At 43.0% G+C, this 72,089-nt stretch overlaps 1 pseudogene; it reads left to right on the top strand.

The window, feature by feature from the left end:
• The first annotated feature begins 39,587 nt into the window (after window positions 1-39,587).
• On the top strand, window positions 39,588-51,110 carry LOC131490773 (procathepsin L-like; annotated as a pseudogene).
• The last annotated feature ends 20,979 nt before the right edge of the window (window positions 51,111-72,089 follow it).

Here is a 72,089-nt window from a genome sequence, read left to right as displayed (position 1 = left end):
TGGAATCAAAGCAAAAAACCAAAAATCAAACAAAGAAAAACAAACTAAGCTAATTGATACAGAAAAAAGTTTCCAGACACGGGGGCTGTGGATGGGAGAAATAGAAAGGAGGTCAAAATGTAAAGAATATTAAAAAAAAAAAAAAGCCTGAGATAAAAAGCTGTTTGTTCCTCCTGCTATCTTACGTTCTGTTTCATCTTTAGCTTCAATTCCAACATTAGCCTGAGGCAGAGAATTTAGTGCCTCTAACCCTGCAGGTAAAAAGATGAACAGAATCTAAAACATCTCTAATTATTGTGCACATAACTGGTCTCTCTTAACAAGGTCTCCTTCTCTTCCCTGTTTCCAGATTGGCTGGCATGTGTAGAAGTTTCTCTGTAAAGGAAGTGCTTTTCTTGCTGGATCTTAGTGCAGGCAGCAAGAAGTAACCACTACATTCTACATTCTCACATTTTTCTGCCAAATTTCCTAATATTCCAGCCTGGTTAGGCATTGTCTATACCCCCAGGGACAATAGGTAACAGGTCAACCACCTTGTAACAGACATTTCCAGCTTCTCAGCTTACTTAGTAAGGGCAGTGGTATCCTTACTGTATCCACCCTATCACAGCTCAGCCAATCCACATTGTACAAACTTTTATTTGTAAGACTCTATTTCCAAGTACCGGTTTCTCTAGTAGACATCACTATTCCAGTTTCAAATGACAGAAACCTAACTTCATATGCTTGAAAGTAGTTTATTGTCTTTGCATGGGAAACAGGGCAGTTTCTCTTCAAGCACAGCTGGATTCAATCAGTAGCTTAGTAGGTGTGGGACAAACCTCTCTGTGAGCGATGTTATCACCCCCAATGTATGACACCGATTCACTCTGGTTCTGGTTATTGGCCTCACTCTCAGACTTCTTATACTCCTCTTGACATTACAGACTTATCTATTTCTAAGGATGGCATCCTCAGAAAAGAGAAAGGATCTTGTCGAATAGCATAGACAGTCTTGGAATTGTTCCATTTGTTCTAATGAGCCTGCCGCAGGTGCTCATTTTAATACATCTTTGTGGCTTGTAGATGAAGGAAGAGATGTCGGGCTTGGTCCTGGAGATAGGTTTGGTCAGTGACATCTGAAACACTCTCAAGGAGGAGGGGATGATTGAAAAGGGGTAAACAAAGAGTGCGATTGCTGAGTCATAGGGTAATAGAATGTTTCCTTTTGTAAGAAACTGCTTTGTGTGTAGGACATGGGGACAGGAAGATAAAAGGTATAAACTTCCAGTTATTAGATAGATAAATAAGTTCTTGGGCTGTAATAACCAGTGTGGAGACTATGGTGAACAGTTCTGTATATTTGAAAGTTGCTGAGAGGAAAACCTAAAAGTTCTCATCACAATGCAAGTAATTATAACCTTGTGAGGTAATGGATGTTAATTAAAGCTATTGTGGTGATAATTTTGCCATTTATACATATGTCAAATCATTATGTTGTACACTTTAATACAATGTTATATCTCAATTATATCTCAATAAAACATTAAAAATCAGAAACCACTAAACCATATTCTAGAATAGCTGTACCATATTACATTCCCACCAGCAATGGCTGAGTGGTCCAGTTTCTCCACATCCTCACCAAGCATTAAGTGTTATCACTCTTTGTATTTCGCCCTATCTAATAGGTGTGTAAAGATGATCATCCTGGCTTAAACTGGCATTCCTCTAATGGCTGATAGCGGTGAACACTTTCTCATGTGCTCATTGGCCGTCTGCATATCTTCCTTGGCGAAGATAAGATGTTTCCATCACTCTTACCTCATGCACATAGTGCACAGATGTATGGAGCTCATTCAGCACCAAACAAAAGGGCTGCTGTCGTTGCCTATGTTCTTTCTGTCCAGGGTCATCCACAAGCACCCGCGCGAAAATGGCTCCTTGATCCTGTCTGCAGACGAGTACCGGGTGTTCAGCAGTGTCATCCGATAGAGGAGTGCAGCAGAGTGTCTACTTTCTCTCTTAACATAAACTTGTCATGACCCTCATGGCTACTTTCACGAGCTTCTCAGACCCAGTGTGGACTGTGGTTGTTCCTGCTGCAAGGAGGCTGTCTCTGCAGCTCTGCAGTTCTGGGCTCTTCATGGCATTTAGCGAGAGGAGGCATTGACGTTGCTCGGAAATGCATAAGGGTTGTATTAAAACATAGCCCTTCTGCTATACTAGCAAGCCACTTTGCTTTATTTGAAGCAACAGGAAAGCTCTAAAGGCTTCATGCCAAGGTTTTACAAAATGTTTTGTGAAAAATGCACCACGAGCATGGAGAAGGTAGATTGCTGTTCCAACAAACTCCAGTTTTCCGATTCCACTGTCAGGGGCTTCGTTTACAGTTTATTTATTTACTTATGGCTGCTTGTATAAAACCATCACCCTCACAGCTTCACTGGGTGATGTCAGCACACATTAGTCACTTTCTCTAATAACACGAGTCTCTTTCACGACTTAGCTGTGGTCACAACTTGAGGTGGTGAGAGGCTAGTAAGATCGTTGTTTCCTTCCAGTTCTAAGCTCCACAGCCAGAGTTCAGATCACCTCTGTCTGTGAGGCCAGAGCCTTTTTTCAGGGCTGGTCATGTCAACAGGATGAGAACGCCCCAAATCCCTGTTGTGGCTAAGTACAGCTGTGCCGCCTGACACACCAAAAGCATGCCTGAAAACAACAGTCGCTCACTGGTTCTCGCAGGTCTGTGCCTCGGCCGAAGGTTTTCTGATCCAGGCTGGGTCAGTGGGCTCTGCTCCATGCATCTTGCATCCTCCTGGTCTCCATGTGGCAATGGCAGAAATAGGAGAGAGTGAGTGGAACACCCAGCTTCTTAGGGCCTGGGCTCAGAACTGGCACACTGTCCCTTCCATGTAATTCCATTGGGCAAAGCAATCACACAGACAGACCCAACCGCATCTGAGCAGAAAGGTCCACCCTGTTGAGGGAATGAATATTTCTGAATAAGAATCCTCCTGGCAGCTGGGATCTGGGAGCACGTGTCCCCATAGCAGGGTGGAGGAGTATGGCATTTTTATGCTCCAGTCTCAGAAGACTGTTCTGTTTCTGGGACAGTTATCAGATTCCACCGGGTTTAAGAAGAGGGGACATAAGAGGAACTGGGCGACTCAGTCGGTTAAGTGTCTGATGTCGACTCAGGTCATGATCTCACAGTCTGTGAGTTCGAACCCTGTGTCGGGCTCTGTGCTACCAGCTCAGAGCCTGGGGCCTGCTTCAGATTCTCTGTCTGCCTCTCTCTGCCCCTCCCCCACTCATTCTCTGTCTCTCTCTGTCTCTCTCTTTCTGCATCTGAAAAATAAACATTAAAAAAATTTTTTTAAAGAAGAGGAACATAGACATCATCATTCAATGCAAGGTGTGACAAGGTCATTTGGTAAAAAGACCACATACAGTTGGAGATATTGATATGGATATCCCTGGAAAATGCTATCTGCAAAACAAAACAAACAAAACAAAACAAAACAACAAACCCACAATAGTGTTTCAAAGAGACAAGCCCTGTCTTGGCACTCCATGCTTTGTGTGCTGCAGCACACTCTCAGAACCCTGAGTGGCGGTGGGTACCATTTCATACGCAGAAGAAATTATTTCCTCCAAAGGGAATGAGCTCCAGGTTTCCAGAGTGTAAATTTCTACCTGGACACTGAGATCTGTCGTGGCTTTAAGGGACTACATTTCTTTCTGGGAGCCCTGACTTGCCAGCGAACACGTGTGGTGGGCAGTGCTGATAACATGGGGCCTCCTACAGATCACTGCAAGATCACCCAAAGCCTGTGGCTGCTTTCCCAGGCAGGTGAGGGGGCGAAGTGAGAAGAGTGTGCAGATTCTGGTGTAGGCCACCAGCTTCCCAGGGTGTGACCGTGGGCTCCACTAGCTTCTCTTGGTTCCAGTTTTCTTATTTTGTGAACCAGGAAGGCGAAGCTTGTTCTGAGGGGTAAGCTGGGCTCATGCACACAAAACACTGGAATTGGCTCTGGGAAAGCTCTCCACACATACAGACTCATATAAAGATGGTGGTGGCTGATAGGCATTGGGGTGGAGACACAGCAGAGAACCACTGGGCATTTGCCATAGACTAAAGGCTTATGCCTCCAGCAATTCATGTATGGACACCCTAATGCCCAAGGTGAGGGCATTAGGAGGCGGGGTGTTTGGGAGGTGATTGGAGCCCACAGGACTGGGATTAGTGCCCTTACAAAGATGGTCCCAGGGAGCTCCTTAACCTTTTTCTGCCCTGTGAGGATATAGTCAAAAGATGGCCACCTATGAAGAGGAAATAGCCCTTTGTCAGGTTGTGGATTTGGTGGTGCCTTGATCTTGGGCTTCCAGCCTCCAGAACTGTGAGAAATGGACTTTCTGTTGTGTACAAGCCCCCAGTCTATGTTGCTCTGTCATAGCAGCCGGGACAGACTAAGACAACGTTTATCCATGGCAAAGAGCTGAGTCCTGATTTCCACATGTTGATGCAAGTCTCTGTAGGGCTGGGTGGACAGACAACATTTCTCTTCTGGGTTTCCTTTTCAAAGCCCAAAGAGAAGGACTGTTTTGCCTGAGAAGTGAAGATAATTGCTCTTCTTCACTGGATAGGGTAGAAGTGGAACGTATTTGAAGTTATTCTGGATACCAAGAATTTATTTGGAGTAGCAGAGAAATTACAGGAAAACCAAAATACTTTCTACAGCATCTCAAGCTTTTTCCTATGTCATCTATTGCTTAAGTAAAGAAAAATGAAACTTGGTGATTTCTTTTTTTATGTGTATCAGATAACATTTTATATACCACCTCCTTTCACTCAAAATATCGCATGCTCATCCTTTTATATCAGTACATGTAGATCTATGTGGGGTGTTTCTATCTTCCTTCTTTTTTAAAAAATATAATTTATTGTCAAATTGGCTTACATGCAAGACCCAGTTCTCATCCGAACAAGTGCCCTTCTAAATGCCCATCACCCATTTTCCCCTCTCCCTCAACCCCCATCCACCCTCAGTTTGTTCTGTATAAGAGTCTCTTGTGGTTTTCCTCCCTCCCTCTCTGTTTTTTTCCCCTTCCTTTCCCCAATGGAGTTCTGTTAAGTTTGTCAAGATCCACATATGAGTGAATACATATGATATCTGTTCTTCTCTGACTATTTCACTCAGCATGATACCCTCCAGTTCCATCCACGTTGCTGCAAATGACATGATTTCATTCTTTCTCATTGCCAGGTAGTATTCCATTGTATATATAAACCACATCTTCTTTATCCATTTGTCAGTTGATGGACATTTAGGCTCTTTCCATAATTTGGCTAGTGTTGAAAGCACTGCTATAAACATTGGGGTACATGTGTCCCTATGCATCAACACTCTTATATCCCTTGGATAAATACTAGTAGTGCTATTGCTGGGCCATAGGGTAGTTCTATTTTTAATTTTTTTGAGGAATCTCCACACTGTTTTTCAGAGTGGCTGCACCAGTTTGCATTCCCACCAACAGTGCAAGAGGGTTCCCGTTTCTCCACATCCTCCCCAGCATCTATAGTTTCCGGATTTGTTCATTTTAGCCACTCTGACTGGTGTGAGGGTGGTATCTCAGTGTAGCTTTCATTTGTATTTCCCTGATGATAAGTGACGTTGAGCATTGTTTCATGTGTCTTCTGGATGTCTTCTGTGTAAAAGTGTTCATGTCTGCTGTGCATTTCTTCACTGGATTATTTGTTTTTCAGGTGTTGAGTTTGGTGAGTTCTTTATAGATTTTGGATACTAACCCTTTATCTGATATTCCATTTGCAAAATCTTTTCCCATTCTGCCGGTTGCCTTTTAGTTTTGTTGATTGTTTCCTTTGCAGTGCAGAAGCTTTTTATTTTGATGAGGTTCCAATAGTTCATTTTTTGCTTTTAATTCCCTTGCCTTTGGAGACATATTGAGCAAGAAATTGTTGCAGCTGAGGTCAAAGAGGTTGTTGCCTATTTTCTCCTCTAGGGTTTTGATGGTTTCCTTTCTCTCATTTAGTTCTTTCATCCATTTTGAGTTTATTTTTGTGTATGGTGTAAGAAAGTAATGAAGATGAATGCTTAAACTCTCTCAAGAAAATACTAGCTGGGGTCATTCTTCCAGATATCTCAAACAATGATATAACTGATTTTTTTAATTTTACTCCTCTAGTGATGTATCTGGCAATCAGATTGCCAGTAATAACTCCACATCGGCAGGCAGCAATGAGAGCCACATGAAGACTCTGTCATCGCCATGGGCCTGTCAAAAAGGCTCAGTCACATTCTCAGATACTAAAGATGGAGCCTACAGTGAAGGAGAGGACTGGGGGCTGTCAGCTGTGTGATCAAGTAGCCAGAGGATGGAATGGTGGCAGCATAGGATGACATGGTCCCCAGAGCCAGTTTCTCTGCAGCTTTGTAACGTCATAAGCATCTGCTACCCCTGCGGAGTATGAGGTTTTTGAGGTCATGTAGTTCTGACCTGAAATATGTGCCATGGGCAGGAGTGCTTCCTGGACTATGAGGAAAGGTGGTAAAAATGGAAAGCTGGTAAAAGTTGTGCAAGCGAACATGGTCAGGGCCAAATAGCCTCGGTTACTGAAGATTTGAGACCGGATTTGATTTGCATATTCTATGCCTTATAGACAAATCTTTAGGCCTAAAATCCTCCAGGGCAGGGCTTCTTAAAATGATGTCCATTGATATCTTGGGTTCATCGATAGACTTCAGGCAGCCTTTATTAATCAGGGTTCTCCAGAGAAAGAGAACCACAAGATGTATATATACAGAATGAGATTTATGATAAGGAATTGGTCCACATGCTCAGGAAGGCTGAGAATTCCCAAGATCTACAGCCAACAAGCTGGAAACACAAAAGATCCCAAGGTGTAGTTCAGTCCAACTGGGAAGACCTGACTACCAGGTGTCAGACCCAGAGAGGCAATGGTCCAAGTTCCATTCCAAATGCTGGCAGGCTCCAGGCCCAAGATGAGCCAGTGTTTCACTTCCAGTCCAAGGTCAGTAAAGACCAATGTCCCAGCTAGAAGTCAGGCAGCAGGAGGAGTTCCCCATTACTCAGGAGAGGGTCAGCTGGTTTTTTTAACCTATGTAGGCCTTTAACTGATTGGAAGAGGGTTGCCCAAATTAGGGAGGACAGTCTGCCTTACTTAGTATACCAATTCCAATGTTATTCTCATTCCAAGTCACCCTCACAAACACACTGAGAATGTTTGAACAGATGTTCAAATATTTTCTGACCTAGTCAAGTTGACACATAAATTTTACTCTCACAATTCAAGTCCTTGTCTACTTGGCATACTCACACATCTTCTCAAACCATACTTCATCTACAGATGAAGACAATGACAAGGTCATAATTTTGTCTAAAATGATACAACTAAGCAATTACAGCCAAAAATGCACTAATGCCTTTCCCCACAGAGGAAATAAGGTTCTTGAGTGATATTTACTCTTGTCCTTGATACCCCAAAACTAAAATACTGTGACATAAAATCAACAATACCTAAATGCTATGACACAAAGTCAGTACATCTATGTCACATGATAAAGGAGTAACAGAGGGAAAAAGACAAAGATATTTTTTTTTTTAATTTTTTTTTCAACATTTTTTATTAATTTTTGGGACAGAGAGAGACAGAGCATGAACGGGGGAGGGGCAGAGAGAGAGGGAGACACAGAATCGGAAACAGGCTCCAGGCTCCGAGCCATCGGCCCAGAGCCTGACGCGGGGCTCGAACTCACGGACCGCAAGATCGTGACCTGGCTGAAGTCGGACGCTTAACCGACTGCGCCACCCAGGCGCCCCAAGACAAAGATATTTTATGTACACACATACACATATGTATTCATGACAAAATAGGAAGGAACAGTTCATGATAATGACAATCCTCATTCTGGAAGTGGACACATGGTACTGCATAGCTAATATTATAACTACTTTCTTCTACAGTCTCTGTCCCTTTCCCTGATACTGGAGATGTACCATTTTGCATTCCCTTGGCCCTCAGCGAGTACCTCAGGTAGTCATGATACTTTACCTGATGTGGTGACCCAAACCTTCATCCTTGAAGGGTCTTAGGCAATAACTAGCCTGCTGGATTGGGTTGCTGTGATTTTCTACTGACATTAATCACAGGGCACCTTAAGGTATCTCTTGTATTCCAGACATACTCTCCCTTACCTCCAAGGTGGAGTACCATTCCAATTTCTCCCAGGTAGTGAAGATTATTCACCTCATCCAGTACCATAGCTCCCTCTTTGCCTGTTGACTAAAGGGCATGAGGAACCTAAGTGTTTAGGGAGCAGTCTCAACTTCCAGTTCAATGGAATCATTGTGTTCTGGTGGAAGCATTTCTCCCTCTGGAACTAGGCATCTAGGGCAGAAGAGAATAAGGTAACAAAAACAGGAAGCACAAATTTTACTAGTGGATCACTAGGGGTAATAGTGAGAGCTGCCTCTCCCATATCTACCCCTTGATTCTTGGACCTTGGAAGTCTGGCTATTAGAGAAATAGCACCCTATTGGATGCTATTTCAGACCGCATGCAGCCTGCTAGAGAGCCTTGTCTCAGTCCTGCAAGATATTGCTATGCAGCTTGTGCTATAACTGAGTCTTCAAAAGGTCATCCCACCATTCTATCAAGCCGGCTGTTTTGGATGTTAGAAAACAATGTTAAGACCACCGAATTCCGTGAGCATTGGACCATTGTTTCAGTTAATTGGCTGTCAAGTGAGGTCCTAGAATATGCTAATGCTGTGTAGGATACCATAATTGTATTGAGTAGATAGTAATTTTGGCAAAAGGATTGCATGTGGGGAAGACAAATCTGTATCCAGACTGTCTATTCCACAAAGAACAAAAGGCTGCCCCTTTCTTGATGGAAGTGGTCCAATGTAAACACCTACCACCAGGTAGCTACTTGATCACCCTGGATAATAGTGTCATATCTGAGACCAGTGTTGATCTTTGCTGCCAGCAGATTGGGCACTCAGCAGTGGCCATTGCCAGGTTGCCCCTGTAAAAGAAGTCTATTTTGCTGAGTTCATGCATAATCTCCATTCCTGCTACCATGGCCATTTTGTCCATGAGTCCTTTGGGCAATGGTGGGGTGACTATGAAATAAGGCTGACTGCTATTCACAGAACGGGTCACTCGATTATTCACTCAAATAATCACTCAATTATTAAAATCCTCCTCTGCTGAATTCACCCTTTAGTGAGTATTCACACAGGACACAAATATCTTCACACTTTCTACCCACTAAGAAATGTTTGTTCACACACCTTACCCCCAAATTTCCTTGGAACCACCTATCAAATAATGCTCTAAGTCTTTAGTCATCTTGGCAAACCATGGTACACAGCTCATAAATCATAATATAATAACATGTTTGGCTGTATCTCCTTCCAATCAAAGTGAACCATCAAGTCTATAACTGGAAGTTCTGCCATTGGGTAGAATCTCTCCTCCCCACTGTCTTTTACAGATGTCCCAGATAAGACTATAGTGCCACAGCTGTTCACTTTCAAGTGAACCCTACCCATTGTGTAGAACCACCTGTAAACCTGGCCTGAATGTTATCTGTCAATAGAGAACTCCCAGTGAGGCCATAGGTGCAGGCTGGGTGAAAGTAAGCAGGGGTGGGGGCCATGGACATTTGGGTGCTCCCTAAGGTAAATTACTCATGCTTTCAGGGCACTCTTGGGCCTAACTGTGCATATATCACCTCCATATTATGAAGGGTGTTGATGTGCATGTCCAATTTTATGGCTTTGTTCATCAGATAACATCCATGAATGATGGGCAACCTAGGTCACACTGTAAACTGATGACCCGTGGTTAAATATTCAGTCTCTACTAAGGCTCAGGAGCAGGCCAAGACCTCTTTCTGAAAAGGAGAATATGGCTTGCTTCCAAAATCCTCAGTGTCTGTGCTGTGATTCACCTACAGGGGACTGCCAAAGTCTCCAAACAGCACCTCCATCTGCCACTGACTTCAAGCACCATTGAATGTGACCCAAGTGGCACAACAGCCACATAGCTATTGTACCTGATGCAGAGCTTTCTCTTGTTTCTGTACCTCACTCAAAACCAGCAGTGTGTTTGGTTACTCAGTAAATAGAACATGACATCCACAGGAGGAATAGGTTGTTTCCAAAATCCAAAGATGTCAAAACCCAAAGGAAGACTTGTACTTCTCTTTTGGCTTGAGGGGGACAGGGGGCACAGATGCAATAACATATCCTTCTCCTTGGAAGAGATCTCTCCACCAGCCCCACACCATTGGGAACCTAGAAATTTCACAGAAATAGAAGACCCTTGAATTTTTATCTGATTTATTTCTCATCCTCTAAAACAAAAAATGTCCAATCAGCATAATGCCATCAGTGCCATAGACCACTGTGATATCTTCTGGAAGGGAGGGGCAATCATGATCCCTGGGAACTATGTTATGACATAGGACTGGAGTGTTGATATATCCCTGACATAGAACAGGGAAGGTATATTGATGGCCTTGACAGCTGAAAGTATGCTGCTTCTGGTTGGACTTATGGTAGAGATGGAGAAAAGGGCATTTGACCAAATCAAAGCCACAAACTATTTGTTCAAGCCATACAACCACATCTGGTCCAACATCGATTGAAGTGACTACCTGCTTAAGCTTATGATGATCCATTGTCTTTCTCCAGGATCAATCTGTCTTCTGCACAGGCCAAATAGGAGAGATGAATGGGTATGCAGTGACAATCACCACTCTTGTGACTTTCAAGGCCTTGATGGTGGAACTAACCTCTGCAACATCGCCAAGAATGTGCCATTGTTTCTGGTTTGCCACTTTCCTCAGTAGAGCCAGTTCTAGTGGCTTGTCCCTCACTTTGCAGGTCAGGGAGCCAATATGTGGATTCTGCCAAATACAGGGCTCAGTAATATCTATTCTAATTATGTATTCAAGAACTGGGAATATAACCACAGGATGGGTTTAGGGACCCATTAGGACCACTAGGAGATGGATATGTGCTAAAACTTCAATGATCACCTGATTTCCATAAGCCTGTATTTTGACTGGTGGACCATAGCGACATTTTGGGTCTCTTGGAATTAGTGCTGATTCAGAGTGAGTCTCTAGTAGTCCCTGAAATGTCTGATTATGTCCAATGTATTTACCCTGGTCTAAGCCAGAGGTACCTTGAGGAAAGGCTGGAGAAATATTAACAGGAAAAATGTTTGCTAGTGTACCAGGGTCCTTCCTCAAGGGGCCCTGGACTCTTTTTCATTCAATGGTCCAGGGTCTGTAAACTGGCTCAAGTCTGGGAATTGATTAAAGGATGTAATTCTCTTTTATGATTCAGGTTAGACTTTTGTTCTGGAACTTTTCTGCTTAGTAAGAATTTAGCAGCTTCCTCTTTGATTCACCTTTAGGAACACTGTGATCAATTAAGGAACACCACAGGTGTGCATGAGGCAGACAATTCTGATTGCTGCTCTGACTCTGCTGTCCATCACAGTGATGGCACCAACCCTGCCTTGGGCTGTTGAGTGCTGCCACTGGGCCCATCACAAATTAATTTCTCACAAAAGTGATACAAATTATGTCTTCTGCATCCTTCCAATGTGGGTGAGAATGTCTTAAGTGACAAATACAATCTAACATTCCAATCTTTCTACACCCGTGAATCCCTTCTTCTACATTAAACCAGGGCAGATCTGGCATTTCCAACTCACTCACTATGGGTCACCTTTTGGTCCACGTTTCACAACTAACCAAACAAACTGCTAGACCATTTCTGACTCCCCAACTGCAACATTAAAGGTAGAACCTCTTCTTGTGGAGCCCATATGAATAAATTCATCCTAACCCAAGTTTATGTTCTTTTCCCCACTGCCTCACTCCCTTACTATCCATTCTTATGCATGTTACCCAGAGTTTTTTGTATAAGTTAGAAAATTCGAGTACTTCCTTTGGAGTATAGTGCAATCCCTCTTGGGTCACACTTCATCCTTCACCTTTAGGGGCCTACTAAGAACTCAGCTTAGCTGGAGCAAAAAGGGGATGTTAGGGATAGGTCCTGTCTTTGCTCAGCTGCCATAACAAAATACCATTGACTGTGTGGCTTAAAGAACAGAAATTTATTTCTCCCAGTTCTGGAGGCTGGAAGTTCAAGATCAAGGTGATGGTTGATTAGGTTTCTGGCGAGAGATCCCTTCCTGTCTTGCACGTGGCCACCTTTCTGTTCTGTATTAAAAATGGCCTTTCCTTGGGTATGTGCATGGGGAGAGACAGAAAAAGAGATCAGAAATATATATTTCTCTATATCTTCTTATAATGCCATCAATCTTATTAGATTAAGGCTCCACCCTTATGACCTCATTTAACATTAATTACCTCTTAAAGCTCTTAAACAGTTTAAGGACTAGTGCCAGGACCAAGAGTCTCCTGTTATTTAGGTTTTTGGACTTTGGGTTGTGCTCTACTGTTTACTAGTTATCAGGATCACCCAAGATTGTCTCCAAAGTGAGCTGTGGAGACTGAGCTGACATTTAAACCATGAGGTTCCTTTGACAAGAAAGGAATTTAGTGACCAAGGCCTCTAAATACACAGGGCATTATGCATGGTGGCCAGAGTTGTACAGTCATGGCCAAGGACTCTGAAACTATACTGGGGATTATTGAAGCATTGAAAATAAGGGTAAAATGGACTGATCTTTAGATAGAATTATTAGCAATCACCTTTTCTAATATAACTATGCTCTATGGCATTCTTTCCACTTATCTCACGCTAATGGAAATTTGTCCTAAAATAAATAAGTGGTTATTTTCTGGATTCTGAATCAAAGGTTAAAAAGTTTTCTCTTTTGAACATATACTTCTCAAAAGTGGCTGGTAAGCACATGAAAAGGCACCCAACATCACTAGTCTTTAAAGAAATACAAACTAAAACCATACTGAGAACACTTGTTCTGTCTACTAACATAGCTAACATTAACATGACAGATAAGACCAAATGGTGAGGATAAATAAAACAGGAACTCTTTTACATTACTACTGAGAGTTAACAATGGTGCATACACTTTGGAAAGCCAGCTGTTTCTTAGAAAATTAAATCATATGTCTTCCATATGACCCAGCTATTAACTCCTGGGTGTTTCCTCAAGAGAAATGAAGCACGTGGCCACAGAACAGCTTGTACTAGAATGTTAATAGCAGCTGTATTTGTAATAGCCAAAAGGTGGAAGGACTCCCAGTGGCCATCAACAGGAGAATGCCCAGATGAGTTTGAGCATCCATACACTGGAATACTACCCAGCAATGGGAAGAGGGAAGGGCTGATAGGGGCAACACCGTGGAAGATCTCACAGAGAGTGTGTTGAGTGAAAGAGGAAGATACACACAAGAGTGCACACTGTGTGATTTTACTGATATGAACTCAAAGACATGCAAAAGTATTTGTGGCAAGAGAAATCAGAACAGTGGTTGCCCCAGCAGGTGTGGTGGGCGAGCACTGACTGAAAAAGCAGCACAATGGATGTTGATGGTTGGGCTGAATGTTCTATCTTCTGAACTTGTTCACATAAGCAAATAGATTTATCAAGATTCATCTATGTGTAAGATGTGGGCTCTTTGCCTCAGTTAAAAATATGCCACAAGTGAAACAAAATGAACCAGATTCTCAATTTTTTCTCTCTGTAACATAGAATTAATACATCCTCCTCCCTCTCACACCCAATAAAAGAAGTATCTGTCTGGTCAGTGTAGCCAGAGCGTCAGCTGGGAAAATGTACCTGATGGACATAGGGGAAAAGGTGAGGGGCATTTGGAGTGAGGATGGAATGCAGGAGGAGGGGCTTTCTCCAGGAAACCTGTCCAAACTTGGGAGAAAGGATCAGATCAAAGAGGACAGGTGGTGATGTATGAAAGGCTGTTGAGGTGTGTCAGAAAGAAGTCGCGTTATGCCGCTGAAAGTGAGGAAGGACATTAGTTTTCTGCAGGGGAAATAGTGTTAGCCATATTTTTCAGACTTATATTTTGCCAAGAAATTTCCCGTTTGAGGCAAGAATTAGTTTTTCCCTGTTGAATGTTTTGTTCACGTTTTGTTCCGAATTTAGTTCTTCCCGGCTTTAGCACAACTAAAGCAGACTGATTCAGCAGGTAAAGTATTAAAAACACAGTGTTGGAATCCTGCAAAAGTCTCAACACGAGGTGTTTCTGGAGTGCAATGAGGAATTCACACTTGTGAACTACACCAGGGAACCACAGAGCTGGCTGGGGCCACAGGCAACTTTGATCTTTCAATAAACTACAAACAAAACAATGATCTGCCATTCCACCATTATACCTCCATTCCTTAGGTGTGGATGGGAGATAGTGTTCATTCATTCAACAAATACTTATTTAGGACCTGCATGAACATGATGATTGATTCACAGGCAAAGGCAGACAATAATCAAATAAATATGTAGTCATTCAGGCCACTGGTTTTGGAATTAAATAATTCTGGATTCAAATCTTGATTCTGCTTCTTACTAGTCATGTATAACCTTGGCAAGACCCTTCACCTTAAAGAGCCTCCATTTTCTCACCTGTGAAAGGGGATTAAAAATGCCTACCTCTGATTGATATTGTAAGGATGATAGAGGATACATTATATGGTGGTCAGCATACAATCCCCAGCATGTAGCTACTACTATTATTCTTAACAATGTTCTGGAATTTATTAGGGCCCTTAAACCATCAAAACACCCTCGTTGGGGTCATGCTTTTAGATATATCACTTAAGATTATAGAATTATCAGACAACACAGAAAAAGAATAGAACATGTGACAGGGATTTAAGGTCTGGGGAGGGCAGAGCACCTGAGGTCATAGGACCAGCAGAGATGGACAGAGGATTAGCAATACGAGTCCACTAACACTCACCTGGGGCCATTCCAGCATGCTGCCTCAGGTGTGTTCTGTGCTCAAGGTTGGATGGAGAGTGAAGGACTAAGGTGCCCTTGGAGTCTCTCAACCAAACTGGCTTCCATCATCATAGCTTTCTGCCCTGCATTTCCCCTGTTTTTTGAGGCCCCAAATGTGCACAACACACTGAAATAGGTTACCTGTGGGCAGATTTTTGGGCAAAATGCAATGCTGAGTCCAGGCTTCGCCTTGGTGAACTTTGCTCATCAGTGATCCACCTGGGAAGCTGGTGTTTTTGCCCTCTTCTCTTGCATGTTGTCAAAAAATGAAAAAAAAAGTGAAAGTGACATCACAGACTTATAGTACAGTTAGTCTATAATTGGTCAGGGCAAATTGGGCTTGCCAGAAGAATTACCTTAAATTTCAGTCTCTATGTCCTGGACATATCCATAATCTAATGGAAATGCAGTGGTCTGTCATAAAAGTAAAGAGTATGTGAATGTTTCATTACCAAGTGGAACAATCAACCAAACCTGTCACCTGGCTCACGAGCAACAATGTCACACATTCCTTATGTCATGTCCCTGGGGAGGAGGCAGTAATGCAAGGTTGCCCTGGCTTGTCTCCTTCCATTATACCTTCATGAACAAACTGGCAGTGGCTGTTGTGAAGGATTCTCAGAGGGACCTTGGCCCTTGTGCTTCCAGAGTTTCTTTGTTACTTTCTCTTCTCTTCTTTTCTTTTCTTTTCTTTTCTTTTCTTTTCTTTTCTTCTTCCTTTTCTTCTTTTCTTTTCTTCCTTTCTTTATTTCCTTCTTTCTTTTTTTGTTAAAAGACTAATAAAACAAGAAATCATTATGAATACTTTATAAAGCAAAATGGAAAAAATATGCATCCAAATTCCCAGTCTACTTTCTTGTGGCCTCTTGAAGCCAGTGGACAACTGAATATAGTCACAAACACTCTGCTTTGGATAATGGCCTTTGTTCACCATAATTCCCCTTTTCCCATCTTATGGATAAATGAACTAAAGCTTGGAGAGGACTGGCAGCTTCCTCAGCTGGTGAGCAGGGAGCCAGGGTTTGATCTCAGGAGCTGTAACTCCAGACAAAGCAACACACAAGGGCTGTACCAGACCCAGGATTGAAGGCTGGTACTTTCTTCTCCCTGTAGGAACCACAACTCTCTTCCCCTAGCAGAATCCCCCACCCCCACTCCTGAGTTATTTCTTCTAGAACAGGTCTTGTGGTGCGGTTGTCAGGGATGAGGGGAGACTGTATCAGCTGCTGAAAAGGGCCTTGTAGCCACCTGTAGACCTGCATCATGAGTGATGCAGGACAGTGATACTGTCTGAAATGTCAGTGTTCTTTTCTTGTTTGTGTTCTATTTCTAGGGAAATGTCCCCTCTACAGCCAGGGACATCCTTGTCTCATGGACAATGAGGATTTCAACAGCAGGAATGCAAAGAGAAAAAAGAGTCACTGTTCAGCATTTGACATCTCAATAAGAATTCCTGAGTCCACAAAGATCCTGAAAGCCAAGCTTTGAAGACAAAAAATAAAATAAAATAAAAGATTTCCTAATTGTAGGGAGAGAGAATGCCTCCAAAAGTTTGCTGTCATCAAAGTATGAAGTGTCCATTGCCTAGTGGAATGGGACAAGGGACAAGAATCTCCCCAACAGTGGGAGAGGGACGGGGTAGCCTGCTTGCACTCATGCTGGGTGAGGCTGATCTAGAGAGGATGGGCTCTGGAAGACTGCCAAGCACAGCCTTTGTCAAGAAGGTGAGTAGATCATACATCTGGGGACGACCAAAGGCTGCAAAGACAGATTGTTTATAAAACCCAAGGACCCTTGCACAGCCATGGGGAGAAGCCATGATGAAAGAGACTAGATTTTGCATGGGTGACTTTGAGTCACATTAATTTTAAGAAAAATAAAGGAATATGGTAGTTCTCAATAGTGTGGAGAGTAATTATGTCCAAAGTCTGGGTTACATACATGGTTGAGTATGACAAAGGCTAATTAGTTCACAGAAAATGGAAGGAAGTGGCAGGGGGTTGATGCATTCTGGGGAATTGAGGTTTACTCTCCCCCCTTAGGCTTGTCCTAGGATTCCAGTGGATTTGTCTTCACTTCCAGTTCTACTCAGATACTAACAAGGATTAAGGTTAACACAGATTAAAAGAAAATGCCAGAGTCTCTCTAATAGGTTAGTCCATTTTGGCTGCATCAGCTTATGTGCTCAGATTTTAGTTTCTCAGTCCTGGCTGATGAACTCCTTCCCCACGCCCCACTCTCCTCCACCCTGCGTTGTGTGCATTCCTGTTGCAATGAGGACTGTTCTAAGGTCAATGACCCATGATTTGCAGAGTGGAAGTTCTGTGAGCTTAGAGGAACCCAAGTAGTCTGGGCACAAATCCAAACCAGGCTGTGCCAGATGGTGTTACTAGAAAGGTCAAGTTTTGAGCCAAGGATCACCTGCACAGAAGATCCCACCCCAGGTGCACAGGGCTTGGGTTGAATACACGTGAAATGTGGGCCCCACGGTCTCCTCCTCTAGGTACCTTACAGCAGTCTACACAGCACACAAGCATTTGCAGGTAAGATACACAGCCTCCCCCACCCCTGCTGGCTCAGAGCTCAGAAGATAGGACAAGCAGGCAGAAGGTCCTGGCTGGCTGGTCACGATCACAGACTGAGGACATGGACAAGGGGAATATCCAAGGGGAAGGAGAAAAGCTGGAACCCTTATTCTTAAATGTACCTGTTTCTCTGATTCTAAAACTGGGACACTTGGCAAACAGAAATGTAAGGAAGAAAACAAAATGACTCAATTCTCAACACTATCGTAGTCCATATGTCAGTGTATTTCTCTGTAGAATGTTAGCCCGAGTCTGACAAAGTCTATGAGGTTTCAGAAGAATGAGTTTGTCCATTCCCTGTGCAATGAATCCTGCACTGGGAACGACCATTGTCAGGAACAGACTTGTCTAGTGAACTATGGGCTCGTGGTTGCCAAGAACAGATAAGATTGGTAAATGTCAGGTATTTCTAGAGCTCACTGGTTTGCATTGTGAGGATAAAAGATTAGAATAGAGTTTGTATACAGTATCATACAAATAATAGTTTCACAGGGAAACATTGAAATCATCCTGGGAAAACATTTTTGCTAACTGCTGACCCCTAGTGGTGAAAAGTGACAGGCCTGACGGAGAAGCTACCTCTGCACCCTGGACAGAAGACACTTCCTCCCATGTGATCTTCTCTGGGGACAGCAAGCCGCGGCCCCTGCAGGGCTCCTTCTGGACACTCGCTCGCCCTCTGCTCTGGGTATTTCCTTCCTATTGCAGCCACACAATGTGGCCAACGACAGCTACTCAGCTGGCCCGTGTCCTTAGCTCTGGGGGCTGACCTCGGGGAGGTGAGACCTTGCAGCCAGTACATCTGGGCAGGGTGGGGTGGGAGTGGCCCAGGCCAGAGCCTGTGGGGGAAGGAAGAAGCCGGGACAGGCCTGAGCTGGGCGAGGTGTGCTGTGACCCAGTTCACCACGAAGTGATTGGGGGGCAGCCGTGTGCGGGAGCCTCTGGTGCCCCCCGCAGAGCCCACCACATGCGTCTCTTCCCACCTGCGTGTTCAGTGCCCTCACACTGGGGGCTTGGAATCAGCCCTGGTGGCAGTATTTGCATCCCAGGAAGCAGCCGGTGCTGCAAATCAAGGCTTGTTCGCCCCCAGCGAGCTGGCAAAGCAGCCCACCCCTGCTCTGGGGGCTCAGGAGACCCACAGCCACAGCTTGGGTTGTGGGAACCACCTTCTTACAAAAGGAGCGGCCCCTCTGACTCTGCCCTGTGCCCCGCCCCAAAGTGAACAGGCCAGTACAGCTGCACAGACCTGCCCAGAACTGTGCTGTTGCTTAGACCAATTCTGCCTCCCAGGAAGATGAGGGGTGCATGTCAGAATGGTGGGGAGGGGGTACAGGTAGATGTCACGAGTGCATCTAGTTTACTGTCACCACACCTGCCCTGCTGATCTGATTTTAGCATCCGAGTTCTGGGAGTGGTTAAGAAGTTAGTCTGTTTTGATTTAGTTTTATGGTCCTTCCAATCAGATGCTTCAGACACTGATATCAAAGCAGTTATTTTTCTAAGCCTAAGAGGGCACAGTGAAGGAAGGTGCCCAGGAACATACTGGAAAAGAGGACAAAGTTGGGAGTTTGCCCAGGATTAAAAAGTCACCACAGATAAACTGCGTTTGCATCATGAAGAGTTGCAGCTCCTTCCCTGCTGGGTCTAAATGCATCCATGGGCGCCTGGGTGGCGCAGTCGGTTGAGCGTCCGACTTCAGCCAGGTCACGATCTCGCGGTCCGTGAGTTCGAGCCCCGCGTCAGGCTCTGGGCTGATGGCTCAGAGCCTGGAGCCTGTTTCCGATTCTGTGTCTCCCTCTCTCTGCCCCTCCCCCGTTCATGCTCTGTCTCTCTCTGTCCCAAAAATAAATAAAAAACGTTGAAAAAAAAATTTTAAAAAATAAAAAAATAAAAAAAATAAATGCATCCTGCCTTGTGCAGAAAGCCTTGTCCTCTCCCTGCTGCTATCTGGTGTCCCCAGATTCTGACAGTGCTTCCCAGTCAATATGTTGAAGTTCAGTCACTTTTGCAAGGAGCATGAAGCTACGTGGCCAGGGGAAAATGTTCTGGAAAAAGGGAAAGTAGAACCCAAGATTCACTGGGGCTCCAAAGAGCAATGCAGTTACCAAACGATATTCACTTAAAAGATATTCAATGTCCAGATATGCCAAGACCTGTTCTAGGTACAGGGGAGACCACAGCGCCCAAGTGGCAAGACTCAGGCTGTAAACAAATAAGGAAAATGCCAGTCAGGGGTTGGCAAACAACAGCCTAGGAGCCACTGCATGTTTTTGTAAATAAACTGTTATGGAACACAATCACCCCTTTCATTTCCTCTTGTCTATGACTGGTTTAGTGACACATGACCGTCACAAGAGAAAACACCTGGTCTATTACAGAAAGGATTGCTGGCCTGGTGTAAGTGCAGGGATTCAAACAGGGTGAAATGAGAGAAAGGGGGTGGGGGGCTACTTCCCACTGACTGCTCAGGGGACCCCTCTCTGCCCATGACATTTAAACCAGCACAAGAAGGACAAGAGAGGGGAGGCTGCAGCAGAGGAGGGGCTGAGGGAAGGCAGAGGGAATAGTGAGTGCAAAGGGCCTGGGGCAGTAGAGAGCTGGGTGTGTCACAGGAAACACACCAAAAGGAAGGGGGATAGGCCTGGCACCAGGGCTTGAGCATGGTGGTCTGGGGGAGAACGATGCCTGAGGAGATCTAATCAGAGAGGTAGGTGGCTTGACAAACCTACATCAGGAGATTGGTTTGGTCCAGGTGTGCTCAGCGGGTGGGAGCAAGATGGAACCCACTTAGGGAATTTCCCTCCCAGTGTGCAGAGAGACCAGGTAGAAGGTCATTTCTGAGTTATGATAGCACTTGGATGGGGTTGTCCAGACTCAGTTACTTTGTGAGCCATGGGCAGGAATGCACACAGAGGCCCTCATTCCTGGGTAAATACTTGAAGTAGAAAATTAAAGCAAACAAACAGGGAAATAGCACGTGTCCTGCCTCCTACTTACGCAAATACACTCTTCTGACCACCTGGAAGGAGGGACTGGCTTAGAATTCTGATTCCTCTTGTTCCCTGCTGCTCCCACCAGCCCTGCCCCCCAGCTCTTCACAACACTGGCAGCCACACCTGCAAGAGGCCCACAGCCATGGACACTCCAGCCTCACCTCTGCATCCAGCCACACCAGCCTGCCTGTGAGGGGCAGGTGGGGAAACACACAGGAGAATATTCTAAGGCAGGAGCCATCTTTAGGAAATCCATAGCCCCTGCTCCTCACTCTCAGGCGTTACTACAGGACAGCCTGCCATTCTTAAGGTTGGGCTTCATTTACTTGTTACTACTTCCCTGCCCTAAAAACTTTCAGGGAGCACTCTGGCCCAATCTCCAGGTTCAAATTAAATGCTGAAAGCTGGAAAAAGAATTTAACAAAAGCACCTGAGACCGGCAGTAAGGCCCACTTTTTGCCTGCCTGTAGGCTCCATCATCAGGCGCTGCAGGTCAGACATTCTTATCCAACGTTCTTTACAGGTGTACCCTACAGCCCCACCACCAAAGAATTGGTGTCCTCTGATCTTTTAAATTATATAGCCCATTGCCTCCACTTTAAAAATGTCCTACAAGAGTGGCAACTGGGTGGCTCAGTTGGTTAAGCATCTGACTTTGGCTCAGGTCATGATCTTACAGCTCATGAGTTCAAACCCTGAGTAGGGCTCTATGCTGACAGCTCAGAGCCTGGACCCTATTTTGGATTCTGTATCTCCCTCTCACTCTCTGCCCCTCCCCCACTCATTCTCTGTCTCTGTCTGTCAAAAATTAATAAACATTGAAATTCTTTTCTAAATATCCTACCAGGAGGGCTCTGGGTGTTTCAGTCAGTTAAGCATCTGACTCTTGATTTGGTCTCAGGTAATGAGCTCACGGTTTCCTGAGTTTGAGTCCCACGTTGGGCTCTCTGCTGACAATGTGGAACCTGCTTGGGATTCTCTCTCTCTCTCTCTCTCTCTCTGTTCCTCCCTTGCTTGAGCTCTCTCTCTCTCAAAATAAATAAATATACTTAAAAAAATATATCCTACCAGCTGTGGAGAGAAGTTAAAAATAATGACTATTCACTACCCCCCCTCCCCCACTTCACAGAGGAAACAGGACTAAAATTCCCCTAGGCCCTCCTACAAATGATCTGCAAAAGGCCAATAGTCAGGGGCTAATAGAAGCCATGTTTCAGTTGGGTACCCAGAAAGATGGCTTTTGTTTAAATGCTTTATACAGACTTTACAAGGGAACAAATCTTTTGATTCCCATGTCAGTGAAAAATCTTTTGATATAAAAACAAAAACAAATCAATTCATTAAAAAGAGGGGCCAATCCATGAGACACCTGGGTGGTTCAGTCGGTTGAGCATCCGACTTCAGCTCAGGTCATGACTCGGGATTCATGAGTTTGAGCCCTGGGTCGGGGTCTGTGCTGACAGCTCAGAGCCTGGAGACTGCTTTGGATTCTGTGTCTCCCTCTCTCTCTGCTCCTCCCTCGCTCACACTCTGTCTCTCAAAGATAAATAAATGTTAAAAAGTTAAAAAAAAAAAGATAGGCCAATCCCTTTATATTCAATCTATAATTCAGTCTTGGGAAATTAGAAACAACCATCTGTGTCTTCCAAATCTCCACAAGACCTGAAATACAACCCTAAAAACAAGTCCAAATCCACATATATTTACCAATCCCCCAAACTCACCTAGTCCTTTCAAGATATGGATACTATAAAAGATCAGGATATCGGAACAAATTGTCCTGTACTTCAGAAAAGAAAGATCCATTTCCATGTTTTTGTTAACATGTATTTATTTTTGAGAGATAAAGAATGTGAGCTGGAGAGGGCCAGTAAGAGGGAGACAGAAGATCTGAAGCAGGCTCCGCACAGTGAGCTCAGAGCCCGACATGGGGCTCGATCTCACAAACCATAAGATCATGACCTGCTGAAGCCAGAAGTCAACCACTTAACCGACTGAGCCACCCGGATGCACAAAGAAGGATCCATTTTAAACAGGAATTACTCTGAAACTCTAGAAAAATGTGTACATTATTTTCTCTCTCCTTACAATTATAAAACTTGTTTTAAAATGTAAAGACAGCCTGGATCATCTGAGACTGGGAGAAAAAAAAGAAGGGAAAGTGGCATTTCAAAAAATTTTACTTACTTACTTGCTTACTCACTTGATTTATTTACAGAGCTTTTTAAAATACAAACTGCTAAAAGGGCTCTTGTGCCCAGACTCTACCACCTCCAATATCAGTAAGATATGCTCTTAATTTCTCCCTTGGAGAAAACTTAAAATACTCTTTCTGCAGCTTTGCGATATAAATTTTCTATCCCCATCTTCTCCAAACCTAAAAGCCATTCTTTGAAATGCAAACACTAGAGAAAATGGTGTCATCAGAAAAATACATGAGATATTTGAAAAATGGGACTTTAATGTCCTCTCCTGAAAGTTAATATTGTTTTTACTATCTTGTTTGTGTATATGTCAACATATGTTGTAAATGTGAGATGTTTTCTGTTCCCCCAGATGGTATTACTAACATTAAGGGGTGAAAGAGGTCTATTTAGTTGAAGGCAAGTGCTTGTAAAATTGGGCGTTCTAAAACTCAAAAGATAAAAACCACCTGAAATGTTTCCAAGTTCATGCGATCTGGGAAAATATTTGGTACTAAAGGTAATTTAAGTTTATTGGTTTAATTAAAATAGACATGTCTTTAGAATTATCAGCATTATTTTTTTTATTATTTATCTATTTATAATTTATTGTCAAATTAGTTTCCATACAACACCCAGTGCTCATCCCAAGTGCCCTCCTCAATGCCCATCACCCACTTTCCCCTCTTCCCACTCCCTATCAACCCTCAGTTTGTTCTCAGTATCCAAGAGTCTCTTATGGTTTGCCTCCCTCCCTCTCTGTAATGTTTTTCACCCTTTCCCCTCCCACATGGTCTTCTGTTAAGTTTCTCAAGATCCACATATCAGTGAAAACATATGGTATCTGTCTTTCTCTGACGGACTTATTTCACTTAGCATAATACCCTCCAGTTCCATCCACATTGTTGCAAATGGCATGATTCCATTCTTTCTCATTGCCAAGTAGTATTCCATTGTATATATAAACCACATCTTCTTTATCCATTTGTCAGTTGATGGACTGTTAGGCTCTTTCCATAATTTGGCTAGTGTTGAAAGTGCTACTATAAACATTGGGGTACATGTGCCCCTATGCATCAGCACTCCTGTATCCCTTGGATAAATTCCTACCAGTGCTATTTCTGAGTCGTAGGGTAGTTCTATTTTTAATTTTTTGAAGAACCTCCACACTGTTTTCCAGAGTGACTACACCAGTTTGCATTCCCACCAGCAGCACAAGAGAGTTTCTGTTTCTCCGCAGCCTCGTCAGCATCTATAGTCTCCTGATTTGTTCATTTTAGCCACTCTGAGAGGCATGAGGTGGTTTCTCAGTGTGGCTTTGATTCATATTTCCCTGATGATAAGTGTCGTTGAGCATCTTTTCATGTGTCTGTTGGCCATCTGGATGTCTTCTTTAGAAAAGTGTCTATTCATGTTTTCTGCCCATTTCTTCACTGGATTATTTGTTTTTTGGGTGTGGAGTTTGGTGAGCTCTTTATAGATTTTGGATACTAGCCCTTTGTCTGATATGTCATTTGCAAATATCTTTTCCCATTCCGTTGGTTGCCTTTTACTTTTGTTGATTGTTTCCTTTGCAGTGCAGATGCTTTTTATCTTCATGAGGTCCCAATATTCCATTTTTGCTTTTAATTCCCTTGCCTTTGGGGATGTGTCAAGTAAGAAATTGCTGCGGCTGAGGTCCAAGAGGTTTTTTTCCTGCTCTCTCCTCTAGGGTTTTGATGGTTTCCTGTCTCACATTCAGGTCTTTTATCCATTTTGAGTTTATTTTTGTGAATGGTGTAAGAAAGTGGTCTAGTTTCATTCTTCTGCATGTTGCTGTCCAGCTCTCCCAGCACCATTTGTTAAAGAGACTGTCTTTTTTCCACTGGATACTCTTTCCTGCTTTGTCAAAGAGTAATTGGCCATACATTTGTGGGTCCAATTCTGGGGTATCTATTCTACTCCAATGGTCTATGTGTCTGTTTTTGTGCCAATACCATACTGTCTTGATGATTACAGCTTTGTAGTAAAGGCTAAAGTCTGGGATTGTGATGCCTCCTGCTTTGGTCTTCTTCTTCAATATTACTTTGGCTATCCAGGGTCTTTTGTGGTTCCATACAAATTTTAGGATTGTTTGTTCTAGGCTTTGAGAAGAATGCCGGTGCAATTTTGATTGGGATTGCATTGAATGTGTAGATTGCTTTGGGTAGTGTTGACATTTTAACAATATTTATTCTTTCAATACATGAGCATGAAATGTTTTTCCATTTCTTTATGCCTTCTTCAATTACCTTCATAAGCTTTCTATAGTTTTCAGCATACAGATCTTTTACATCTTTGGTTAGGTTTATTCCTAGGTATTTTACGGTTCTTGGTGCAATTGTGAATGGGATCAGTTTCTTTATTTCTCTTTCTGTTGCTTTATTGTTGGTGTATAAAAATGCAACCGGTTTCTGTATATTGATTTTGTACCCTATGACTTTGCTAAATTCATGTGCCAGTTCTAGCAGACTTTTGGTGCAGTCTGTTGGGTTTTCCATGTAGAGTATCATGTCATCTGTGAAAAGTGAAAGTTTGACTTCATCTTTGCCAATTTTGATGCCTTTGATTTTGTTCATTTTGTTGTCACAGTGGTGAGAGTGGACATCCCTGTAATGTTCCTGATCTCAGGGGGAAAGCTCTCAGTTTTTCCCCATTGAGGATGATATTAGCTGTGGGCTTTTCATAAGTGACTTCTATGATGTTTAAGTATGTTCCTTCTTTCCTGACTTTCTTGAGGGTTTTTGTTAAGAAAGGATGCTGAATTTTGTCAAATGCTTTTTCTGCATTGATTGACAGGATCATATGGTTCTTATCTTTTCTTTTATTAATGTGATGTACCACATTGATTGATTTGCAAATATGGAACCAGCCTTGTAGCCCAGGAATGAATCCCACTTGATCGTGGTGAATAATTCTTTCTATATGTTGTTGAATTCGATTTGCTAGTATCTTGTTGAGAATTTTTGCATCCATATTTATCAAGGATATTGGCCTGTGGTTCTCTTTTTTTGCTGGGTCTCTGGTTTGTGAATCAAAGTAATGTTGGCTTCATAGAATGTGGCCAGAAGTTTTCCTTCCATTTCTATTTTTTGGAACAGCTTGAGAAAAAATACGTATTAGCTCTGCTTTAAATGTCTGGTAGAATTCCCTGGGGAAGCCATCTGGTCCTGGACTCTTATTTGTTGTGACATTTTTGATAACCGATTCAATTTTTTCACTAGTTATACATCTGTTCAAATTTTCTATTTCTTCCCGTTTGAGTTTTGGTAGTTTGTGGGTGTTTAGCAATTTGTCCATTTCTTCCAGGTTGTCTAGTTTGTTGGCATATAATTTTTCATAGTATTCCCTGATAATTGCTTGAGGGATTGGTTGTAATAATTCATTTTCATTCATGATTTTATCTATTTGGGTTCCCTCCCTTTTCTTTTTGAGAAGCCTGGCTACAGATTTATCAATTTTGTTTATTTTTTCAAAAAACCAACTCTTGGATTCATTGATCTGTTCTACTGGGGTTTTTTTATTCTATAATGTTTATTTCTGCTCTGATTTTTATTATTTCTCTTCTTCTACTGGGTTTGGGGTGTGTTAGCTGTTCTGTTTCTAGTTCCTTTAGGTGTGCTGATAGATTTTGTATTTGGGATTTTTCTTGTTTCTTGAGATAGGCCTGGATTGCAATGTATTTTCCTCTTAGGGCTGTCTTTGCTGTGTCCCAAAGGGTTTGGATTGTTGTATTTTCATTTTCATTTGTTTCAATATGTTTTTAAATTTCTTCTCTGCCTCGTTGATGCATTCATTCTTTAGTAGGATGTTCTTTAATCTCCATGCTTTTGGAGGTTTTCAGACTTTTTCCTGTGGTTGATTTCAAGTTTCATAGCATTGTGATCTGAAAGTGTGCATGGTATGATCTCAAGTCTTTTATATTTATTGAGGGCTGTTTTGTGATCCACTATGTGATCTATCTTGGAGAATGTTCCATGTGCACTCAAGAAGAAAGTATATTCTGCTGCTTTGGGATGTAGAGTTCTAAATATATCTGTCAAGTCCATTTGGTCCAATGTATCATTCAGGGCCATTGTTTCTTCATTGATTCTCTGTCTAGATGATCTTTCCATTGTTGTAAGTGGAGTATTAATGTCCCCTGCAATTACCACATTTTAATCAATAAGATTGCTTATGTTTGTGATTAATTGTTTTATATATTTGGGTGCTCTCATACTTGGTGCATAGACATTTGTAATTGTTAGCTCTTTCTGATGGATAGACCCTGTAATAATTATATAATGCCCTTCTTCATCTCTTCTTATAGCCTTTAATTTAATGTCTAGTTTGTCTGATATAAGTATGGCTACTCCAGCTTTCTTTTGACTTCCAGTAGCATGATAGATAGTTCTCCATCCCCTCACTTTGAATCTGAAGGTGTCCTCATGTTTAAAATGAGTCTCTTGTAGGTAGCAAATAGATGGGTCTTGTTGGTTTTTTTTTTCCATTCTGATACCCTATCTTTTGATTGGAGCACGTAGTCCATTTACATTCAGTGTTATTATTGAAAGATATGGGCTTAGAGTCATCATGTTATCTGTAGGTTTCCTGCTTGTAGTGATGTCTCTGGTACTTTGTGGTCCTTACAACATTTCACTCATAGGGTCCTCCTTAGAATCTCTTGTAGGGCTGGTTTAGTGGTGATGAATTCCTTCAGTTTTTATTTGTTTGAGAAAACCTTTATCTCTCCTTCTATTCCAAATGACAGGCTTGCTGGGTAAAAGATTCCTGGCTGCATATTTTTCCTGTTCGTCACATTGAAGATTTCCTGCCATTCCTTTCTGGCCTGCCAAATTTCAGTTGATAGGTCTGCTACTACGCTTATGTGTCTACCTTTGTATGTTAAGGTCCACTTATCACTAATTGTTTTCAGAATTATGTCTATATCCTTGTATTTTACCAGTTTCACTATGATATGTCGTGCAGAAGATTGATTCAGGTTACATCTGAAGGGAGTTCTCTGCGCCTCTTGGATTTCAATGCATGTTTTCTTCCCCAGATTGGGGAAGTTCTCAGCTATGATTTGTTTAAGTACACCTTCAAGCCCCTTTCTCTCTCTTCTTCTTCTTCTGGAATTCCTATGATACAGCTATTGTTCTCTTTGACTGAATCACTTAGTTCTCTAATTCTCCCTTCGTGATCCTGGATTTTTTTTTTATTGCTCTTTTTCTCAGCTTCCTCTTTTTCTTCTAATTATCTTCTAATTCACCTATTCTCCCCCTCTGCTTCTTCAATCTGCACTGTGGCCGCCTCCATTTTATTTTGCATCTCATTTATAGCATTGTTTAATTCATCATGACTATTTTTTAGTCCCTTGACCTCTGTAGCAATAGATTCTCTGCTGTCTCCTATGCTTTTTTCAAGCACAGCAACTAATTTTATGCCCATTATTCTAAATTCTTGCTCTGTTATGGTGCTTAAATCTGTTTTGATCAATTTTTTAGCTGTCACTTTTTCCTGGAATTTCTTTTGAGGAGAATTCTTCTGTTTCATCACTTTGGCTAGTTTTCTGTCCCTTATGAGTTTTTAAAGTTTGTTATGTGCTCTGCACTTGTGAGCACTGATGTATTAAAGAGGAGTTATACACTGTCCAGGGCTGGGCCCTTCAGGAGGTGTTTTTTGGAGAGTGTTACTTGCTCTCTGTTGTTGTGACTTTGGTTATTTTATTTCCCTACTCATAGTGATGTTTTGGACCCTCCACCAGGTGTACTTAGATTTGTTCCTTGAAGTAGCCCTGTAAAGGAAAAGAAACAAACAGGAAACAAAAACACAGAAACACAAAAGCAAATATAGCAAACAAACAAATAAAACAAAAAACTAAAAACAATCCAAAAGCAAAAAAACAAAAACCCCAGCTTACAAGTAAAGAACAGGATGAAAGCGGTACTGATGGAAGAGCACATACAAAGAGAGAAGTGATAGGGCCAGTGAAAAAGAAAAAATAAACACTGACCAAGCAGAGAGACTAAAAGGTTTAATCCATAAAAAGAGAAAAGAAAATAAGGAAGGAAGCGGGGAAAAAGAAACGAAGATAATGTTACCCAGAGAAACTATATGGCTTGATTATTCCCGAGAGAAAGGAATGTAAAGAAGGAGGTATAGAACATGTACTAAGAGAATGGATTAAATATGTTTATTTAAACAAACCAATAACCAGAATAACCAGCCTAGAGTAGGGAAGAGATAAGAAGGAGAAATGGAGGGGAGACTATATCTATATATCAAGAATTGTTCTAGAATTAATCTAGGCAATGCAGCGGTGCTGGTCTGGAGGAGGGTTTCATCTGGTTCCACAGTGTCTATCCTGCCCCAGTAGACACACAGTTACCTGGCTCAGAGGGGTGTAGTTTGGTGTAGGTTGGTCCCACCTCCACTATGGGCCCCTCAGACTGATCCCTGACGCCCCACCTTGGTGGTGGTGGGGAGAAAAATGATGACCTCCCAGTCTCTTCTCCATGGCCCAGTGTCCCAAATCACTCCTTTGGTGTCGTCCTCACTGTGCCATGGGCACAGACAAGGCTGTCTGTCTCACTCTGCCAACACTCTTCTGCCCTGGTACCTGGCTGGGAATTAAACTCCTGCTCTGTGCATCCCGGTACTGGGGAAGCATCTCCCAATATGAGATTCTGGCTGGTTTTGTCCTGTGCCACAGCTCTTCAGGGGAGGGGACCAGTTTCTCCTGCTGCGGACTGCACTCTTGATCTACCGCTGAACCTGGAGGTGGCTCCCTTCCTCCCCAGATGTGTGAACAGGGCAGCTGCCCCAGTCCCAAGATGGGGTCTGCAGTTAGAGATCCTCTGACTTGCAGTTAGAGATGGGATCCCTCTCCATCCTGGTCCGAGGTTTTTTCTCTTGCCCAGATATAAGCCTACACTTCCCCAGCTGCTCTTTCTCTTCCTTTTGTTTCTCGCCAGAAGGGGATCCCTCCCCTCCATACCTATGTGGCCTGTTTTATCTCCCCCAGTTCGCAAGCATCCACCTATGGTCCCTCAGGTTGTTCCAGTTTCTCCCTGGTAGACTCAGTCCCTTTTCCTCCCAGACTTTTGGGATTCAAAGTCCTTTGGCTTTAGCCCCTCTTTGTTTGAGAGGCATGGGAAGTACGGATCCCCCTACTTCTCTGCCATGTTGGCCATCCATCCCAGAATTATCAGCATTAAATAGGAGACTTGTATTATTGTGTGTTTGCTAAAATTCAAGTAAGTTCAGGCTAGCTCTATTGCAAAACTTGTCAAAAATGGTATTAGGATGGAAATATATATTTTTTATTAGAGAAAGAAAGTGGTTTGTCTCTTAACATGAGGCTGATTGTTTGGGGGCAAAAACAAACAAAAAAAAACAACAAAAACTTAAGACAATATCTGAGTAAGAAGGAAAGTTATAAAAGGTTTATGGAAAAGGAATCTTTGGAGAGGAATTTATGTGTGGTCAATACTAGCTAAAATTAAAATGAACTTGGGACACCTGGGTGGATTAGTTGGTTAAGTGCCAGACTTTTAATTTTGGCTTATGTCATGATCGCACAGTTCATGAGATAAAGCCCCACATCGGGCTCTGTGATGATAGTCCTGAACCTCCCTGGGATTCTCTCTCTCCCTCTCTCTCTGCCCCTCCCCAGGTCTTACGCTCTCTTTCTCTGTCAAAAATAAACATTAAAAAGAATTAAAAAATAAAATTAAGATAAATTTAAGTGGGAGGTTTTTTTGAGAGAGAGAATGTGTGTGAGCAGGAGAGAGGGGCAGAAGGAGAGAGAGAGAGAGAAAGAAAGAGAATACCAAGAAGGCCCCACACGTATCACAGAACTGGACTCGAAGCTTGATCCCAAGATGCTGGGATCATCACCTGAGCTGAAATCAAGAGTCTGAGGATCAACCAACTGAGACACCCAGGTGCACCAGAAATGAATTTTGATACTAAAATTACCCTGGTGCAGGGTCCTACTTTGGCTCAGGTCATGGTCTCACAGTTTGTGAGTTCAAGCCCCCATCACACACAGCACTGTCAGTGGGATACTCCCTCTCTCTCTCCACCCCTCCCCCACTTGTGTGCACTCTCTCTCTCTCACACTATCCCTTTCTCTCAAACTAAATAAATAAACGATATTTTTTAAAAAAGAGAAAGAAAAGCACTCTCATGGAAAATTTGTTTTCTCTTTGTTAAAAGAACAAAGTTTTCTTGAACTAATATTTGGCTGTTAATTAAAAATTACAAACAAAGGTTTTTCTTTACCTTTAAAGTTACCTGCCAAAAAAAAAAAAAAAGGATTCTATATATTGTGAAAATAATTTTTTATGTCTATCCAGTTTTTGAAAACTTAAAGAAAACTGAGTCTTTCTATTAAGGAGCTAAATTTTGCTCATAACTATATAACTTCTGATATCTTTTTTTTTTCCTTTGGCATCTTTTATTATCACTGGTTAAATTGACAACTATTGTCATATAATGATCTATGATCTGGTTTAATCAAATGTTCCAATCTTTTGATATATATATACATATATATATATATATATATACACACAAACTTGATATATATATATATATATATATATATACACAAACTTCCCAAAATAAATTTCTGAAATCAAGTCTTTTGACCACAATCTAACTTAAGATTTCCAGAGAGCTCATGGAACATTTCAAAGATTTTCTGAGAAATTAAATTAATTAGACTTTCTCGGTGTGTTAAAAATGACATAAGTTAAAGCACTGTTGAGTAAGTGATGCTAAATCCTGTTAGACTATAATTGTGTAGAGATGTTATTAAAATGAATGTTTCAAAAATCATATAAAGCCCACAGAGACTTGATGTCCAGGTCTGTTAGTATATTGAAGTGTTGTGTGTCACAGAAACAACCAAACGTCCTTGTCAATTGTCCTTGTCAATTGTATTGTCATGAACTCTCACCAGCTCTTTAACCATTTTTAAGCTTTTAATGACTTACAGACATTTATACTTCTACTCAAATACTTTTATAAAAGCTCCTGCCAATGTGTTTCACCTTCAGTAAGGCTCATGAAAAAAATAAAAAATAGAAACAAAAATCTGAGTGCAGATTTCTGATAACCTTAAGGTCATAAAACCGATTTATGTAAAGATATCCAGAACTAGTGGAAAAACTGGATTCGAGCAGAACAAGACTTAATAACATAGGACTGAATGAACCAAGGAGGATTGGTAACATTTTTATGACTTCATGCTCACTTAAAAAATGTTTTGTTAAGGAAATGTTTTTTTTTAAGCTAACTGACTTCTACCAATTTGATGCATTACACTGTTGTAAGCAGGATTCAAACAGCCATCTTTTCTCCCCACCCGAACCCTCCAAAATTCAGAACTTGAGTGAGTAGTCTTACATTCTTATGGCAATATATTTATTTGCATACGTTCAGGGAGAATCTGTTTTCCTTACAACAGGGACACATTGGAAACACTGGTTACATTACCAAGGCTTTGACGGGAATGTCCTACCTGAGAAAGACATGCACAGACTCAGACCTGACCAGACAGCTTTAAGGAACTAAGGTTGACTTTATGGAGCCTATTAAGCCCCGTGAAGACATCAGCCAGGTACCTTGGTATAGAGTTCCCAGCAGCCTTACTGAGTAAAGAAGGTCACTTCCTGACAGGTACAGGAACCTCAGGATATTTGGGGAACCTTAAGTAGAGAGGAATCCCCCCAGATCTGTAGGTATTGCAGGTGAACTCTGAGGGCAAGTAATTAGCTTGGCCTCTGGCCTTGAGAAGCTATTAAAAGTTCAATAGAGAAATTTCTATGAAAAGTTCCATCAAAGCAGCTTTTAAAGAGCCTACATGATCAATCACTATTTATTAAATTTTATTTTATTTTATTTTATTTTATTTTATTTTATTTATTTTATTTTATTTGAATTCAAGTTAGTTAACATACAGTGTAGTCTTGGCTTCAGGAGTAGAACCAAATGATTCATCACTTACATATAACACTCAGTGCTCATCCCAACAAGTGTCCTCCTTACTTCCCATCACCCATTTAACCCATCCCCCTACCCACCTCCCCTCCAGCAGCCCTCAGTTTGTTCTCTGTATTTAAGAGTGTCTCATGGTTTGCCTTCTCCTCTGTTGTTATCTTACTTTTCCTTCCCTCCCCTTATGTTATCTGTTGTGATTTCTCAAATTCCACATATGAGTGAAGTCATATGCCAATCACTATTCTCGCTACTCTTAGGTAAATAAACAGGACAAGTATTTTTAAAAACTAGACTTATTTTGCAAATAAATGAATGTTAATTTGAATATCTTTGGTAAAAATGAAGTGATTATATAGAGCATATATGTTCCAGTCACATGGCTTTGTAGATAGTAGATTCTAGTACTGATCATCATAAAAACAAGATTCTGATTTCTACAAATGTTTTCCCATGCCCGGCAACAATTCTCCAAACTACCATTTTAGGGACTGTGCCTAGGGTATGGACTTTGGGGAGGTGGTGGGAGGAAGTGTGACGTCCCTTGGACTGCAGCATAAAACATTATTGTCCTTTGCAATTCTCTTCCATTATCTTAACCAATTGTCGGCCATCCATATTGGGTCTGGCACAGCCCTGCGGTGCTACGTGCTGTCTGATCTGGAGTCACAGCTTACAGCTACTGAGGTAAAATCCTGGCTCCTTGTTTGCTTGTTAAGGAAGTTCCCAAACCTCTCTAAGTTTTAGTTCATTCATCTGCAAGATTAGATAAAAGTTATTATGATGATCAAAGGCCATTAGTCAAAACAGAGTATTCCTGAGCAAGCCATAAATCCCAGTTGTCTACTGGTTTAATGAGGCCACAAAGAAGTAGACTGGAATTTTGGATCCTTTTTTTTAAATCTCACCAGAACTTTGTCATATTTTCAAAATGATTATATATTTTTTTAATTAAAAAATAAACAGAAGAAATTGCTGGGAGGACAATGGCCAAGGTCCCCCTGAGAATCCTTTAAAAGAGCCCCTGCCAAGTTGTTCATGAAAGCTCTAATGGGGGGAAACAAGACAGGGAAATAATGCATTCCTGTCCCATCCCCAGGACGACCATGTAAGCAATATGTGACACTATTGCTCATGAGTCAGGTCGCTGGTTTGGTTAGTTGTTCCACTTGATAATTAGACATTCACATACTCTGTATTTTCACAAAAACAACTACCTTTTCCATTAGATTACAAATAGGTCAAGACCTAGACACCGAAATTTTAAGGCAACTCTCGACTCATGTTTGCTGACAAGCCCAGTTTGGAGAGTGAATCCACTAGAAGTGAAGAAAGTAGTTTTTGACCTGCCAATTATTTTTCTGAGAGCGTGCAAGAAAAGAGGAGAAGAACGCCAGCTTGATCACCGATGAGCAAGGCTTACTGACGTGAATCCAGGAGGCAGCATTGCATTTTGCCCAATAATCTACCCACAGGTGGCCTAGTTCCATGCACCATGACCACTTGGGGGCTCAATAGGGAAAGAAAATCTGGGCAGAAAGCCATGATGATGGAAGCTGGATTGGTTGAGAGAGTCCACGTGCACCTTAATCCTTCATTCTCCATCCAACCTTAAGCACAGAGCACACCTGAGGCAGTGTGTTGCAATGGCTCCAGCTGAGAGAGTTGTGGCCTTCTGACCCTAATCTTACGTCCATCTCTGCTGGGTCTTATGACTTTAGGTGCTCTGCCCTCCCTAGACCTCAAGGGCTTGTCATGTGTCCTAGTATTTTTGGACTGTGATATATCTAAAAATATATCTAAAATCTTCAGTGATATATCTTAAGATATGACCCTAACAAGGGTGTTTTGATGATAATGGCTCTCTTAAATTCCAGAACATCATTAAGAGTAGTAGCTACATGCTAGGGATGGTATGTTGACTGCCATATAACTTATCCTCTATAATCTTTGCAATACTCTTCAGAGGTAGTCATTTTAATCCAAAATGTCACTTCAGCTGAGTTCCCAAACTGGTTCTTAATACAGAACCTAACTGCAGTTTCCATCTACCCCACCAATATAATATTAACCCATCAGCCAGGACCTTTTCAATCTAGTCCAATGAGTCAGCCATTTGGGTTCTCTCCCTCCCTCAAAGAGGTGAGGTGGAAATCACGCTTTGTCCCCTAAAAAAAACATTTCCAGGAACAATCCTATTCCTTTGCTAATAACTTTCTGGACATCCCCTTCTATAAAAATCTTCCATTTTGTTCCACTCCTGGATGCACATCTCTACATGCTCAGTGGGGTCCTGCCTGATTCATGAAGGATTTCAGAAAGCCATTTAGATCTCCCAATTTACTTGGTTGAACTTTGTTAGTTACCAGAAGGAAGAATTTCTTCTGTCCTTTAAGGTCCTTCAAAGTTGGGCTAAGAATCTAACTGATGTGAGGCAAAGTTGCAGGAGAAAATCAAATTTAGTTTTGTACATACATGGAATACATGTTGGCATGGAATTCTAATGACAGGTGACATGAGGCTCACTTGACATCCTGAGATGAGGAGAAGGGTGAAGGCTGGGGATACAAAGAGGAGGGAGACCACTGGCAGGTAGGTGAGAGGAGATGTTTGGAAAACAATGTTTGTCTTGTTGTGCAGGTTAATTTCTCAGTTAAGGAGGAATTTCTCTTAATGCCCTCTTCCTACTATAGGCAGATAGTTGAAGGGGTTGGTAAAGAGTTTTTCCTGAATTAGCTGGGTTTTGATTGCTTTTAACTCAAAAACAAATATTATGCCTAGGTTGCCCATGATGGGGCAGCCCGCTCTTGGCACCTACACATTTAAAAAATTTACTCCAAAACGTGATATTTAATCTACTTGTTTTTAACAATTATGTGCAGATTACTTACAAAGCTTTATTAAGCATTAGACAAAGTCAGTTTTATCTTAAGCTATTGTGTTTTTTGTGGATGGGAGATCTTATAAGAGGTAACGTAACTTATTTGGCTAGTAAACTCAGGTAGAATAAAAGTCTGTTTATTTACTGTTGATAACTCTAAAGGTGTGTTTGTGTTCATTAAACCATCAACCTTAAAGTACCTTTAATTTTTTTTAGTCTTTATTTTTGAGAGAGAAAAAGAGCGTGAACAGGGGAGGGGCAGAGAGAGAGGGAGACACAGAATCTGAAGAAGGCTCCAGGCTCTGAGCTGTCAGCACAGAGCCTGACATGGAGCTCTAACTCATGGACTGCAAGGTCATGACCTGAGCTGAAGTCAGACACTTAACCCACCCAGGCGCCCAGGCTCCCCTTAAAGTACCTTTAATATCAAATAATTTCTTAGATGTTTTGAATTGGAAAGCACTTGGGTTAGTTTCTACCTTTGGAGTTTTAGAATGCCCAGTGCTTAATGTCATTTGCCTTCAAAGCAACTAAATAGAGGTCTTCACAAAGTAATTTTAGCAATGCCATCCGAATGTAGAGGCATTTGTCATACATATAAAGATGCATGTGAACATACAGAGTCGCAGACCGTATAGCCTCTGTTGTAAAATTACTGTCGTGGAATAGGTATAAAACGGACTAGTTTCAGGGCACCTGCCTGGCTCAGTTGGTAGAGCATGTGGCTCTGGACCTTGGGGTTGTTGGTTCAAGCCCCATGTTGGGTGTAGAGATTACCTAAAAAATAAAATCTTAAAAAAAAACTTTTAAGTTTGGATTTGTTTTTATTTTTCTGTCCGATAGAATAAGTTAAGATTGTTGGTCTAGATGGCTAAAGTTTTTTTTTTGTTTTTAATATTTGTGGAGAAGACACTTAAGATTTTTATTTATCCTTGGCAAATCAGGTTTTAAATGGCTTTGCCTTCCATGTTTGCTTGGTAACAATGGTCTCCCTGGAATCTGCACTGTGAAGAGATGGCCCAGATAAGAAATTCCTGGAGAAGACCAGCAGAACACTGAATGTTTATATTTTGAAGGCAAAGGAAAAAAATGCAAGCACTTTCTAGAAGGACTTTTGATCTCGTTGAGCAAGAACTTTTACAATACTTGTAAGACTTTTTAGATAAATAAGGGAGGTTTTTGGATTAGTAAAAAGGATTGGCATTCTTTGGATTATTTTTAGAACCAGATCTCTGTGCTCCAGTGAAGACTAGATCTGTAAGACAAGGACATCTGTTTTTAGCTTCTCAAAGAATTGGCCTGTTGCTTTAATAACAGTCAAAGGACTGACACACCCATCCATCTGTGAGAAAGTCTTCCTCTGGGTAAATTTTGCTTAACAAAAAAAGCCTACAAATTAAAAAATGAAAAAAAAGAAAAATGAAAAAATTCCTTAGCAGCTTTTAATTTGGCCAAAATTTTTTACTATAGAATTATTAAAAATTTTAAAAATATATTATCAGGTTTTAGCCAGGAAAAATGGTAACATTTCTGGCAGATTAAACATGGATCCAAAAAGACATCCTCAAAGAGAGTGTAAACAGTACTACTTTGACAAGAGCTAGAGCCACTCCCAAAGATAACTGAAGAGAGAGCCCAGGCAAGTGGAAAGCCAAGCCACCTTCTGAGGATGTAAAACCAGAGGGACAAGAAGGAAATAGTTATTCCTAGGGGAAAAAGGATCCATAACCAATGAGTCTGGACTTGGAAAGGAAGGGATAATGTGAATTTTTGTTTGTAACTTGGGCTCAGGAGGAATTGATTTAAAAATGGGACAAACAGGGGCACCTGTGTGGCTCAGTTGGTTAAGTATCAGATTCTTGATTTCAGCTCAGGTCATGATCTCATGGTTCCTGAGAGAGAGCCGCTAGTCAGGCTCTGTGCTGACAGTATGGAATTGCTTGTCCTCTCTCTCTGCCCCTCCCTGAGCTAAACAAAAGAAATGTTTTAAAAGGCAGAGAAAAAAGCATAAAAAGAAGAAGGAGTTTATTAGTAAGGAATTCATTGTTTGGAAAAGGCGGCCCTGCTAAGAAGAGCAGAGGTGCTCTTAGTAGATTCCCCAGTGTGGACCAGGAAATTCCAGGTTGACTCTTTCAAGGTTACCTTGCTGAGTGTTGAACCTGCAGTTGGGTTAGGTATTAAGTCTCGGTTTCCGGACTTGGGCCCTTAACCTAAATGACATCATTTTGGGCCTGTGGATTTCTTTTCAACAGCCCTCACAAGGAAGCAGTAGTAAATTAGCCCTACTGTATGCTCATGCCTGATATGTATTATCTCATTTAATCTTCACAAGAATCCTCTGAGGAAAACCTAATTATTATTCCATGTCCTCACTGAGGAAACTGAGGCTGAGGATGTTGCAGAGCCTGCCAGGGCCCCACAACAGGAGAGCTGTAGAATGGCCCAGCTGGCCCAGCCCTGACTCAGCCTGTGTACAGAATCCCTTTGATCACTGCTCTCCTGGAACAGAGAAGTGCTGTAGACAATGTGTGAGGAAGATCACTGGGGTGTCTCATGGACGTAGGTCTAGAGAAGGAGGTCCTGAACCACTGTCTAGATGTGTGGAATCCTGTTTATAAGGAGAGCAAAAGTGGTCATCAGAGGGCAAATTAATGGTCTCCCGGTAAATACTTTTTTGCTTGAAATAAATGTCTTTCTGAAGCTTTTAAATTAAATCTCAAGAAAAGCTCATTGGATACTGAAGAACATCCATAATGCAGAGAATGGGGAGGAAAAAGCAGTTTCTACATTCCACCTTTCCTCCTTTTATTAAACCATATTTTTCTGAAAAGAACTCCTTTCTGTTGGCTTTGAGAAAGACATAATAAGGGAGAAGAATCCCAGCCTGGAAGACACAGGAAAGGAGAATTACAGACTACCACGCCTTCCCTGGACACCCCTCCCATGTGCTCATTTCCTTCTAAGGATTTGGGAAACTGTTTGGGGATTGACAGTACACTCCAGATTCTTCCAAAATCCAGAAGCATCCCATCCTGAAATAGTGATAATAAATCTGTCTCTGGGCTCTGCCTCCTCCACTTGCACCCACCTTTGCCTGAAATAATCAGGAACTGCTAGACTAGATTATGGTGTTCTCAGTGCTCAGAGAGATTTTAATCCAAAACTCTAGGACGAAAGGACATGTAGGCTGAGGCTGAAAACCTACTTGGGGCTCCCAAGTGACTTCTAATCATGAACCACCTGCCAGCACATGAATTAGGGGTAATTAGTTGATCTGGGTCCCCAGGGAAGATATGGACCTCTCCTCAAGCACAGTCTCTAGTTCCCCAACTTTTCCTTCTCCAGGTCAACTGAGTCACATACCACTTGCCTTGGGCAAGTGAGACCCAGCCTTTTCACTTGCCAGTAGGCAGAACCCAGAGGCTCTGTGCACAGGCAGGCTGAGACAATCACGTTGAGACACAGTGGGGGGGGAGGGGGGGCTGGCCCTGGGAAAACCAGGGCCTTAATGCATAGCCTGGGACCCTAAACTAACCTGGACCTGCACCTGTGACTGGGCCAGGGTAACTTCCCCTGCCACAGGTGAAGCGTGGAGTCAATCCTGAGGGGCGGGGCCATCTGGAACTGCCGCCAAAAGGTAGTGGCCCCATGATACACCCCTCCAGCTGGGCTGTGGGATGGCAGTGCCATGTGTCCCTGTCCATATGCCCTGGAGGCGGCGGTGGTCTCAGGGCAGGGAGCAGTTCGACAAGTCCCCTGCACAACCCACATCCTCAACCTTCCTCCCCAGCCCTGTGCAAACACGTCAGAGGATATATTCAATATTTTTTCTCCACCGTGGTGGCTCTAACATCTCAGAAGAAAAGAGGATGATTTTTTAGATGGTTTGGTTTAATCAGAAACTCATGTGTTTTTCTTTCTTAGGTTTTGAGATAAGCTTCCTTCTCCTCTCTTCCTTGTTGCCCTTTTCTTGGGAATAGCTTCAGCTGCTCCACAACTCAATCAGAGCTCTGATGCACATTGATCCCAGTGGAAGGCAACACATGGGAAGCTATATGGAGTAACATCTAACCTGTCAGAGGGACCCCTGCAGAGAACGTTCCATGTTGGTAGGAGTTCAGAGCAGAGAGTAGCTTCGTGAACCCACTCTTACCAAGGCAATAAGCAGGGCACCATGGCTGTACACAATGTGGGCAAATGTCCTGCTCTGTGGTTGCTGGGGAACAGATCCCGGAAGCATCAGGCCATCTTTGGCTATGTTTTCTCCTCCTCTGTGAGCACATCCACTTGGAGCAGGTGAGTTGGTTTTAAATAGAAATAAAGATCATAGGGAAGGATTTAAGGTGGCAGAACAGCATGGACACTGAATTGTCTTATCACTGAAATGTAGCTACATCACCACCAAACCATTTTGAGCACCTAGGAAATTGACCTGAGGATTAGTGCAACAATCTGCATAACTTGAGCTACAGAACTCAGCAGGTCCATAGTGTGGAGAAGTCAAGTGGGGGAGAGGAAAGCCCTGGAGGGAAGGGAGCCACTTTCATGGAGAGAGAACAGAGAGAGAAAGAGAAATAAGGAGAGTGCTGCACATCGGGATCATGCACTAAAAGCACTCTCCCTGAAAGTAGCTGGAGAGAAAGAAAGAGAAAGTGAAAATACTCGCAGGAGACTGAACAAGAAATCTGTTCCCCAAAATCATTTACAGGGAGAAAGAAGACGGTTTCAATACCACCAGGATTCTATAAAGAGTGGAGAGCAGAGTGAAATTTCAGAGTTCAGTTCCTGGCTGTGCTCTGGAAGCAGGGCAAATCCCTAGGAACAGGCAGTGGGGTCTGACTGATCTGTGTGCCACATGGGAAGAAGTGGTTCCCCTGCTTGGAGTGCATTTGGTAGAGGCCAAAGGTCCCAGTGGACCACAGAGGGTAGCCAAGTTTGTGGTTTTTGGGATAAAGATGCCAGACTGCAGTAAACCTGGCTCCTGCTGTGTGTTGTGGTTTGTCATAATCTCTGAACCTCTGTCACTGCATGACTGCACAGACATTTTCTGGGGCAAGGCAGCACCTGGCCCTTGCTCAGCGAGACCCTCCCCCAGAGATTTGGCATGGATACAAACCACAGTGTTCTCTGAATTAGGGGATTTTGAAACACAGCCCCAACTGAGATAAAACTCTAGAGGGAGGTGCCGCCTGGACGTCAGACAGCTTGGACATGGACAAGATAGATACAGGGAGTGGACAAAGACCTGAGACAAAGGAGGGATGCTTAATCACGGGTGGGTGAAAACACAAAATTCCTGTGCCAGAGACTAGGGAACTAGGTGAAGCTGTCTCACACATGCGCATGCACACACTCACACTGATCCATCCCAGTAAGCTAAGCAGCGCCACCTAATGTAGAAAGGAGCTGTTAAACCAAGTCCTGCCTAACTGACCCCTCCAAGCACACCCTCCAGAAGATCAGCACAAGTCACTCCACCTGGTTAGATTATGGACTGTTGGGGTACCTGGGTGGCTCAGTTGGTTAAGCGTCCAACTTCGGCTCAGGTCATGATCTCATAGTCTGTGTGTTCAAGCCCTGTGTCAGTATCTGTGCTGACAGCTCAGAGCCTGGAGCCTGCTTCAGATTCTGTGTCTCCCTCTCTCTCTCTACCCCTCCCGCACTCACACTTTGTGTGTGTGTGTCTCTCTCTCTCAAAAATAAATAAACATTTAAAAAATTTTTAAAAGATTATGGATTGTAGAATGCTTCATAGTTTCAGTTCTACGAGAAACTGGATGTAACTTCATTCAGGTGTCATTCTTTCTTGCTGGTTCCCTTACTTGTTCGTTTTATGTACCTCTGTTTTTGCTTAAGTTGTTTTCTTTTCTCTCTTTTTTGGATATACAAAGAAATTTTTTTTCTCTTTTTACTTTATCTTTTATTTTTAAAATTTTTTCTCATTTTCTTTATTATACTTTTTTTAACTTTTAAATGTTTTCTTACCTTTTTTTCTTTCCTTTCCCTTTTTTCTCTATTCTCTCATGCTTCTTTCAACAATCTGACTGAAAGACAGCTAGGACCTAGCTTTCTTTATTTGTTTTTTTGCTTTGTTTTTAATTTTTAATTTTTTTTTACTTTATTAATTCCTTTTATCCCTTCAAAATGATGAAATGAAGGAATTCATCCCAAAAGAAAGAACAGGAAGAAATGACAGTCAGGGACTCATCAACAAGATTTCTGAACTAGAATTGAGAACCATAATAATAAGAATACTACCTGGGGTTGAAAAAGGTATAGAAGATACGAGGGAATCCATTTTGTAGAGATAAAATAAATAAAATATAAAAATACTATAACAGATACCACCTCAAATGGGTGCAACGATGGAAATAATTGACAAAGCAGAGCAGTGAATCAGGGATAGAAAAGATAAAATTATGGAGGGGCACCTGGGTGGCTCAGTCAGTTAAGCGTCCAACTTCAGCTCAGATCGTGATCTCACAGTCTGTGAGTTCAAGCCCTGTGTTGACCTCTGTGCTGACAGCTCAGAGCCTGGAGCCTGCTTCAGATTCTGTGTCTCCCTCTCTCTCTGCTCCTCCTCTGCTCATGCTCTGTCTCTCTCTGTCTCAAAAATAAATAAAAACATTTTAAAAAATGTTTAAAAAAAGATAAAATTATGGCGAATGGTGAAGGAGAAAATAAGGAAAACAAAGGCAAAAGATCATGATACAAGATTAGAGAACTCAGTGACTTATTAAAAAGGAATAACATCCAAATCATAGGAATCCCAGAAGATGAAGAAAGAGAAAAAGGGGCAGAATGTATATGTGAGAAAATTATAGTGGAAAACTTTCCTAATCTGGGGAAGGACACAAACATCAAAATCCAGGAAGCACAGAGATCTCTCATTAGATTCAACAAAACCCACCATCATTAAGACATACCATAGTCAAATTCACAAAATAGACAAGGAAAGAATTACGAAAGCAGCAAGGGGAAAAAAGTCCTTAACATATAAGGGAAGATATATCAGGTACACAGCAGACTTATCCACAGAAACTTGGCAGGCAAGAAAGGAGTGGCAAGATATATTACACGTGATGAATCAGAAAAAATGCAGCCAAGAATTCTTTAACCAGCAAGGCTCTCATTCAAAACAGAAGGAGAGATAAAGAGTCTCCCAAACAAAAACTAAAAGAATTTGTGACCACTAAACCAGCCCTGCAAGAAATTTCAAGGAGGACTCTCAGTGGAGAAAGATAAAACAAAACATCAAAGACCAAAAGCAACAAAGACTAGAAAAGACCAGAGAACATTACCAGAAACACCATCTCTACAGGCAATATAGTGGAACTAAATTCATATCTTTCAATACTCACTCTAAATGTAAATGTACTAAATGCTTCAATCAAAAGACATAAAGCATCAGAATGGATAAGAAAACAAGACCCATCGATAGGTTGAGTCCAAGACACTCATTTTAGACCTGAAGAAACTATAAGATTGAAAATAAGAGGATGGGGGCGCCTGGGTGGCGCAGTCGGTTAAGCGTCCGACTTCAGCCAGGTCACGATCTCGCGGTCCGTGAGTTCGAGCCCCGCGTCGGGCTCTGGGCTGATGGCTCGGAGCCTGGAGCCTGTTTCCGATTCTGTGTCTCCCTCTCTCTCTGCCGCTCCCCCGTTCATGCTCTGTCTCTCTCTGTCCCAAAAATAAATAAAAAACGTTGAAAAAAAATTTAAAAAAAAAAAAAAAGAAAATAAGAGGATGGAGAGCCATCTATCATGCTAATGGTTGTCAAAAGAAAGCTGGAGCAGCCATACTTATATAAGACAAACTAGATTTTAAAATAAAGACTGTGACAAGAGATAAAGAAGGGCATTATATTATATTTAAGGGGTCTATCCACCAAGAAGATCTAACAATTGTAAATATTTATGCACCCAACATGAAAGCACCCAATATATAAATCAATTAATCACAAACATAAAGCAACTCATTGATAATAATACCATAATAGTTGGGGACTTCCACACCCCAATTATAGCAATAGACAGATCATGTAAGCAGAAAATTAACAAGGAAACAATGACTTTGAATGACACACTAGACCAGATAGACTTAACAGTTTCATTCAGAATGTTTCATTCTAAAGCAGCAGAATACACATTCTTCTCGACTTCTTATGGAACATTCTCCAGAATAGATCACATACTGCCTCAGAAATCAGCCCTCAACAAGTACAAAAAGATTGATATCATGACTTGCATATTTTCAGATCTCAATGCTATGAAACTCAAGATCAACCACAAGAAACAATTTGGAAAGACCAGGAATACTTGGAGATCAAAGAATACCTTACTAAAGAATGAATGGGTTAACCAAGAAATTAAAGAGGAAATTTAAAAGTATATGGAAACCAATGAAAATGAAAACATGACACCTCAAAACCTCTGAAATGCAGCAAAGTCAGTCATAAGAAGGAAGTATATAGCAATCCAGGCCTTCCTAAAGAAGGAAGAAAGGTCTCAGATATACAACTTAACCTTACACCTAAAACAGCTTGAAAAAGAACAGAAAATAAAGCCCAAAACCAGGAGAAGAAGGGAAATTAATGAAGATTAGAGTAGAAAGCCATGATATAAAAAAACAAAACAAAACAAAACAAAACAGTAGAACAGATCAATGAAACTAGGAGCTGGTTCTTTGAAAGAATTAACAAAACTGTAAACCTGTAGCCAGATTGATCAAAAAGAAAAAGAGAAGGGCCCAAATAAATAAAATCATGAATCAAAGAGGAGAGATCACAACCAACACTGCAGAAATACAAACAATAATAAGAGAATCTTATGAGCAATTATATGCCAACAAATTGGGCAAACTGGAAGAAATGGACAACTTCCTAGAAACATATAAACTACCAAAATAAAACAGGAAGAAATAGAAAATTTGAACAGATCCACAACCAATAAAGAAACTGAGTCAGTAATCAAAAATCTCCCAACAAATAAGAGTCCAGGGAAGGATGGCTTTCCAGGGGAATACTACCAAACATTTAAAGAGAGTCAACACCTATTCTTTTGAAGCTGCTCCAAAAAATAGAAATAGAAAGAAAACTTCCAAACTTGTTCTAGGAGGCCAAAGGTACCTTGATTCCAAAACCAGACAAAGACCCCACTGGAAAGAAGAACTACAGACCAATTTCCCTGATGAACATGGTTGCAAAAATTCTCAACAAGATACTAGCAAACCAGTTCCAACAATACATTAAAAGATTTATTCACCACAATCAAGTGGGATTTATTCCTGGGATGCAGGGCTGGTTCAGTATCTGCAAATCAATCAATGTAACATACCACATTAATGAAAGAAAGGATAAGAACCACCTGATCCTCTCATTGATGCAGAGAAAACACTTGACAAAACACAGCATTGTTTCTTGATAAATCCTCAAGAAAGTAAGGATAGAAGGAACATAGGTCAATATCTTAAAGGCCATATACAAAAGACTCACAGCTAATATCATCCTCAATTTGGAAAAACTGAGAGCTTTTTCCCTTAATGGTCAAGAACACGACAGGGATATTCACTCTCACCACTGTTCTTCAACAGAGTGTTGGAAGTCCTAGCCTCAGACAACAAGAAGAAATAAAAGGCATCCAAATTGGCAAGGGGGAAGTTGAACGCTCACTCTTTGCAGAAGACATGATACTCTACATGGAAAACCCAAAAGATTCCACCAAGAAACTGCTGGAGCTGATACATGAATTCAGCAAAGTCACAAGATATAAAATCAATGTACAGAAATTGGTTGCATTTCTATACACCAATAATAAAGAAACAGAACGAGAAATCAAGGAATTGATACCATTTACAATTGTACTGAAACCCATAAAATATCTAGGAATAAACCTAACCAAAGAGGTAAAAAATCTATACAATGAAAACCATACAAAGCTTATGAAAGAAATTGAAGAAGACACAAACTAATGGAAAAGCATTCCATGCTTGTGGATTGGAAGAACAAATATTGTTAAAATGTCGCTACTGCCCAAAGCAATCTACATATTCAATGGGATCCCTATCAAAATAATGCCAGCATTCTTCACAGAGCTAGAATAAACAATTCCAAAATTTGTACAGAACCAGAAAAGACCCCTAATAGCCAAAGTAATGTTTAAAAAGAAAACCAAAGCCAGAGGCATCACAGTTCTGGACTTCAAGCTATAATACAAAACTGTGATCATCAAGACAGTAGTATGGTACCGGAACAAAAACAGACACATAGACCAGTGGAACAGAATAGACAACCAAGAAATTGACCCACAAACATGACCAACTAATCTGAAAAAGCAGGAAAGAATATCCAATAAAATAAAGACAGACTCTTCAGCAAATGGTGTTGGGAAAAGTGGACAGCGAAATGCAGAAGAATGCACCTGGACCACTTTCTTACATGCTACACAAAAATAAACTCAAAATGGATGAAAGATCTAAATGTAAGACAGGAAGCCATCAAAATCCTCGAGGAGAAAACAGGCAAAAACCTCTTGGACCTTGGCCACAGCAACTTCTTACTCAACATGTCTCTGAAGGCAAGGAAAATAAAAACAAAAATGAACTATTGAGACCTCATCAAGATAAAAAGCTTCTGCACCGCATAGGAAACAACCAATAAAACTAAAAGGTAACTGACAGATATTTGCAAATGACATATCAGATAAAGGGTTAGTATGCAAAATCTATAAAGAATTTATCAAGCTCAACACTCAAAAAACAACTAATCCAGTGAAGAAATGGGCAAAACACATGAATGGACACTTCTTCAAAGAAGACATCCAGATGGCTAACAGACACATGAAAAAAATGCTCAACATCACTCATCATCAGGGAAATATATATCAAAACCCCAGTGAGATACCATCTCACACCAGTCAGAAATGCTAAAACTAACAACTCAGGCAACAACAGATGTTGGTGAAGAGACAGAGAAAGAGGAACACTTTTGCACTGCTGGTAGGAATGCAAAGTGGTGCAGCCACTCTGGAAAACAGTATGGAGTTTCCTTAAAAAATTAAAAATAGAACTACCCTACCATCCAGCAATTGCACTACTAGGCATTTACCCAAACGATACAGGAGTGCTGATTTGAAAGGGCACATGCACCCCAATGTTTATAGCAGCACTATTGACAACAGCCAAAGCATGAAAAGAGCCCAAAAGTCCATCGACAGGTGAATGGATAAAGAATAAGTGGTATATATATATATATATACCAGTACAATATATGTATATATATACACACACACACACACACACACACACACACACACACACTGGAATATTACTTGGGGATCAAAAAAATGAAATCTTGCCATTTGCAACAACATGGATGGAACTGGAGTGAATTATGCCAAGCAAAATAAGTCAGTCAGAGAAAGACAAATATCATATGATTTCACTTATATGTGTAATTTAATAAACAAAAACAGATGAACATAGGGGAAGGGAAGCAAAAATAAGATAAAAACTGAGAGGGGAGACAAACCATAAGAGCCTCTTAAATACAGGGAACAAACTGAGGGTTGTTGGTGGGGTGTTAAGGGTGGGGATGGGCGAAATGGGTTCAGGGCATTAAGGATGGCACTTGTTGGGATGAGCACCGAGTGTTATATGTAAGTGATGAATCACTAAATTGTATTCCTGAAATCATTATTACACTGCAGGTTAACTAACTTGGAATTATATAAAAGATAATTAAAATATAAAATAAAATTAGATCTTTAGCACACACACACAAGAAGAAATAAAGATGATAGGTTATTTGTTTTTCTGCAGGATGAAAAAGGGTGGAGAGGAGTGAGTGAGAGGAATATAAAAATGATTGAACAGCACAATCAGGAATGTGACCAAGGGAAACATAGCTTCATGATGGCAATGAGTGACATTGGTGACATGGTGAGTGTGGCATGAATTGCTGACCATTTGTGCTTCATCTCCCTGGTACTATACCAAAAAAAATCTCCTGCTTGTTAACATTCTATTTCCTTTTTCTTGAAGACCAATGAAGAATTCAAGCATGTGACGAATGGCCCTCAAATCCAGAGGCACAAGAAGGGGAAAGTATTCTGAGTATCTCTCTTTGCTGAGATCCCTTCATCTGTGGACTGGAGAGAGAAAGGCTATGTAACTCCCGTGAAGGATCAGGTGTGACAATATTTAGCAGGTTCCTCTCAAGAATAAAGGCAAAAGGAATCAGTGTCCTTGCTATGGTAGACTGAGAAACAATGTGCAGTTCGCTATTTTTTAACAGAGTTTCAGATGTGTGGGATGCTCTCAAATCTTACTATTTGTTTTGTTGACTGAGAGCTTTATAATTAGGTTTGTGGCTTATGTTGGATTTTTACTGCAACTGGTGCCCTTGAAGGACAGATGTTCCGGAAAACTGGCAAACTTGTTTATCTGAGTGAGAAGAACCTGGTGGACTGCTCTCTGTCTAAAGGCAATGGAGGCTTCAGTGGTGGCCTAGTGGCTTGTGTCTTCCAGTGTGTTAAGGAGAATGGAGTCCTGGGCTCAGACAGGTCCTATCCTTATCCTGCACAGGTAAACAGAGCTCCTGATCTTCCTATCAAAGTTGAACATTTTAAGGAAGCAGAGATATCATATTTAATATTCTCATTTTAGATTGTAGTCTTAGTATCTGCAAACTTTCAGAACTGTCATTAAAATTTGTTAGCCTTGCACAGTCCTCTGCTCATATCATTACCATATTACTGTTCCTACATCTCTGCTATGTGATGATATACATGCTGTCTTATATATAGTACAGATTTCTCCAGAATGAAAAATTTCTCAGGGCAGGTAGACCATGAATTTCTTATTTAAATAGACACCTTCTACTGTTCATTTCAAAACAACCAATAGCATATCAGGTCCTGGGATTCTTAATACCCAACTTGAATTGAAAACCATTCAGCTACAAACTGTCTTGCACTCATTTTCTCCTGAAGGTGGATCATAGTGATCAGGTCTCTTTCCCTTTCCCTTTGAAAGGATGAATCCTGCCTCTCACACAATCCAGAATATTCAGCTGCTGATGTGACTGTCTCCTGGGAGTCTATGGGCTGGGAGATTATGATCACAGAGGCAAGTGTGGGGCCCATCTCTGTTGCTATCGATGCAACTTTACATTCTTTCTAGTTCTAGAAAAAAGGTAAACATTTATCTATGTAGAAATGTGGGCAGAGAAGTGGGAAAACCACCATGATATATGACAAGATTGACTCTTTGGTATGTAGAATTTAATGTAGAATTTTTCTGGGTTTGGATTTAACACAATTGTTCATTCTGTACATGTAATATTTGTGCCTGATGTATCCATTGACATGACTGGATCTATATTCCCCATATTTTCAGCACTTCATAAGTATACTTAAAGATGACATAATTCTATCAGTATACCTTACCTTACTTTCCATTTTACAAATTATTACATATTTCAAATTTTCTGAATGATTTTATTACAAAAAATTGGAACAAAGCCCTTGGCTCAGGTAATTTTGTGTTCTGTGCTCTTCCTTAGGCTGACATCCTCAAAGTAGAATGAGAAGATTTTCACAAATGGTTTTTTTTTTTTTTTAATTTTTTTTTAACGTTTTTTTATTTATTTTTGGGACAGAGAGAGACAGAGCATGAATGGGGGAGGGGCAGAGAGAGAGGGAGACACAGAATCGGAAACAGGCTCCAGGCTCCGAGCCGTCAGCCCAGAGCCTGACGCGGGGCTCGAACTCACGGACCGCGAGATCGTGACCTGGCTGAAGTCGGACGCTCAACCGACTGCGCCACCCAGGCGCCCCTACAAATGGTTTTTTATGCCTCTTGTCTAGTTGTTTATTTTTAAATTTGTTAAATTAATTTATTTATTTTGAGAGAGAGACAGCACAAGTGTGGGAGGAACAGAGATAGAGGGAGCGAGAAAGAGAATCCAAGCAGGCTCCACACTGTCAGTGCAGAGGCTGATGTGGGGCTTGAACTCACGAACCATGACATCATAACTTGAGCTGAAATCAAGAGTCAGAGGCTTAACCAACTGAGCCATCCAGATGTATCTATTTTTTTAACTTTTTAAAAATGTTTATTCATTTATTTTTGAGAGAAAGAGAGAGAGAGAGAGATCATGAGCATGTGAGAGGCAGAGAAAGAGAGGGAGAGAGAGAATCCTAAGCAGGCTCCATGTTGTTAGTACAGAGCCTGATGTGGGGCTGGATCTCATGAACAGTGAGATCGTGATCTGAACAGAGACTAAGAGTCAGATGCTTAACCAACTCAGTCACCCAGGTGCCCTTATCCAATTGTTTAAAAACGAGAGTGCACCACTTTGTATTGATTCCAGTATTAGATGAGAACCTAAATTATTAGCATAGCTCAAAAAAGATGTCTTTTAAATATTATCTGCCTTTGTGTCATTTTAACTAGTTTTGAAATGTTTCCCATACTATGGTTGATAGGTTGAGTTACTATCACGTGTATCTGGGGTGTTCTCAACCCAACATTGAATTTTCCTTTTCCAGGTATCTACTATGATCCAAAGAGCAGCAGTGAAAACCTGAATCACAGTGTTCTGGTGGTTGGCTATGACTTTGAAGGAGAACAATTGGATAACAAAAAATATTAGGTTGTCAAGAACAGGTATAAAATGCCAAAAATACTTCTCTTTGGAACTGAAAAGATTTCCCTTTATAAATCAGTGCTTGGATGCAGATCCTCAAACCCTTTGAGCACAATTCTGAAATCCCAGCAGTGTTTACCTCACTTAGGGGGAACACAGACATTTTCATCTCATGATAACATTAAGATACTGACTCAGGGTGCCTGGGTGGCTCAGTCTGTTAAGCATTCAACTTTAGTTCGGAACAGAATCTCACAGTTTGTGAGTCTGAGACCTTCTTTGGGCTCTGTGCGGACAGCACAGAGCCTGGAGCCTGCTTCGGATTCTGTGTCTCCCTCTCTCTCTGTCCCTTCCCTGTTTGTGCTCTGTCTCTCTCAAAACTTAATAGACATTAAAAAAAATTATAAAAAAGGATACTGTCTCAGTCTTTCTAGGGTATTGATATAATTATGATACCATTATATTTCTAAATTGGAAATGGAAATTTTTTTCTTATTTTGGAAACACATCTGGCCCCAAGAGTTTCCTTTTCCTGCTCATGTTGCAGTCCATTAAAGGTTTTGGGATAGAATTCTGTGCAGGGTTAAAACCCAACCATGAACAAGAATGGCCTCTCCTGATTCTTCCTAAATCTGTGTTGGCATGTGTTGCACTGCTCAGTATCAGGTACTATTGTTCATGAAGATAAATGTGTTTGATTGTTTGAGTAAAATGTCAAACCCTGTGTTCTTTCAGCTGGGGTACATCATCCGCTACATACTGATGGTCAAGGACCGGGACAACCCCTGTGGAACCAGGGCCTGCTTTCCTACAGTGTGAGATGATAGTGTAAGAAAAGGCTTGACTCGGGACAGAATTTGCTGAAGAGGATTTTATCTTAACAGTGACCAGACCTTACTGTGTGAGATAAAATACATGAACGGTTGAAGATCCAAGTTGTGAATTGATTTTGTGACAGTTTATGCCGGTAATGTTCCCAACTCTCTCATTATTGCTGTAAATAGCTTTGTATGAACTTATCAAATAACTTGTAAAATTCATCTTTTATTTTTATTTACTTATTCTGAAAGATTTATTTATTTTAGAGAGAGTGTGTATGTGCAAGGGGATGGGCAGAGGGAGAGGGAGAGGAAAGAATCCTCAAGCAGGCTCCCTGATGAGTGTGAAACCCAATGGACATTGGGCTTGATCCCAGGACCCTGAGATCATGACCTAAGCCAAAATGAAGAGCTGGACGCTCAACCATCTGGGACATGCAGGTGCCCCAAAAATGCATATTTTAAAATGATGTATGAAGTTTTTCCTTTTAAAATAAAGACATTTCAAAGTGGAAGTAGGGTAAGTTTTTAATTAATTAAATTTTCATAGAGTTAAAAATGCTGTTGGTGTCTAGGAATGTAACGGAATGTGCCAGTGGCCCACTAGGAGAATGCTGGATGGTGTCTGGTTCTTGTAGTGTAAATAGGCACATGTCATGGCAGCTGCCCTTTGGCTGCGTCCATCCCAACGCTTGAATAGAGCAAAATATGAACAATGATCTGTAAGGACAAAGGTACGTTCTTTCAGTGAGGAAAAACTTGACATGTTAGAAAAGTGAACATACATACATTGAATTTCCAAGGTAGAATAGTGCCTTAAATATCATGGTCATTTGACCCAAATGGTTACAACCCACCCAAGTACAGGACAGATGTCACGGTCAGTTTCAGGTGCATCTTCCCCAAATGCCAGAGAAGATCATGTAACCTCTTTGCGGGTGAGGAAGAACCGGACGCAGTGGGTTACAGGAATGTGTACCTTGGGTCCACAAGGGTTAAGGGTAAACCCCAGACACGAGGCCAGCTTCAAAAATAGAACTGGGCCTCAGAGGTGGCAGACAGGTGAGGACATCCAAAGTGATCATCTGAGGCCTAATTTACACCCAGCCACTCAAGCCCGGAATTGATTAAAAGAAGACATTCTGCCTACTGTTCGCAGGCTAAAGAAGCGCATAGTTCCATTTTCTCTCTGCAGGTTGACTCATGTTCCCACTCAGAAAGCATGAGGAGAAGATGTAAGGTTGTAGTTAATAGACCCCGTAACCGGTCATGAGCACATGAGGTGGAAGACAGCAGGTCTCAGCCCACAAGACCTCCAGCACCTTGAGACAAGTCCCTTTGGACTGGGCTACCTGTCATGCCGGAAGGACCCTCCATGAGACTTCCCTCCTAGACGCTTACATTTCCAACTGTTTAACCTAAAATGACAAATGTGGTGTGTGCAGGGAAATTCTGTGGGCTTCCTGACAGTGCTGTCAGGGGCAGTCACAGGAGAGGTGGGGACTCCCCAGCAGAATCCCTTCTGCCAGGGGGAAATTGTATTGGAACAACCAGAACTGATGCAGCACCTGCTGGGTCTCAGCCATCACCTGGTAGAAGGCACATCCCCAACCGCCAGGAGGAGCAGGTGCTGGGAGGGGGAGGAGGTGGCTCAGAACAGTAGGAGGAAGAGGTGTCTGATGAGAACCCAGAGGAGCCAGTCAGGGGGACAGGAGAAAAGAGGGGTGTCTGAGCAGAGGCTCAGGCTCAGAACCCTGGAGAAAAGAGACAGTGTATCTAGAGAACATGGAAAGAGAGTGAGGTGAGGGTGCGGGGGGATGAGGCTGGGTCCACACAAGGGCTTTAGGACAGGGGGGCACCACTGGGAAAGCAATGGAGAGACTGGTTATCTGTTAATGTAAACACACTCTCGGAATCCTCGCAGCTCTGTGATTTTGTCAAAAATCGTCTCTCCCATTTCCCACCTGGGCTCTCAGGGGCATGGTTCTTCCTGGAAGTCTCTCCAAGAGCTGGAACCCCCTGTTGCTTGGGAATGGCTGGTGTCCACGCAGGCCCACTGGTGGGATGTCCTAGATGCAGGTGTGGGCGGGGCGTTCAGCCTGGGCTGGTGACCAGAGTGCTTGCCCAGCCCTCCCCATTGCTTGGGCTCCCACAGTTTGAAGGCGTCTCTGAGTTCAAGTCCCAACAACAGGTGTGCCAGGATGCTCACAAGGAGCTCCAGACTCCTATGGCCTGACCTTGTTCCCTGGTGAGACTCTGCTCCTGCAGGTATTTGGAGCCTGTCACCAGGGACGGCCCAGGGACCCGGAGATGGGCTGAGACCCTACCTCATGATGGGGAGAGCCAAGGCCACTGAGCAGAGGGGCGTGTGGGATGAAAACAAGGCTGGGGCCATCTTTGGAACATGCAGTCTGCCACAGTTGGTCTCTGAACATCCCTTAGGAAGGACTCCTTGTGATTGTCATCTTGCTTCACCATGCCAGGCTTGCTCAGCCTGCTGTCCACACTGTCCTGGGAGTTCAGACCAAGACTCTGAGAACATGTGCAGGTGCCGATGTGAGGGAAACCAGGAAAAGCTGGCTGATGTGTGAACTTCAGATATTAGAAGCTTGTGTACTTTTCAAAGTTATGTATATTTTTTAAACTTGTGAAAAGTTCCAAAGTGCATCTTCGGAGTTTTCAGAATGGTTGTGTTTTCTAAGTTTGTCTCCCTTTGGACTGAGCAGCTTTTCACCAGCACTGCCTTCAAGGTCATTTGAACGAGTGAGCTGGAGTCAGTGGAGGGCAGCACTGGGCGGGACACAGACATGCCCTCCTTCAGCTGCCCAGGAGCAAGCCAGCCTTGCGTCAGAGAGGCTTCTGGAAGTTCTCTGGGGCTTCATCAGTGTGCCATGGCTACCATGCCTCTAGGGTCTTCAGAGTGCAAGGACCAGAGGGGCTCAGGCGGAGGGGATCCCTCAATCTTGCACACCGGACAGAAGTGCTGGCCAAAGTCAAGGTGCCAAGATCAACAGCACACAAAACAGAAAGGGCCACAAGTCAATTATTGCACAGTGTCCCCCGGCACCTGGTAGTACAATTATAGCCAGAATTAGGTTTCTGCCTTTCCCCTGTCACAGGAGAAAAGGACACCAGTGCCCTCAAAAGATTTGGTATGTTAGTAAGCTGTGTGTTACAAACTAGGGGGAGAATGTTCCATTCCACCTGGTGACATACTCCTAATGGATGGTGTTGCTCACAGGACATGGTGACTGCAGTTCAGATGCTTTCCCTGCAGGGGAGGGGGAACCAGGGACTGACTTAAAGGGAAGGGGAAAGGGCAGGCTTTGAAGGTTAAATTAGAGGGTTGGGAGGCAGATTTGCTCTGGGGTCAAGGGCTTATCTGCAACACTACATGGCATCAGGGAGAGATCCAGCCAGCGCCCCATTTCTTCCCGCCTGGTGGGCAGCTCTGGGATGAGTGACTGTGTCACAACAGAACTTCTTCAGCCTCTGTGCTGACTTGGGTCACAATTCAGGGGAATTACTGGTAGGCTCCCCCAGCCCTTTCCCTCCCCTGCAGGGCTTTGTGTCTGAACCTATTGGAATTTGCAGCTAAGGGAGAAGATAGAATAAGGACAGCGTCAAGTTCTACAGAGCACTGGGCAGGGGGAGGAGTTCACAGATGACAAGTACCTGCACAGGTTATGTTAAATGTGAATGGAATGGCCTCCCTGTGACATACCAAAGACATCAAAGGGAATATCTGTAGTGGAATATAATGTGTTGCAGTGTATAAATGCTGGGGCCCAGGGCATGAGGGTTGTAGTGAAATTGGCAGGTATGGGGACCCGTGCACAGTCACTATGAAGTGCCTGCAGACACCTGTGCATCCTGGAGTGCTGGGATGGCACGCGGACACTGCAACAGCATGCTGACCTGATTTTCATAAGGTCAGCCACAGAATAAGACGTGGGTAACATCGCTGACCAGATTACCACTTCCAGGTGTAAAATAAGTAAGTCCCAGGATGTACTGTACAGGATGGGAGCACAGTTCATTACACTCTTTTGCATATTTGAAAGTTCCTAAGGGAAGAGCTCTTAAAAGTTCTTATCACAAAAAGCACAGACAAGGCAGGAGTTCTGAACCTGGAGCAAAATTTAAAATCTGCTCAGGGCCTTGCCTTTTTCTGTAACACACCTTCTGTTACCTGTGTTCAGGATAAGCACTGAGGACCCTTCCTCCAGTAGCTGTGACCCTCACAGAACCTCCACGCTGGAATCAAACTGCAATTGTTGGGACCCTTGGGGTCTGGGAAAACCACCCTGGAGGGATCTGTCAAGTGTGGGCTGCTGAGAAGATTCCTCAGAAAACACTGGCCCAGACTCTCCTCTGCCAACTCCACCAGGTTCCCGCCCTCACCCTGTCATCCAAGCCAAGAGGTAGGTGCTTCATTCTTGGTTCCAGTCTCTCAACTCCGTGCTTGCTTTGTGCTGTCTCCTGTCACAGTCTAGGAGGAGTGCTGGCTTTGTTTTGGTTGCTTGGCTCATGTCACCTGGGTCCCCATACCTTGGTGACGTTAGGTATGGTCAGCCTGGCTGTGGGTCCTGTGTCTACCCCCTTCCTGGCCTGCCCTTGCAGATGTCCCAGCAATAGTAAGGACAGGCCTCACCGAAATCAGTGTCAAATATCCAAAAGTGCAAATCACAAATGTCAAATTGTAGATGGTGTTGTTTTCTACTTGGGGAGCTACTTGGGGGGCTGGGAAGGGTTCAGCCCTTGAAGACACAACGAGTTTGGATGAGCATAGCTTCCAGATTGCACAGACCAACATTGGGCACAGGATGGTACCTCCTCTTAGGCTTTCTTCTTGGAATGCTAAGCACACCCAGTGACTGGAGAGCAAAGAGCAGTGCAGTTGGGTTCCTGTGGAATCCCGTTCCTGTGCATCTCAAAGTTGATTCTCTTGGAATGAATGTTCTGTAATGAAATTTGAAGTTGGGATTGTCCACTCACACGGAGCCTCATTGTAGACAAGTTTTGCTACATTCCTCTACCTTCAGCAGACAGTTATGTGTGGATTCACACCCAAAACTGAGGGTTGCCTGTCCTTCCCCAGGGAGAGCCACCTGAGATGAGCATGTGGAAATTGTGTCATCTGGGATGTTGTTTCTGCTGAATCACACCGAGCAAGGGAATTACATCTGGGAAAATAAGAATATAGCCTATCATTGATTTTCCATAACAGTTTCAATTTTGTACCTCAAATTCACTTGTGTACATGATATCACATAGTGTCATATCTGTAGCCACATCAAAAACAATGGTATTATACATGGTGTTTCTATGTGACCCCTCTCTCCATGAGGAAGGACATCTGGGTTGAATTTGTCGGGAACGGGGGACAGTTTACTGAGGTTAACATGCCCTTTCCACTTATTTTTTGTGAACACAGGAGAAGAATTGGTACTTTGGGAAGAAATAATACCAAAGTGGATTGATGTCTACACTGTTGTTCATACATATTGCTACTACTTTCTGAGCACCAAGTGTGTGCACAGCACTGGACAAAATACAGTACATGTGATACCTCATAGATGTCCACACGAGAGCCTACAGGGTATCTCTCCACAATTTCACTGAAGCCTGGAGGGGCCAAGCAGGCTTCCCTTGCAACACAGCTGGCAGTTCATGAAGCATCTGGTTCTTTTGCCAGTGCCTAGTGATGACTTCAGCATAAAGGCAATCTCATACACGCATTTTTCATTTTCTTCTGTAGTTTTGATTTGATTTATAAATGTAGGATGCGTTACACCCTCTCTGAGGGCAACAGTTTTCCTGATTTAATGATTAGGCTCAGACTCTGAATATGGACCAGGCCAGTGCTTCTAGTTGTAGGTCAAGTTCCCTCACAATTCCTGCTGTTGCCCCTAGAGGGAGCCAACTCCCTGCTGTGGGGTTAAATTTACTCCAGTCTGAACCACAAGGGAGGCAGGATAGGATGAGAACTTGTGTGCCTGAGTGAGAGACAGAGAGAGACAGAGAGAGAGAGAGAGAGAAAGAGAGAGAGAGAGAGAGAGAAAGAGAGAGACAGAGACAAAGAGATTGGTGACAGAGAGATAAGGATACACAGAGAGGGAGACAGAGAGAGAGAGAGACAAAGAAATCTATTTAGATCTGTTACCTGGAAATTGCATAGGTCCTCATAGATAATGAAGATTATGCCCCAGAAGCCCAGGAGTTACCCTGAACCAGCCACACATCAAGTGACACATGGTTCCTGGGGAGGGAGAAGTGTTATTTGCTACTCACCACTCACCCCTCAGAAGTCGTGTCTCCATTCATCTTCCTTCTCACCGATTTTCCCTAACTTGAAGAATCTGCAAGTAGATTCTTGATTAAATGCAGCTCAGGGTGGCGGGATTATCTCCAAGTGTCAACGTGTGCGGCAGCATCCTTCAGCCACTGCTTAGGGAGACTTGGGACTTGGGGCCCAGTGACAGAAGATTCTGTCAGGAGGATGTGCCCTTTGGACCCAGGAGCCGCCCCAGCTGCAATCAGCACAGCGATGCAGCGGGTCTCCCAGGGAGGCTGCTGACCTGGTCCAGGTGCCACACACGTGTCATCTCACCGGATTCTCTGGACTTGGTGAGCTTGTGTGATAAACCCCCTTTGGGGAGAAGTAACCTGGGGCTCAGAGACATAATGTGCCTGTGACAAAGGCAGAGGCTGAAACCCAGGGTCTGGCAGTGCTGTGTACATGGGTGAGGGAGGGAGGAGGAAAACTGGATTTGCTTCCAATATTCACACTTGAAGAGATGTCACTGGACAAGTGGGTATTTGGGCTTCTTGCAGAGGGCTGCTGCCCTCTGTCCCCAGAGAGGAGCACAAGAGAAGGTCTTCTGCCCAGCTTGCAAAGGGGCTTCTCCATCAGGCCACTAGGGGCCAGCAGTTAGCAAAAATTAATGTTTTCCCTCTGTAATTTTAATGTCTCCACATGAAATCATTATTGTTGTAATACTGTGTACAAGTCTGTCCTAATCTTTTATCCTCCCGACAAAAAATTCCTGCAGGAGGTGCCAGAATGCCTTTCATTTGGTAAATCTGGTCTGCTCCTAGGAAGCCGGATGCCGTGGTGCCACTGAGACAGTCCATCCCTGACGGTGCTTGTCCAGGACACAGGTTTGACAGCACAGGGAGTGGACAGACCCCTTCTAGGGAAACCTGAGAGCCACTTGGACTAAGAGTCTGCAGAGAAGCACACTGAGACGGGGCCCACGTTGCCACTGAGGGTTGCGTCATTTCTTCTTTACATTTCTATTGGCCAGGTGTCCTACTTGTATAATCAGAGAGACCTATTCACTTAAGAGTAACTGTTCCTGCTTTTCTCCTTCCTGCCTTGAATTTTCCCATTGAGCTTGTCCTCAGTCTGAAATCTTTGCTCTTATGCAAGGGCTCACTTTGTGTTTGGCTCACCGACTGTGAAAGCCAGGCAGCCCAGGGGAAATGGTCAATTCTTCAGGACTTTGCAATGTGTGTTACTATTCCCTGCAAACCTAAGGTGTTACCTACAGCTGTATCTCAGCTCCCCGGGTCCCTCCCCCAGTGCACTTATGGGGAACCGCCTCTCACCGCCCAAGTCCCAGCCCTGAGGCAGACAGACTAGCTCTGCCCTCAGGACAATGGAGGAGAGACAGGCAGGCGCGCTAGTAATGGGGCCATGGGTCCATGGGCACCACTCCTGGGCCCCCAGGCTCTAGGTACAGACGCAAGGGACCCAAATCGTGTTTCCAGCTAACCTCACAGGTCTCACCATAAATGTTCATGCGATATTTCAAAATTGATCCATTATTTCCATTTACTAACAGACGTGGACTTGAAAGTGGATCGTTAATATCCCTCCCATAACAGAAAAGCACTACTGCTGCCATTGATAGAAATATTGCGCGAACAGCCAACCACGGGGCTGACATCTGGTACGTGCAGTTGCTCAGTCCTGCTTTCTCAACAGGGGAGATTAGCCGGGATGGACTTCAGACCACAAACCGAGACCTGCCCCTAGAGCGACCGAAAGCCCTGGAGGGGATTCCATAAAGGAAGACCTTTCTCACTGGGACGCTCAGCGGCACTGAACACCACGGACAGCTCCTGTGGACACTTATTGTTGCCTTTGACAAAAAACGGTCTCTCGGACCTGAGTGGTAGTGCTTGACCCACATCAGTCAGGGTCCTGGTGGGGACATTAATGAAAGGCAGAGTCATGGGCAAAATTCACAGGAAGACCCAAGAGACAGTGAAGCATCTGGAGGCTGGGACAGAAGGAAGCCATTACCTCCCCTGGGGCAGAAAGACACAGGGATAAATCCTTTCCTGGGGAAGCTGGAGCCCAGGGGTGAAGCCGCTCAAGAATTTAGAGTCACAGACACACAGCTGGAGTCAGAGAAGCAGCACTGCATGATGGGGGAGGAAACACGTGAGCCTAATCTCCCCCCAGCCCGTGCAGTGCCCCCCATTAGCCGACCCTAAGTAGAAGCCCAATGACAGGCAAGCCTGGGAGAGGCCGTCCATGGGGTCCACATTTCAGGGCGTCCCTTCCTTAGGAGAGTGGATGCTCTTTTCTCATGGCAACATTCTCCTGAATGGCGATGGCTCTCTCTCTTGCTTCAAAGAGACCCTCACGTACAGGGATGTGGCACCACACTGCCCGAACCCAGAAGTCAGGGTTGTCTCTGTCTTTCTCTGTGTGCAGAGCTCCACAGAAGGTTCTCACTGGCCCAGCGTGGGTTCTGGAGTGGGCCAGCATAAACATCAAGGGGTGGGGAGATTAGGCTCACGTGTTTCCTCCCCCATCATGCAGTGCTGCTTCTCTGACTCCAGCTGTGTGTCTGTGGCTCTAAATTCTTGAGCGGCTTCACCCCTGGGCTCCAGCTTCCCCAGGAAAGGATTTATCCCTGTGTCTTTCTGCCCCAGGGGAGGTAATGGCTTCCTTCTGTCCCAGCCTCCAGATGCTTCACTGTCTCAACACCAGGGCCCAGGGGCAGTGCCGGGAAAGGAGCCATCCTCCCCACGGGGAGAGGTCTGTTAACAGGGAAGGGACCAGAAGAGCTCTGGACAAAGAAAAGCAATGGATGGCAAGAGTCTGTCTACTTTTCTCAGATGCAGGTGCCGGGACTGGCACGTGTTCATCAGAATGTGGGGCTGCCTAGGCTCCAGGAATGTTAAAGTAAAACAGCGAGGCATATAACCCAAATCCGAAGGGCTTAAGGACCACTGCGCTCACTGCCCCATCCTGGGAAAGGCCTCAGGGGACAGGCCAGGGGGCCTTTCAGGGTGTTCTGTTCCTGAAATCAGATGAGGTGGGAACTGTCTGGTGAAGTCCCACCATGCGTAGCTGGCTCCACCCCCTGCAGGAGGAAGAAACCAGAACATGGCTCAGCCCCTGCAGCCAAATGAGACTTATCAACGTCCAGAGTCCACGGGGCTGTCACTAAGCCTGGATGGCGTGACCCTGGGAGAGCCCCTCCAACACCAAGGGCAGGCCTGGCTGTACCTGCGCAAGCAGCCGCTAGATGGCAGGCAGGCTGTAAAACCTGAGGGAGGTTGGGAGACCTGAGGCTGAAAATGACTGCCTTTGTAAGTAGTTTCCAGGTTTGCAAGATGAGAAACGTTCTGGAGATGGCTGGTGCTGAGGGTGCACAGGACTGGCTGCCCCTGCACCCCGCGGGTAAATGTGCTAAAACGACTAATTTTGAGGTTTGCCTCTCTTACCACAATTTCTTAAATACAAAGTAAAAAAAACCCATCAAGCTGAAAGTTAAAAATAACCAGGTAAGAGAAAACTTGCAGAGGAATATGCAAAGTTACCCAATGTGTTTAGAGTATGCAGAGAAGCTGGGCTCCCAAAAAGGGCTGAGATAGAAAACATGATCCAATGCACTTTGTAAGAATTTGAGATTTGTTACTTTAGGGAAACATCTAAAGTGGTATCAGAGGAGGAAGAATTAAAAATTTTGTTTGACTGTTTTCTATTTGTTTTTCCATTTTTGACCTCAGTTTGAATCTATATGTGGGGTGGCATCATAGTCTTGTCTGGTCTTTGGATTTTTGAGGACTTAATTGAGCCAAACTGTTTGTTAGGTGCACGGTTATCATACTCATTGTCTCCAGACCATGGCTGAGCAGGTATCGTGAGTGCCAGCCCCCAGCTCACAAGAGGTCACAGAGACAGGTTCGCCCATGTGCCTGGTCACCCAGGGGGGTCACCAGGCTCAAGTCAACAGTGCCTGAAAAGTTGGCCCTGGGGTGTTATTTTCAGGGATTGGAGCTATATTTTGGGTGACCACCTGAGAGTAAGATCAGACTTCATCTTTGCAACCAAAGGCCTTGTGCTGCTGAGAAGTGGGGCCTCAACCCCCTCAAGCCTGGAACTCAGCAGCTTCCAGACACAGACCAGGACCGGGACGGGAGCGCAGGTCCCCACTGAACACCCTGGAGGAGGGAGGGCCATGGAAGAGAACCTGGAAGGGATTTTAAGGAGTGATCAGTGTCTTGTCATGGGCACTTCTGGAAATTTGTGTGGCAGGAGCAGGAAATGACCCAGGGGACAATTGCTAATCTTCCAGAACCCCAGTCTCAGATGCTTGCTGGTTGTGACTATTGCTCATAGGGCCAAGTTGCTCCTAAAGAATGAAGAAGAGTGTAGGTGTAGGGAGGAGGGGCAGGAAAGAAGTTGCACAGGTTTCTACAGCAGTGGTTCCCCCGAGGTGGGACTGTGATGTGCCCTCCCTTTGGGGCTGATGTTTGGTGAGGGGGCCTGGCCTGGTGCCTGAGGCTGTGACTCCACCCTGTGGGACTCCTGTCAGGGGCACAGAGAGGGTACTTGGGCAAGCTCTGAGGAGGATAATGTGCCTTGTCCCCTCTGAAATCATGGAATTTACAACTAAAGAGACTTCGGAGGGTTTGATTAAGCCATTCTCTCTGTGACCTGAAACTAGGGTTTAAGATTTTAAACAGAATTTTACCTTCAATTATTACAATTCAGACTAATTGTCAGGCTGTCTGCCCACACTTGGGGGCCATTTATTCTCCTGAGCTAAGTATTTATAGTATAATATAGTATATGAGCATGTGTGTGTTATGAGTGTATGTGTATATTTGTCTACTGTGAAAGTGTGTATGCATACGTGCGCATGTGTGTGTGCATAAGTATATATATATGCACGTGAGCGTGAGCGTATATGTAACTGTATGTGTGCATATGTGTAAGTGCATATGTGTGTGTGTGTGTGTTTGCGTTATTGTGTGTGTATGTGTGTCTGTTTTCCATGAGGTAAAGGATTTTCTGGCCCTAAAAAGTTGATCTCCTGGGCAAGAGCCTTGAGACTCACTGATTCATCCATGAATGCCCGTTTGCCACATTCAAGGGGATGGAAAGAGCATCCTGAGAACTTTTCCTAGAAAAATATGAATTTATTAATGAACTGTTGACATACCTTGTAATACTTTTTTACAACATATAACAACTTTTATAATATCACATTTTAGCAGGAATGGAAAGAAAGTTCAATCTTCCCACCATCATGAGAGACAAAAATGTTGGTCAATATTATAGTTATTATTAGTTTAGAAAACCTTCAACTTCAAAACTCATTATGGGTGAAGTGTTAAGAATTTTTTTCAAATCTGGAAAACCTCTATCAAGTTAGATATTTTTTATTGAAATGTAAACTTTAGAATCTTCAGACATGTGGAGTTTTCTCACTTGCTGATTCATTTGAATGCTCATTGAATTGCAACAATATTAGCCAGTCCGTGGAGGTCTGCCTCTTTAATCTGGTTTGAGGGGCCGAGATCATCTGCAGGCTCCGCTTGCTGGGGACACAACTTCACTAGTGCTCTAGGCTCTTCTCCCTGTGAGGCTCCCCTGCCACCCAGCGCAGGTCCCCACTTCTCCAGCCTCCTCACATCTCTGCGCCTGGGAGCCTGCTGTCCAGCTGGGGCCCTGCCTGGCCTCCCATTGGGAAAGGACTGGGGGAACTTATCAGTCAACAAGGACTGTACATAGCAAGGAAGCCATGAAAGACCCTTCTGTGTAGAGAATACCCAGCCCCAGGGCCAACATGCAAAACTGGTTATCTTATAGAATGTTCTGATTTGTGGCCATTTCTGATTGTTCCTCCTGGTGACATCTAACTTATGCACTATAAACTGGACAAATGTGGACTTCCAGCTGGATTAGCTTCCATTCATCGTTTTGACAAGATACTGTCCTTAAAATAAAAATAAGCTTTACTACCTCTGTTCCCAAAGTGTGTAGTTTGAGACTGTTTTTAACATAGATGAGCTTCTCATTTGCTGACTCCAGAACCTGAGCAGCCCTACTGTGTGCCCCAGATTCCCACACTGTGTGAATTTCACGAAGAACATGGAGACTGACACTCTGTTACACAGAGTAAGACCCCTTAGAAACAGCAACAGCTTCCCAGCGCAATCACCAGTCATGGTAAAATAGTTTTAAAACATTGTATTGGCTATCAAGAGAAAAAGAAAGAAAGAAAACAAACGTTTAAAAGAAAGAAATCTGAAATCTGGGGAAGTCAGAGTCTCAAAGTTATGGACATTTTTTCAACTGAATAACTTAATCTTAGAAAAAATCGTCCCATGGTCCTATTTCTTCTCCATTTCACAAGACTAGTGACCACGTTTTGTTTTTGTTTTTGTTTTTGAGGTTTATTGCTGTTTTGCTTGTCTAGAACCATTTGTTCTGTGCTGTGCATAGAAATGCAGGGAAAGCCCCACAGGCCCTGCCCATGAAATATATTGTGGCCACATGGATGCTGTCCCCTGACACTATAAAACTCATCCCGTTTTCCTCAGGAATCGCCTCACTTTGGGAAGACCAGCGATTCTGGTTGCTCTTGAAATGCGCTCACAGATCCCAGCGTTAGTAGGAAACCTGGAGTCATGCACATGTCAGACCATGGCCCTGTCATGAAACACAAGGGTCAGTGCATCTCTATTCCATAGACTCTGGGATGGAGAATGGGAAGAGCAGGTTTTACTTCATAAGAGTGTTCATGTTCCCACCTGAACTTCCCATCCCTGTCCTTCCTTCCACGTGACAGAGAAGCCTGGAATCCTCATCCACGATAGCCATGTAAACATTTCTAAGACAACTGGTTATGATGCTGCCTGTGGATTCCTTTGTCTCTTGAAGATGTGCACAGTGGAAGACAAGGTGATTGTGAATCAGAGTGTCCTCAGTGCCACCCAGCTTCTCCTGAGCGTCTGGCATTGGAAGGACAGTGTATCTATCTATAAAGCCTGGCTTATTATTGAAAGCCAGGAGCTCAAAACTCTGGTTTTTCATGTTAAATCCTGAACATTTGACTTTTATTTTCATGTCTCCTTTACTACACTTCCCAAGGCAATGGATGCTTCTGGTGAATCAAGGGTGTGTTGCCTATACAAATGTGAATAAAAAATGAACATAAACCTTCCAAATATATTATCCTCATCACATTTGAAATTGAGGGGCTGGGAGGAGAGGGTAGTGGGTATTAGGTTTTCATGGGAACAGAGTTCAATGTGAGATGAGGAACATTCTGGAAGTGGGTGGTGGTGAGGTTTGCAAACAGTGTGACTGCACCAAATGAAAATATTTAAAGGGATCAATTTTGTTATGTTAATGCATATTTCACCACAGTAAAAAGTAATCCAGCTTGCTTCCCAGTGAGCAGGTGAGTGTGGGAAGATTTCTCACCCCTACCTGGAAAAAGAACAAGGAACAAGTTGGGCACGATGGTGATGGGTGGGCTCAGAAGGGCAGTGCTGACCCCTGGGGTCCAGCTGCCTGGTGCAGTCCTGTGAGTGTCACCAGCTTGCAGGGGCCCTGTGCCTGCCCTACCTGTCTAGATCATGAGCTCTGAACAAGCAGGGGTGCAGAGGGCTGGGCATCTTCCCTGCAGTAGCATATTTCCTGTCTGGCCTTGCAAATGCTTGTGTGCTGTGTAGACTGCTATAAGGTGCCTGGAGGAGGGGGCTGTGGGGCCTACATTTCACCTGCATTCAACCCAAGCCCTGTGCACCTGGAGTGGATCTCCTTCTGTATAGGGGACTGTTGGCACCAAGCCTGACCTTTCTAGTAACATACGGCAGAGCACCTGTTGGATTTTTGCCCAGACTGCTTGGATTCTTCTGACTCAAGTGCTCACTGAGCCTCTACTGTGCAAATCTTGGGGCAGCGACCTTAGAATAGTTCCCCTCTGCAACAGGGATGCACACAAGTCAGGTGGAGGACAGTGGGGCGTGGGGAACGAGTTCCCAGCCAGGATGCAGAGGACGCACACCTGAGTACACATGGCTGAAAAATGTTTTCCTGTGCTCTTAAGATCTCTGGTCTAATGTAAGATTAAACTGACATAAGGCAAATTCGTCAGAGGAAGCATCCAAGTTGTATTAGATTTTTATATTGACATGGAGGCTTCACAATTGAATTAAATACCCCAAGGAGTGACCACAGCTGGAAGCTTCTATAACTTTAGAGGAAGTCTTGATAATTTGTAAAGAAATGACAAGGCAAAGCATAGTAAGTTTTGGGGAAGTGACAAGGAGATACTTTGGAGGGCAGGGGACGAAACTAGTGGAAGAACAGGATTATTTAGGAATTGTGTTTGCATAGATGTGTTAGGTGTTGACTCCCAGCCTCCATTGGTCAGGATGCTCTCTTGCTGGATCCTTTCTCAGGAGAGAACACCTTTCTCAGGGAAATTTTATGACCTGCTTCTGGAAAGGGGATGTTAGAGAGCCCTTCCTGCATCTGCTGCTTCTCAAGTGCCTGCAGCTCAAAACAACCAATATGCTACAGTCACTTACTTTGGGGGAGTGTGTCCCAAACCCCTGCAGCCTCAGCGAATAGTAGAATGTCTTAGGAACAAAACTGAGGTTTCTGCGGAAGAAGGAATGCTGCATCTAGACTGTGCCATAGTGTGTGTGTGTGTGTGTGTGTGTGTGTGTGTGTGTGTGTGTTTACGTGGGATGGAGGGCTTAAACTCTGTTCTGTTTCTCTGGGGACCTCAGACTGATACACGGACCCATCTTATAGACCCACGCACCATCTCCTACTTTCCTCCATATTTTTCTCATGCCTTTTCCCTTCTTTGCAAATAATAATAATAATAATAATGATAGAAGGTAATTAGTTTCATTACAGGAAGTGAATACAGAGAGTAAAGACAGGGTTAATTGTCATCAGGTTAGGTGGAAGAAAAAGGCCTTCACATGGAGACAATATATTTATTTCTTCATCAATTTCTCTATTGTGATGTGAAGAATGCCTTTGTATAAAACCAGGTAAGGGATTGATTTCCAAGCTCATAAAAGCTGGAGCGTGTTTCTAAGTAATTCCTAACTTTCTCAAACCACTGAAGAGCTTTCCACAGTCAACCGTCTCCCTACTGCTGGACACTTTGATCCTTCCCATCTTTTTGCAGATAATATATAACTTTAGAAAGGCCCATCTAGGTTTTCCTGCTGACCTACAGGTCAGAGCCCCTGCTTATCTAAACTTCTCAAAGTCCACAGAGCTGCCACATTGCCATCCTGTGACCATCCTGTGATCTGTCTCTCCAGCAGGCAGAAGAGGGCCATGTCCCAGCACCTGAGGACATCTGAAAGGATCAGTCGTTGCTGTTTATTGTGCATCTGCTAAGTGAGAATGGATGGGCCATGTTCTTCTCATTTCCTGATCCTCAGGGAGGCTCACCGTCTCTCATGGCTTCATCTACTATTTGTATTTTCTCCTCACAAACTGTAATCTTATATCCTTAGTTTATCTCTCTGAGGTGATTTATCTTTTCCTCCTTAATAGGTATGATCCTGATGTGCCCTTTGTGTTACATATTACAAACATTTTCTCCTGTGCTGTAGACTGTCTTTCAACTTTGTTTGTGGGGGTAATTCCCATTTTGACATAATCACATCTATCTTTTCTTTACACCTTGTACTTCTGTGGCCTTGTGCCCTGCCCTTCTCCCTCTTGTCTCATTCAACTAAGCAATGGACACTTCATTCCTTGATGACAGCGACCTTATAGGAGGTATTCTCTTTCCTTGCAATTAGGAAATCTTTTGGTTTTGTTTGTTTGTTTGTTTGTTTCTTGTTTTATCTTCAAAGGTCGGCTTTCAGAGCCCTGGGACTCAGGAATTCTTATTTGTATGTCAAATGCTGAAAAGTGACTCTTTTTCCTCTTTACATTCCTGCTGTTGAAATCCTCATTTTCCATGAGACAAGGATGTCCCTGGCCATAGAGAGGACCAGTCCCTAGAAATGGAATGCAAACGGGAAAAGAACACTGACATTTCAGACAGTACCACTGCCCTGTGACACACATGACACAGGTCTGCAGGTGGCTACAGGGCCCCTCTCAGCATCTGATACAGTCTCCCCTCAGCCCTGACAACGGCACCCAGGACCTGCTCTAGAAGAAAGAACTCAGGAGTGGGAGGTCTTCTGCTAGGAGAAGAGAGTTGTGGTTCCTGGGGGGAGAAAGGAAGATCTCCCCATGAGGCAGTGCAAGTCACAGACACAGGAGGCACTTTCCAGAAATGTTGAATGGACACAGTGACAGAGGGTTCGGGACTGTGCCTGGGGTAATGATGTGGGGCCCCAGAGAGGACTGTGGTGCCTTGGTTGCTCTCTCCAGGACTGCAGCATAAAACATTGGCTATTGTACTGTGCAATTGTTTTTAATGATCTTTACTGATGGCCAGCCTTCAATCCCGGGTCTGGTACAGCCCTGTGTGCTGCCTTGTCTGGAGTTACAGCTCCTGAGATCAAACCCTGGCTCCCTGCTCACCAGCTGAGGAAGTTGCCAACACTCTCCAAGCTTCAGTTCATTCATCTCTTCAATGCAATAGGAGTTATTATGGTGAAAAGGCCATCATCCAAAGGAGAGTGTTTGTGACTATTCAGTTGTCCACTGGCTTCAAGAGGCCACAGAAAAGTAGTCTGGGATTTTGGATGCATGTTGTTTCCATTTCGCTTATCTCTACTTTATAAAGTCTTCATAATTATTGCTTGTTTTATTAGTCTTCTAACGAAAGAAAGAAAGAAAGAAAGAAAGAAAGAAAGAAAGAAAGAAAGAAAGAAAGGAACTGCTGGAAGGACAAGGGCCATGGTCCCTCTGAGAATCCTTCACAACAGCTACTGCCAGTTTGTTCATGAAGGTCTAGTGGCAGGGCAACCTTGCATTACTGCCCCCCCCCACCATGGACATGACATAAGGAATGTGACATTGTTGCTCATGAGCCAGGTGACAGGTTTGGTTGATTGTTCCACTTGGTAATGAAACATTCACGTACTCTTCATTTTTATAGCAAACCACTGCATTTCCATTAGATTATGGATACACCCAGGACATAGAGACTGAAATTTTAAGGTAATCCTTCACTCATGTCTCCTGGCAAGTCCAGTTTGCCTGGACCGTTGTAGACTGTTTCTACTGGAAGCCTACAAAGTCATTTTCACTTGTTTTTCATTTTTCTGACAACACGCAAGAAAAGGGGGGGGAGGAACACCAGCTTCCCAGATGGATCACTGATGAGCAAAGTTCACCAAAGTGAAGCCTGGACTCAGCATTGCATTTTGCCCAAAAATCTGCCCACAGGTGACCTATTTCAGTGTGTCGTGCACATTTGGGGGCTCAACAAGCAGGGAAATGCAGGGCAGAAAGCTTTGATGATGGAAGCCAGTTTGACTGAGAGACTCGAAGGGCACCTTAGTCCTTCACTCTTCATCCAACCTCGAGCACAGAGCACACCTGAGGCAGCGTGTTGGAATGGCCCCAGGTGAGTGTTTGTGGCCTTGTGTTGCTAATCCTCTGTCCATCTCTGCTGGTCCTATGACCAGGTGCTTTGCCCTCCTCAAACCTCAAGGCTTTGTCACATGTTCTGTTCTTTCTCTGTGTTGTCAGATAATTCTATAATCTTCAGTGATATATCTAAAACATGTCCGCAATGAGAGTGTTTTGATGGTTTAAGGGCCCTAATAAATTCCAGAACATCATTAAGAATAATAGTAGTAGATACATGCTAGGGATTGTATATTGACCACTATATAATGTATCCTCCATCATCCTTATGATACCAGTAGACAGGTATTTTTAATCCCCTTTTGCTGATGAAAATGGAGGCTCTGCGAGGTGAAGGGACTTGCCCAAGGTTATACATGGCTAGTAAGAAGTAGAATCAAAACTTGAAACTAGAAATACTCAATTTCAAAATCAGCAGCTTGAATGACTACATATTCATTTGATTATTTTCTGCCTTTTCCTGCCGATCGATCATCACGTTCATGTAGTTCCTAAATAAATACTTGTTAAATGAATGAACACTATCTCACGTCCACACCTAAGGAATGGAGGCATAATGGTTGAATGGCAGATCATTGTTTTGTTTGTAGTTTATTGAAAGATCAGAGTTGCCTGTGGCCCCAGCCAGCTCTGTGGTACCCTGGTGCACAAGTGTGAATTCCTCATTTCACTCCAGAAACACTTTGTGTTGAGACTTTTGTAAGATTCCATCATTTTTTTAAAAAATATTTAAAAATTTTTACATGTTAAATATTTTGAATGCTAAATATTTTACATGCTAAATCAGACCACTTTTCTTGTTCTAAAGCCAGGAATACTAAATTAAGAAAAGAACATGAACAAAATATTTTTCATCAGGAGAAAACTAATTCTCGCCTCACAGGGGAAATTTCCTGGGTAAAATATAAGCCTGAAAAACATGGCTAACACTATTTCTCCTGCAGAAAACTAATGTTAGTCCTCCCTTTCAGCAGCAGTGTTCAAGGTCTAACCCTCAGTGTGACTATATTTGGATATAGAGCTTTTAAGAATTAATTAATGTTAAATGAGGTCGTTAAGAGTGGGGTCCTAATTTAATAAAATTGGTGGCACTATAAGAAGATATAGAAATACTGATCTCTGTCTCTTTCTGTCTCTCTCCAAACACATTACCAAGGAATGGCCATTTTAAGACAGAACAGAAAGGTGGCCATGTGCAAGATAGGAAGGGATCTTTCACCAGAAACCTAAACAACCATCACCTTGATCTTGAACTTCCAGCCACCAGAACTGGGAGAAATAAATTTCTGTCCTTTAAGCTTCCCAGTCTATGGTATTTTGTTATGGCATCTGAACAAAGAGAGGACCTATCCCTATTTCCCCTCTTTGCTCTAGCAAAGACAGTGGTCTATTGCATTGATGACATTATGCTGATTGGAAATTTTTTATTTTAGAGGGTGAGAAATAAACCACACAAAAATTTAAGGGCCTTCTATTTCTGTGAAATTTCTAGGTGTCCAATGATGTGGGTCTGGTGGAGAGATCTCTTCCAAGGAGAAGGATACCTTATTGCATCTGGCCTCCTTCCCCTGGCCACCCCCAAGAAAGAGTTACAAGGCTTCCTTTGGGTTTTGGCATCTTTGATTTTGGAAACAACTTATTCCTCCTGTGGATGTTATGTCATGTCTATTTACTGAGTAACCAAACACACTGCTGGTTTTGAGTGATGTTCAGAAACAAGAGAGAGCTCTGTAGCAGGTACAATAACTATGTGGCTGTTCTACCACTTGGGTCACATTCAATGGTGCTTGAAGTCAGTGGCAGATAGAGGTGCTCTTTGGACTCTTAAACAGGCCCCTGCAGGTGAACCAGAGCACAGACACTGAAGATTTTGGAAGAAATCCATAGTGTCCTTTTGAGAAAGAGGTCTTAGCCTGCTGCTAAGCCTTAGTAGAGTCTGAATATTTAACCACAGGACATCAGTTTACAGTGTGACCTGGGCTGCCCAGCAAGCATGGATGTTATCTGATGAACAAAGCCATAAAGTTGGACATGCACATCAACACCCTTCATCAGATGGAAGTGCTATATGCAACAGTTAGGCCCAAGTGGGCCCTGAAGACATGAGTAATTTACTTTGGAGAGCAGCCAAATGTCCATGGCCCCCACCCTTGCCTTCTTTTGCCCAGCCTGCATCTATGGCCTCACTGGGAGTTCTCTATTAACAGATAAGATTCAGGCCAGGTTTACAGGTGGTTCTGCACAATGGGTAGGGTTCACTTGACAGTGCACAGCTGTGGCACTATAGTCTTATCTGAGATCTCTGTAAAATACAGTGGGGAAGAGATAGTTTACCCAGGGGCAGAACTTCCAGTTATAGACCTGGTGGTTCACTTTGCTTGGAAGGAGATACAGCCAAACATGCAATTATATTCTGATTTATGAGCTGTGTCCCATTATTTGGCAGGATGACTAAAGACTCGGAAAGACCATGATTGGATAAGTGGTTCCAAGGAAATTTGGAAGGAAGGTGTGTGAACAAACCTTTCTTAATGGGTAGAAAGTGTGAAGATATTTGTGTCCTGTGTGAATGGTCACTAAAGGGTGAACTCAGCAGAGGAGGATTGTAATAATCAAATGGGTAGGGTGACCCGTTCTGTGAATACTAGCCAGCCTCTTTCCACAGCCACCCCTGCCATCGCCCAATGGACTCATGGACAAAGTGGCCATGGTAGCAGGGATGGAGATTATGCATGGGCTCAGCAACACAGGCTTCTTTCACAAGGGCAAGCTGGCAATGGCCACTGCTGAGTGCCCAATCTGCTGGCAACAAAGACCAACACTGAGTCTCAGATATGACACCATTCTCCAGGGTGATCAGCCAGCTACCTGGTGGCAGGTTGATTACATTGGACCACTTTCATCATGGAAGAGGCAGCATTTGTTCTTCCTGCAATAGATAGTCAGATATAGATTTGCCTTCACTTTATACAATGCTTTTGCCAAAACTACCACCCATTCAATATAATTATGGTATCCCACACAGCATTGCCATATTCAAGGACCTCACTTGACAGCCAGTGAACTAAAGCAATCGTCCCATGCTCATGGAATTCCCTGGTCTTCTCATGTTTCCTAACATCCAAAACA

The sequence above is a fragment of the Neofelis nebulosa genome, chromosome 12 (assembly GCF_028018385.1).
Source record: "Neofelis nebulosa isolate mNeoNeb1 chromosome 12, mNeoNeb1.pri, whole genome shotgun sequence".
In the NCBI taxonomy this organism is placed as follows: domain Eukaryota; kingdom Metazoa; phylum Chordata; class Mammalia; order Carnivora; family Felidae; genus Neofelis; species Neofelis nebulosa.
Note: the sequence above shows the minus strand (reverse complement) of the source record. Positions and strands in the feature narration are given on the sequence as shown.